We start from the raw sequence: 72,089 nt of genomic DNA, 5'->3' as shown, positions 1-72,089 counted from the left end.
CATTCAGTAAGATCTTCAACTGCAGATCTTTCAGGCACAAATGAACAGCACTGCTACTTTTCCCTGAAATAACTTATCAAGAAAAATCCTTTAAAGGGGCTAACTTAACATATCTATCATCGTCAATAGGCAATATATATAGCCTACTAGCCTTTGGAGTTTGGACCCACAAAACTGTGTCAATTGTCACACACACATTATTTATATATATATATATTCCATAATTTAGTCTATTAAAATAAATTAAGAAACTACTGTTGGAGATCCCACATCGACTAGAGATTAGAGCCTTTCATTGTATATAAGTGGGTGCAAACCTCAACCCTATGAGCTGGTTTTATGAGGTTGAGTTAGGTTTAAAGTCCACTCTGTAATATGGTATCAGAGCCATTTCGAGCCTATCCTAGCGAGTATTTGTATTGGGTCTATCATGCCATCCGCTATCGGACCACCCATAATATATAGTCCCACATCTTAGTCCAAGCTTTAAATATTTTAGATACTTCTACTAAAAAAACTATTAGAATGAGTTTTTAATAGTGTTTGTTGTAACAACCAAAAATTCAACATCAAATCAGGTATAAAAATTTATTATATCACTTAATATAGGTATAATTTCACCTATTAACAAAAGAAAATAATAAAAAATAAAAAATATTATTCTTATATTTCTCTCCAAATATCGCTCCTGCATAGGGATGATAGAGCGAGATAGGTCGTGCGACCGGCCTGCAGCCCATTGAGAAAAACACAAGGCGGGCTACCTATTCTAACCCGCCGGCCCGCTTAGGTTTGCCTCGCATAACTTGTAGCCTGAACGAGTCAAGTGTGGACTAGGTAGGTTGGCCCGCATGACGCGCATAACTTAAAAATGTAGGAATTCCTTTTTGCATCATCTTATTTTCTTCATGTAGTCTCATATTTCACATTCCATAATTTTTACTTACATATTATTACCATGTGTCGTGAGAATAATATTGTGAGACTATTTACCTAATGCATCTAAATAAAAAAGAATTAAATTTATTTAAAATTTCTATTTAAAAATTATTTTTTATTAAATTTTTAAAAAATATTTCTTATACGGGTGGCCCGCAAGCTCGCGGTACAATCTTTATCCAAAGCAGGCTAGTAAAATCACCTCATATACTATGCGGGGTGGGCCAACCCAACCTGCATTTTACTGGTCAAATGCGGGATGGGCCTATGCGAGTTAGGGCTAGCCCGCATTGTCATCCTTAATTGTTCACTTATACAAATATCTACTTATATACATACACAACACAAACACATGCAAGGGTAAGCTATCAAAATAAAGTTCTAACATAAGAAAATATAAGTAAAAGAACTAATTTGATTAGTAATTCATAATTAATTTAGTTTCCTTTTTACTCAAACACAATCATAGAAAATCCAAATATCAATCATAATAATTTGATTTCATTTCAACCTACAGTACTTTGATTTCATTTCAATCATACTGACTTGACATAAATTCATTTGTCTCACTTTGATTTCCTTTCAACCCTCGATATCTTTGATTTCATGCCAATCATAGTGATTGCATATGAAATCTATCGTATTTCGAATGACTTATTAATCATATTGTGGCCACATAAATCCATTTGTCCAACGACACCTTAATTCCCTTTCAACCCCTTTCAACCATTGATGACATATGGATTTATTATATTCCGGAAGACTTATTAAGTTGGTCTTACCATAGACTTACATCTAATCCACTCCAATCGGATCAGGATAAGTCCAAACATATATATCGTGTGACTACAAACGATCATGATGTGTATGAACTCTCTCTTCAGCTTCTCACCAACTGATATCTTAGTCTATGCGACTTAGATCATCAGTGAAGTCAAAAAGGTCTTTACTCGTAGGCTTTTCATACTTAATATACCAAAACACAACATCTTATACATTATCTTGAATGTATGACATCAAGTTCATGCAGGCTTTCATCAATCACATACAATACATATCATTCACATACAGTGTGTATCAATCACTCATACATCATTTAAGATTTCTCAAATTAGTTACATATATATTTCAAGTTCATACTCATATATACACTCATAATCAAATTCAGTTAACTAACTTTATAACCTAACATGCATACAGTTACTAGATTAAATTATTATCTAAATCAGTTATCTAAGGTTCTATTAAAATAACATGGATAGTTTTCCTTACTTGAAATTCTTTATTCTGGTGGAAACTTTAACTCCAACAGAAAAAATCACTCTAGAATTTAGGGACCTAAAACATGATATTCAATCATCACCAAAATTCAGTATGTGGTAAAACAAGTTGAGCGGAACACTTTTCTTAACTGTCCCCATCAATATTGATGGCTAAATCGTAAGAAAAAAATAGACAATAGAAGATCTTTACAGTAAAATTGAACTACTCTGTTTTGAAGATTTGATCGGATAGAAATGTAATCTGACTCTATTTATCAGGTAAGGAAAATGGAAAGGGACTTGTACAATCATTTTCTTATCACAAATAATCAAAAAGGTCTAAAATTACATATTTAACCTTACTTAAAAGAAGTAAAATATACTACCATAAATCTACCTTCACATGGATTTTTAATAAAACTTTATTATTTTCTTAATATATATATTAACCACAGTTTTAAAGGCAGAATAATGTACAATTATCAGCGTAAAACTGAACAAATTGTAGAAGTGCTTAATTAGCGATCATGGAACTCGTGAGTGAGTAGATGGGTAATGGAAACGGTGTGGTCACATGAGTTGAGAAAAGTGAAAAACAGGGCAGAGAAAACACAGGAAAAACCATAGATAGATTGGTTGGTTTAGGTTTTTCTGCGCATTACTAAGTAAAAATTTGAATATTTGAATGTTTCCTTAACAATAGTGTGAGAGCAAATGCATTGTGACCCGAATTGCACGGCACTAATTAACCATCCTTTCTTCGCGTTTGACAAATCCAAACAAAGCTTTGCGCACATGCTTAATTAATCACTTTTAGCTTAATTAATCATTTTTAGCTTAATAATTAATCACTTTCAGCTTAATAATTAATCACTTTCAGCTTATTTGAACCAGGAAGGAAACACACAAGTTTATTTTATCAAAATAATATAAAAGTGTATGTATTGTTGCTTTTGTTAGTTGTTTCAAAGAATATACAGCATTCACGTTAATATAAAAATTTGTTACTATTTTTTTAAAATATATATTAAAATCTTAAATTTTAGTCTCATTAACTAAAAATAAAAAAGTTGAACATATTAAAAAAAAACCTCCAAATTTAATGTTTCAAAAAATTTAAACAAAAAATAATGTCAGTTTTTTTTTTATATAAACTTCTTTACTATTCATTAATATTAAATCTCTCCATAATCACTCAACTCAAAGAGGTTGGATATCCCATTAATGACCCAACATGTTCAAATCCCAACTTCATTTTCCATTCACACTAGACTTGCCATTCACCCTTTTGGAAGAGAATGAGAAAAAAATTATTTGAGGTCTTTTTTTTTTTTTTACTAGTGTATCCAATGGATTGCAAACATTATTTTATGAGTCAATTTTATAAGATTAAATTACACTTAAAATTTACTTCTTAATATGATATCAAAATTATTTTAAAATCTATTTTATTCATAATTTATTCGACTTCTCATAATTATGAGTTATCGAATCATTATTGAACTACTTATAAATATATATAGTATTACACAATTTAAAAACTTTCTAATAAAAAGATAAAAAAAAGTATGTTAGAAATATTAAATATAAAGACATGGATATGATTACAACCATTTCTAGTGTCATAAGTATCATTAATTGTGAAATACACATATATTAGCTATAGGAGTCTAATATATCTTTTAAAGTCAATGCTAAAGATATTGAAAGACAATGCAAGGAAGTAAACAGAATTCACAAATGATAAAAATAAAAACCACGTGTAAAATGATAGAATGGTACAAAATAAAGTGTAACTTACTACTTAACAAAATGTTCCTCATTCATTACTCAACTATGCCAACTAATTTATTGGATGTATATACCTTATTAAATATTCATTCGTAGTTCATTCAACTTTGTTAGAAAAATGTTATGCCTTGCTAGTATTCCTAATTTACTTTATTTTATTTTTCTCTTCATCAATTGCTTTGTATGCTATGTTATATTTTGGAATAAATAAAGTTCGACAATCTTAATATATTCTCTGTAAATTGATTGTTTTCAGTGTTCGAAAGACTTTTTTTGTGAAAAATGTTCACCACAAAATAAGGAAATTTTTTTTACAAATATATTAGCCGCAAACTTTGTAATACAGAAAATCGAATCCAATTCACAAGAATACACATGCTACTTGTCACGCCAAAGAGACATTTTAGTCGTATGATTTTTTTTATTTTTATTATAATATTATTATTATTACTATTAATAATCTATACCTATATTTAAAGAAAATTCCTTTAAATAACTGTTTTTTATTTACACAAATTTGTTCTAATTCTACCCTTATTTAATATACTTCAATTTTTTAATACAATGGAGTATTTTGTCATTTAATATGAATTACTTAAAAAATAAAATTATTTTTAATTTTTTATAAATTAATATTAATGGACCGTTTTTATATGTAAAATTAACTCTCTCACTCCCCCACCCTTCCCTTAATTCCTTATTTTAAGGCAACAACACAAAAAGAGTGAGCATACTCTCACTCTCATTCGATTCTCACACCAAATCTCTCATATTAAATATAACATTCATTTTCAATCACTCTCTCCACTCGATTTCGAGCAACTCTACTTTTTGGTAAAACCATTATTCTTTTGTATCTACTATCAAGTGAATCCTAACCTTAACGTGAATATCATCACATTTTCCAATCTCAAAACTTGGAAGAAGCGAAAAAACTTGAAGAAGAAGAGAAACTCAAAGGAGAGAAGAAGAAAAAAAAGAGTTGATTAATCAATTCATCATTTTTCTTTTATATTTTATTTTTTCTTTTCAATTTCAACTCATCCAAAATTATTTTTGTGTATATATGATGAATTTATATCATATGAAAGTTCAATAGAGGAGAAAAATGTGGATACACAAGCGTTGTTATGCCTGTGTTTCCGCTAGTATGAATAATGACAGATAATATTAATATTATTAATAATATTAATTAAATTATTTATTATTTATTTTTAAATTAGTATATTTATATATAAAAAAATTATTATTACTATTATTATTATTACCGCGCCTGTGTATTCGCATTTTTTATTTTTATCATTACAATGCATGTGAATATATTGGCGTGTGACCATTTTGTTTATGATACAAGTTCGCTAGACTCCTTGTGCGCACACATCTAAGTCATAGATTACGGTGGGTAAGAACTATGAGGCTTAATGATCTAATATTCAACGTTGTTATGGAGGAGGAACTATCAACAGATGGCGGAGGTTCCTGTAAATGCAATGTTTTCGACTCAACGAATAGTGTATCGTCCTCCGAGTCCTATGTTGAGGAATCATCTCTATCGCTCAAAAGTGGCGAGGAAGAGCTCCGGCAATGGGAAGGGGAGAGCTCCCGCCTAAATCGAGAGGAGGACGACAGGCAGGAAAAGGTGAGGGGCAATTTGGGAACCTTGTCAGAAGAACAGTTTTTTAAGGATTTAAGTACAGGAATCAGAGACAATCAGGAGAAAAGCTGCTCTTCTGTCATGAAAGAAGTAAGTGAAAGTAGGACGCCTATGGAAGGTGCAGGACTAGGTTCACTTTCAGCGTTTGCGTGTGCCGAAGTCTATAGTAGCAGTCCTATACACGATGACTTGGCCAAACTAGTGGTTGATATAGAATACTCCTCTTCTTTTACGTTTAAGTGCAATGGCCTTGGCCAAGAAGGTTTTCTGGAGGCCCAACCCGACATGGGGGGGACCATTTTCTCTCTGAAAAAGAAGGTGGGCCAAGGCCCGCTAAGGAGACCTATGGGAGAGAGGAAGGGAGTGGAGGTTACGCGGGTGGGATGCAGGGGGCACAAGCGACGGAGAATGTACGCAACAACGTCAGTTACACACACACCAAAGGGCATCGGGAGAGAGATACAAGGCCCTTGAAGAGTGCGACGTCGGATAAGAAGGAGGGAAATGGGCCATTGGAGGAAGACGAGCCCCAGAGTTATGTCGAAGATGACGATGTTGAAGGGGGAAAGCAACCAAGGGGCCATACGGTACGAATTACAGGTCTGTGTAATTCGCCACTCCGCCAGGGGAAGGAGAAAGGGCTCATTGAATTGGGGGATTCATCTCTCCCCCAAAGGAGGCGGTCTGTTAGACTACATGAGAAACAAGCTCGTTCCGCACCGCCCATGAACCACCAAGAAGGTAAGACCTCTGCTTCAATTTCGGATGGAGACATATTTAAATGTAATTATCGACTGTGTGAACAAGGCAATGGGGGGAACCAGAATTGTTATGGGAGATTGGAAAAATATCAGGGATTCTCTGTCATGGGAACGAAGAGGAAGTTGTCCAAGAGTACGTGTGCATGGAAGTAAGAGACACGGAGGGTGCAAAACATGCCAAGGAGGGGGATAAGGATGGGTTGTCATGATAATTGTAAATCTGAACATAAGAGGGTTGGGGGGTGGCACTAAAGCAAGGTACTTGAAGCACATTATAGCCAGAGAGGGAGCGGAATTTGTGTGCCTGCAAGAAACTAAAACGGTCCAGTTCTCAGATGCTAGATGTTACTCGCTATGGGGGGATAACAAAGCTGGATGGTTGCTTTACAAAGGGGATAATGGCGGAGGAAGCTTACTTTCGATGTGGCACACATATGCTTGTATTTATGACAGCCACGTTATGGGGAAGGGGTTTATTTCCGTGACTGGGAAGTATGTGAAAGCTAACTGCAGGTGTGTGGTGGTCAATGTCTACGCTGCCTGCTCTTTGAGGGAGAAGAAGATCCTGTGGGGGGGAGTTATCACGAATCAAAATGGCATCTCAAGATATGATTTGGTGCTTAAGTGGAGATTTCAACGCTGTTAGAAGCATTTGCGAAAGGAAAGGCGCGACGGAAAGGGGTTCTCAATCAAGCGAAATAAGAGGTTTCAACCGGTTCATTGATACCAACTTGTTGATCGAGCTCCCTTTCGTCGGTAAGCACTTTACTTGGTTCAACTCCAATGGGAAGGCCAAGAGCAGGCTTGATAGAGTCTTGGTATCGGAAGATTGGATGCAATTGTGGCCAATGTGCAAACAGTATGTGCAACGAAGGGAAGTTTCTGACCACTGTGAGTTAGTAGTAAAGGTTGTGGACAAGGACTGGGGTCCTAAGCTTTTTAGAACTATCGATGCATGGTTAGTAGAGAAAGGATTTATGGAGATGGTGAAGGATAGATGGTCTGATTACTATGTACAGGGGAGTAGCTTCATGAAGGTTAAAGAGAAAATGAAGCGTTTGAAGGGGGATTTAAAAGTATGGAACAGGGACACCTTTGGTAATTTGGAGACATCTAAAAAGAGGATTTTACAAGAGATAGAGGACCTTGATTGCCTAGATTGCAACGGTAATCTGTTGGGAAGTGATAGAATGAATAGGATCGAGTTAGTAGGACAGCTCAAGGAGATTGATGTTAAGATTGAGTCTTTTATGCGCCAGAAGACCAGAGTCAACTGGCTCAAGAATGGGGACTCATGTACAAAGTTCTTTTATTCATCACTGCGATGGAGAAGAAACAGGAATGAAGTGAAGGGCGTCGAGATAGGAGGTTTGTGGTGCGAGGAACCAAGCACGGTACGTGTCGAACCAAGAAGATGGTTTGAGAATAGGTTCAGAGCAACAAAAGACTTACGGGTAAGACTCGATGCAGTTGATTTTAAGTCTTTATCTATGACAGACAACCTGAGTCTGATTGAGGGATTCACTTAGAGGGAAGTAAGGGATGCGGTGTGGCAATGTGAAGGCTCAAAAAGTCCGGGACCTGACGGGTTCAACTTCAACTTCCTAAAGAAGGGATGGAAGGTAGTAAAGGAAGATTTTTTGGGTGTGTTGAAGTTGTTTCATGAAACAGGTTGTATACCGAAGGTATGCAATGCGTCATTCATTGCACTTGTTCCTAAGGTAAGGAATCCTGTGTCTCTCGATCATTTCAGACCTATCTCCCTAGTTGGTGCCATGTATAAAATTATATCCAAAGTGTTGGCGGAAAGGATTAAGAAAGTGCTACCCACGATTATTGACGACTGTCAGTCGGCTTTCCTGAAGAATAGGGGGATCCTGGACAGCGTTCTAATGGCTAATGAAGTGGTAGAGGACATCAGACGACGAGGGCAAAGTGGGCTATGCGTAAAGGTCGACTTCGAAAAAGCGTACGACTCGGTTAGATGGGAGTTTCTGTACGATATGATGGGAAAGATGGGGTTTCATAGGAAGTGGATTTGATGGATCCAGGGCTGTCTGGAAAGTGCCTCTATCTCTGTGCTGGTGAATGGGAGCCCGACAGACGAATTTAAACCTGAGAGAGGGTTGAGGCAGGGAGACCCACTTGCCCCCTTTCTTTTTTTGATAGTAGCGGAAGGCTTGTCAGGGTTGGTAATGCAAGTTGTGAAGGCTAACTTACTATCCGGTTTGAGGGTCGGGAGAAAAGAGGTTGAGATAAGCATCTTACAGTTTGCTGATGACACTCTTTTCTTCTGTGAGGACTCTTTTAGCAATGTGGTGACTTTAAAGGCTATCCTCAGAGGGTTTGAGGTAGTGTCAGGCCTCAAGATAAACTTCCACAAGTCCAGGATTGCAGGTATTAATGTGCATAGGAACAAGATCCTCTGTTATTTGAGGACCTTGAATTGTGCGGAGATGACAGTACCTTACAAGTATTTAGGGCTTGAGGTGGGAGGCAACCCGAGGAGGAAGAAGTTCTGGGAGCCAGTCATTGATAAGTTGGAGAGCAGGCTAAGCACGTGGAGAGGGAGGTTCTTATCAATGGCAGGTAGAATCTGTGTTATTAAATCGGTGCTTACAGTAGTACCCCTGTACTACCTTTCCATGTTCAAAGCACCAGTTTCGGTTTGTAAGAACATCAAGCATATTCAAAGAAGGTTTCTGTGGGGCTGGGGGAAGGAAAAGAAACCGATCTCATGGGTCAGTTGGGAAAATGTGTGCAAACCAAAACAGGAAGGAGGGCTGGGGATCATAGATATACGTGATTTCAATTATGCTCTGATGGCAAAATGGAAGTGGAGGTGGCTCTCGGTTGAAAAAGGAAGATGGAAGGACATCTTGGAGTCGAAATATGGAGGAGGATGTGAGGGGACGAACCCACCAATTAAGCTGCAGTCTTGGTGGTGGAGGGACCTACATAAAGTTTGTATGGAGGAAGGAGGAGAGGGATGGTTCCAAGCCGAAATGGGTTGGAGGTTAAGGTGCGGTGACAGAGTGAAATTCTGGGATGATGTGTGGGTTGGGAATACCAATCTCAAATCCGCGTTCCCCAGATTGTACACCATATCATGTAATCAGAGTCAAACAGTGGAAGAGGTAGTCATGTGGGAAGGGGACGTTTGGCGATGGAACTTAAGATGGAGGCGGGCCAGGTTCGAGTGGGAGTCGGTGATGGAAACAGACCTAGCCTCATATATTTCTAGGGTTGTTATTACACGGCAGGAGCAAGACACTCGGGTATGGGGGATCAACGATAAGGGGTGTTTCTCAGTGAAATCAGCTTATGCGAGCATAAGAGGAGATGGCACCCGCAATGCTGTTTTTGACCTCCTTTGGAAGGCCAAGGCCTTTCCCTCTGTTCTGACCACTGCATGGAGGTCCTTACTGGATAGACTACCAACTAGAGAATGCCTGAGTAAGAGGGGGGTGACTATGGAATCCACTTTATGCGAGTTCTGCCATTCTAAAATTGAAACCAGCCATCACTTATTTTTGGAGTGTCAAGTGGTCGTGCGTGTTTGGGACTTATGTCATAGATGGATAGGCATCCTTTCTGTTCAACACAATGTTCTGAGTAATCACTTTGAAAGTTCCACTTTGATTCAGGTCAATAACAAACAAGACTTGATTTGGAAAGGTATCTGGACTGCTATAGTACGTAGTGTATGGGAACATAGGAACTTGGTCGCGTTCAAGCAAGGAGTTGTAGATGCTGAAGAGATGTTCCAGCAAGCTCAACTGAAATCATGGTTGTGGATGAAGTATAAGGTATGCAGGTTCAATTACTCTTTTGTGGATTGGGTTTTAAACCCAATTTTGTGTATCAAGAGCTATAAGTAATGGACCTCCAAAGTAAAGTCCAGTACAGGAAAGGCAGAAGGGTTCGTGGAAGATTGGAAAATCTGTAGGCCATTTTAGCATTTGTGGTAAGATCGTTGGATTGCAGGTGCTGTGTTAAATAGGCGTAAGCCAAGGCGCGACTGGTTCTGATCGTTCGGCGGAATGGCTTGGGCATGCTCGACGAGGTTGTTGCCTTGGTTTGGGGAGCACTATAATGAGCGGGGTATATGACTGTTACGTAACATGGTGCATGTATGGACTGGTATGGAGTAAGGATTGTAGGAAAGCCATGCTTACCACGCTATCCATAGCAGTCATCTATGCTGTGAGCACAGGAACATAGGGGATCCTGCTCTTTACTTGTCAGGGGAGGTATGAAGCAGTAAAACTTTCCTGTGAGGATTGGGTAGGACATGTTGTTTTGGGTTGTCCTGATGGGGCTGGGGGGTGGAGTGGAGGTGTTCATGGTGGTGAATGTAACAAAGGGGAGAAGTGGAACAAAGGACTGTTGGGGCTGTTATGTGTGTTGGCATTCGGTCTTGGAGATGTGAAGACCGTCAAAATGACAAAGTGATCAACGTGGTGTGTGGCTTTATGCAGGGTGACTACAGGGGCATAAGCTACCCAAAGGCATCTCAACAGTATGGTAACTCCAGCAACATAGCTCTGCTGGTTTTATGCAGTCAAAGCTCATTGCGGTAACCACGTATTCTATGTGATGTATCCTATAATGGTTTATCCTTAACTTTTCTTATGTTAGGTGTAGTAACTATATAAGGGTTGGTACACCCCTTAAGTGTCCCTTTTTATTCTATTAATTCATTGCTGATAAAAAAAAAATACAAAATGTTAATTATGAGGGTAATTAATGAAAGAATAGTAGTAAATTATATTACATATTAGTCACTAAAAATTACAAAAATTATTCTTCCACAACGTCATGAACTTTCAGAAGAGTTTCTATTATGAGCATTAGTCTTTATTATGTATTGTCAACCCTTGTTGCTCCATTTTTGTTCTAATTTTTGTCTCATGGAAGTAAGATTCCAATCCCCCAAATCAACATCATGCATAGTCTTATACATAAAATTTGCATAGCATTCAGAGGCTTTGTGTTCATATGTTCTTCTAACTTCAACGTTATGTATAGGAAACTACATTTATTTTCTTTACATTGCAAATTTTTAGACATTGATGTGGAAAAAATTATGAAGGTTGACATAAACATTGATACATAATCATAACAAAAAAGTTAGTAATAATATAATTATACTAAGAATTCTTCAAAACACATCTTTGCCACATATAGGTTGTCACTTTGACCTCTCCATAAGTCTCCCAACCTCCTTTGCATTTTTCTTTTAAAAAAATCTTATTTTTAGGCCAAATAAGGTCATTAAACATGTAAATAATTTTACATAAATATAACAACTATTTTAGTAATTCAAATATTGAGGTTGCTTATGTTTTTCTGGACCTATACAAATCCATCAACACCCATCATTGTCGACACTCTCAATTGAAGAATTTAGATCATAATAAGATGATGATGGAATAGGCTCTCAATAAATGCAACATGAGTTAACCAATCCATGGTGTGGAGCTTTCTAAATAACATCTCACTGGAGCCTAGATGTAGACAAATTAATAAATAAACTAGGATTTGGTTAGTGGAACCTTTTAAGCAATTTGCTTTGAGGAGATCTGGACGTAGCCTAAGTGGCTGGGTGAACCAGTATATAATATGTTTGTGTTATTTGTTTTGTCTGTTCGTTAGACAGTCTAGTTTAATTTTTTGCATGAAGAGTCCAAGGTTTTATTCAACCCCCACCCCTTCTAGATCCAACTATTTCCAACAATTACAACTTCAAATACTTACTATAAGTAAGAGACCAACTCAAGATAGTTTAAAAAGATATACAAATGTGCAACATCCTTTATGTCTTCCATCCAATTTATAATTGAGGATTAGAATAACTTTTTCCTCCATTATCTTTTTAAGGAACTCTTCCCTTAGACAGAATCATAGAAGGATAATTATGTGAAGCAAATATTGACATTTACACAAGTAAATAAGCTTGACCAGTTAAGCCTTTAACACAAACTTAGTTGTTACATTTTCCTTCCATGTATAAATTAACATATGTCCCAAAAATCATATGTATATCTTCACAATTTGGTTAAACATTGTTATGTAATTAGATAGTATGGTCAACTAACCTTTCAAATAGACACATCCATCTATATTGAGTTGACTCTCTCATTCGTGCTTTATATGTTAAGTAAACTGGAAGATGCTCCATGTAGTAAAAGAAACTATAAGGAAATTTTTGTTCTAGTCCAATCAATATGATTGAGACATTGATTTCCAAAACATGTAGATTATGTTCTCTCAACAAAGATTAAAAAATTCCCATAAACAGTTGACTCAACTTGGTTAGCACATTTCATATAGGTGTAAACAAGACTTTAAATGCAATTGGAAACAATGTAAATTTTTTGGCTCTTCACTTAAATAACTTTTCCATGTGTAGTCAAAATCGAAGCATATTCATTTGGTAGCTTGAAGATCATTACTCATTCACAAACAATCAATCTTTGTTTTTTGATTAATGTATATTGATTTTTCGATTTAACAACATTGTCATTCTTCTCGGGTTTTAATTCCAAACCCTTATGACTATAATGTACTTCTAAAACTTTTATAAATTTGAGTGTATCAATTTTACTTCTTTTAATGTCCATAACTATATAAAATATCCAAAAACACATTTCTTTCATTGTGTTTGACGTCAAGATTATGTGGTAAAAGAATAGTCTTTCAATATGAAAATCCTTAAAAAAACATTGTGCTTTGTCCAATTGGTCTTTCTCATAACCTAGCAGATTCTTTGATGGTAATTCTTCTAGACTAGGTAAATGTGACACTCTTGTCCACATTTTTTCACCAGTCAACCTACCTTCGACAAATGTAGTTGTGTTCCTCCTATATGGATGATTTGGCACTAAGAATTGTTGATGGTAATTAAACCATGACTATTTAGGGTAAACACTTTATACCCAAATAAATTGGAAAACGCATTTTGTCATTGTAATCTAACCACTTAATATCACATATGCTTGAAAGTTATTGCTTGTCCAAATTAAATTTTCCTTCATGACAATTATGCATCAAGACATCATATGTTATTTGCAATTAGTCTATAAGAGGATGCAAATATACATCAATTTTATTCTTTGGTTGATGGAATGGGAATTAGAATGATCAAGAACATAAGTATATTATTATTATTAATATAATAATTATTAATAATAATAAGTATAAATTATATTAATAATGATAAAATTATATTATTCATATTATTCATATTATTAATATTATTCATAAATATATGGCGCCAAAATTACATAAGGAAAAAATACATTGTGGTTAAGGTGCTATTTTTATTATAGATCTGGTTTTTTCTCAGCAGGGATTCTTGGATCTGTCTTTGGTTTTGTATAGCTACTGGTATAGCTGTTAGAATCTTTTCTTTGTGTGGTCCCCTTATTTTCCATAAGAGGGATGTAATAGTCATGTTTCTGTATATGGATTAGGATACCCCTAAAGTATCCCTCTTAATTTTATTTATTCATTGCTGATAAAAAAAAATAGTTAGAAATAAATTAAATTAGGTTATGCATTCAAGTCTAGTTTAATGGCCTTTATAATCTCATGATTAAAAAATAGGATTTAGAAATGTATGTGGATGACTGTCATATGAAGGATTTGGAAACACAGAAAGGATGTAATATTTAATGACCATGTGATTAATCCAATGGAGATTTTGATTGTAACACAAGTAAAGGCATGGGCTTGGATAAATCATAAATATACTAAAAGCAATTTTTTTCTATTGTATAATTTATCTGTTTTTTGCTGGTTGTTTTTTACTTCTAGTGTTGTTGTGTTATGTTTTGTAGTGGAGGAGGAGACTATCCTTTCTGCCTCAAAACAACTTGTATAGATGGAGTGTTGCAGGTTTTTTGGTTCGAGTAAATGTTTGGGATCTTCGTCTAGACTTCGATTTGATGGAATTTTAAAGTTTTGGATCTTTTGTTTGTATTAGATTGATTTATATTGTGTTTATATTTGGATGGTTGGATCTTATTAAGAAAGTATTCTAGTTAACAGTGGAATGTATTATGTAGAGTAGATGGATCATTCTTTTATTAGAGTACTTGTATACGGGTTGGAACATCTTTAATTGTTTCAATATTTATTCTATTTTTTTTATGATAAAAACAAAACTCATTACATGTAAATGTCTCTTTCATGTCTAGATTTTAAAAAGACCATGGACTTATTCTTAAACATGTTAATTGTTAATAGATTTATTACTTGATCTCAATGAAAAATCAATAAACTTAGGCTACGAAAAATTGTTAAAAATCAAGTAAAAAACGTAATTTTTACTTGTTAATAATAATGGATTATATTATACATTAAATATTAATATTTCTATTAAAACTATATTATTTATAAATTGGCTTGTCCATCAACCTTAAACTTAATAAAGTTTCTTAATATCTTCCAATCAAACCTTAACCTTTTAAGGATATGCTGATAAAACAAAACTTTTAAGGATATTTATAATAGAAGCAAAAGATATGAGTGTTTTTGTTACGTTGAAAAATGTAATTTGGGATTTTTATTATTGTACTGACCAGTCATCGGTCATCGATTCCAGTAACAGATCTCAAACATCGCACACCGGTGCCTGATAGTAAAGATGGGTCACGTAAGGTGGGCCCCAGACACACATATCAGGGTGTTGGTCAGTCTTCGAACCTCGACACTAGAGGTCGACATCAGACCACGCTAGAGGGAAAGATCGAACGTCGGGTAGAAACATATATACTGGGCCACGAAAGGTGGGCCCCAGAATTATACTAGTTACCAGATAAAACACTCAGTAGTAAGAAAGCCTAAGTTACGAGGGATCCATGCAGGTGGTGTGTATAGCGCATTCAGGCACGACACGAGTAAACAGTCCTTGGAGGCGCTAAGGCCCGTTAGGGTTAGGGTTTCCAAGAGAAGCTGCATGCATGGCACGTGAATACTTAGGGCACCCCCAGAACAAATGGCCACAGAGACTTGGTGCACAAATTGGTACCCAGGTGGCCATTCTGTTAGTCGTTGCACTCCAGTTAAGGGAAGTTCCATGTGCCAGATTACACTAAGATTGTGTAGTAGCGGCGCAGGGACATTCTCCAAGGAACCCTAGACATGGGTAACAGAACAAAGGTAAACCCTAGTTTCAACCTATATAAAGGGTGTTAAGAACCCTAACAAGGTACAAAGTTTCTAAGACTGAAACTACTTTATACACATAGTGTTTCTTTGCGCTAATACTGACTTGAACGTCGGAGTGCAAACGGTTGTCAAGGCACCCTTTGTCTTTGCAAGTGAGAGATTCTTCGACCAAGAAAGTTCGATACTCAGGTCATCTAGCAAGAACAATTATATTACATTATTACTCTGTAACTTATGCTTAGTTTTCCTTCAATAAAATAAACTCTAAAGAATTTCAAATAGCTTATACTTTTATATTTTTTTAAATTTATAAATGGTATGTTAATATGTCTAAAAGACCTTGATAATTGGATTAGATATTTCAATTGGACCAGTGAAGCGACATTTTGTTACTGTTAGATGAAGTCAATTATGCTCTAGCAAAAACGAAGGAGGCTTGCAGGTTTTCAATATTCGTGATGAAAGCTTTCATGCTGCGTTTGTTTGGGATTTCTCTTATACATTAAAAAAATCATTAAATAATTAATTTAAAATAATTAATTAAATTATATATTATTTTAGAGATTAAAAAATTTATTAGTATCTAAATTAATTTTTACTATTGATAAATAATTTCTAAATTGGTATCTAATTAACTACCAAAATTTTAGTTATTAAATTTAGAATCAAAATAATTGGTAGTTAAAATCTAGATAGTTAATTATATATCAATTTAAAACTATTTATCTATAATAAAAACTAATTTAGATACTAATAATTTTTTTAGTCACTAAAATAGTATTTAATTTAATTAATATAGTAACTAATTATTTTTTGTCTCTAAAATTAATTTTTATGTAAAGATTTTCTAATAGTGTTTGATACGATTTTGCACACTATTTATGGGCACATAAAACGTCATATAACTCTTCTAAGAAAAACATATGAGCAGTGATATTACTAAGTTTACTATCTTTAAGTTTTTTTTCATATTCAAATGTGTTCTCGGAAAGATACTAGGTTTATCTCGTTCATTTGGATGATGTCTCTTGTTGGATGGGTTAAAATCAACATTGATAGTGTTACTAGAAGATATCCTAGGCATGCTCTTTGTGGTGGTATTTTCAGAGGGAGACGTGGGAATACATGGAAAGTTTCTCTATTTATCTTGGTATGAATAATTTTCTATGAAAAGCTTATGACTGTTATTTTGACTATAGAAAATATTATGATTCATAGATCTAGACATTTGAGGTTGAAATGTGATTCTATTATGTTTTTTCCAGTTTTCTCTTGTTCTCAATTTGTTTTCTAAGTTTTTAGATAAAAATGGATAAAATACATATTAAATTGTGAAACTTTGAACTTTTAGGTGTCTTACATTTTTTTTTAAGAAAATCTTGCTAACTATGAAATTGATAATAAATTGTACTTTACTTAGTTTAATATTTTTTTTTCTTTTATTAGTCTAATTTTTTTTTAACCGGTATCATTTCCTTAATTTTCATTTTGTATAATCTTTCGTTTTGAGCATGAATTTAGTTTGATCCCCTATTTCTTTTTTTCTTCTCTTATACATAAATTTCCATGTGATTAATATGGTGGTTGAACTTTGAAGTGTCAACCCCACTAAAAGCTAAGGATGTAAACTTTAAATAAAAAAAATTATCATACAAAATAAATTTTAATACTCTAATCAGAGAAATAATATTTTTTTATTCTTAAAGTTTGATCATTTGAAATTACTTAAAGAAACTATTGAAAATAATAATAATTTTGAGATTATTTTTCCAATAAAAGAGTCGGTTCAAGCAACTCATAAATATCACTAATTAAACACCTTTAGAAAAAGATTTGTTAAACAAATCAAACCATAGATCAATTGACTACTAACAGTTTAGTTTATCTCTATTTCTAACAGTTGTGTATATATTTTATTCCTATGAATTAATACTAGAAAGTTTATTTATATATAAATTAACTTATACTTTGTTTTATTAAGATGGCCATGTTTAGTATTTTATTAACAACTATTTATTCTAATTTACAAAGTGCAGAAAATAATAAGTTTATGATGAAAAATTAAATAAAAGAAAGAAGAAAATAATAAAAAGTAATAAACAATGAGAGATTGTACCAATAAGCTTGCATTAATTTCGTGCTTGGAAACGGTTATATACCTTCCAAAACGAGATACACGTGCCAGGCTAGAATTGGCAGAACAGTAATGAAGAAAACACATGCATGCATTCATCCTTGTCTGTCTCCATTATGGTACGCGGCTAGCAATTGCCTGTGTCAGCTATGTGGCGCGCTGTGGTTTAACTACTTGGCGTTCTCACAAAAAAGATAAGGTAGGTTTCCAATGCCATACTTTCACCTATTAAACCTTTCTCCAATGCATAATTTCACATTCATTACAATCATACTCTACTCTCAAAAATATCTTCCATATATAACCCAACCTATATTAAATCACTTTATTTTATCAATATTTATTTAATTTACTATTATTTTACTAAAACAAATAAGTTATGAAATAAAAATCAATTTTAAAAATAAAATATAATTAGTTGTTAGTGACTAAATTAGATATTATTTTAGAAAAAAAAAATTGATTTCTAAATTAGTTGTTATTATTGTTAAATGGTTTCTAAATTGATATCTAATTTAGAATTTAAATAATTGGTAGTTAAAATCTTGGTAGTTAATTAGATATCAATTTAGAAACTATTTAACAAAAATAGAAATTAATTTAGAAATTTTTATTTTTTTTAATTTTTAAAATGATCTCTAATTTAGTCACTATAACAATTAATTATTTTTTGTTTTTAAAATTAGTTTCTATTTCATAATTTTTTTATAGTGTTTATTATCACTTTTTTTCTATTCTCACATGTTTAATAACTTAAGGCTGATTATGTGTTCGAAATTCTATATTAATTAACATAATAATCAAATTATAAGATATAAATTAGTGTGAATCTTACTTACACATTGGTTTCATAAAGTTAACATTATTTTTTAAGAAAATAAAATTATCTTCTCTTAAAAAAAACAAATTTGAATAATATTAACACATTTACAATAAAAAAAAATCCCTTAAATGTTATACTGTGTGGCAGAGAGTGACTAATTTTGAAGAAAATAAGATTAATAGTAGGGTTAATAAAAAAATAGTGGGTGGTTTCTAGATTGTTGAACGATTTCAATGACTGGGTTATTGAAGCTGTAGTTATTTTTTTTAATTTTAAAATATAATTAAAGATAAAATAAAAATATAAAATATGTACAATCGGGAATCTCCTTAGTTGTAGATGATAATATTTACGATTTAATTAAAATATATTAAGGTTTTTTATGCTTAAACAAAAATATTAATTTAAAATTATGTATAAGTTAATTCTTAATTGGTTGATAGTGTAAAAAGTTGTAGTTTGACAAATAAAATGAGTTTTGTAGTTGTATAAATAGATGAATATATTGATGTTGATTTGTAGGAAATTCTGGTTGGTCGATTAACGCAGTGATATAAACAGAAGCAAAAAGTTGTTGGATTGAATAAGATGTGATTGGAGGAGAAAGTTGGGGAAATGTATTGAAGTTTTTTTGAAAAGCTTGGGTGTGAGTTCCTTGAATGAAGTGCATATATGTCAGTTTCAGCTTTTTTAGGGTTTGGAAGATGAGCATGCTGATCCTTTTTCAAGTGACCCAGTCAAAATTGTTGGAAATAGGGCAAAAAGCAAGTGGTTGTTTCATTGACATGCAATTCATAAAAGCCAAAAGACAAAAATTTTATTAAGTTGCTGCTTAGCTATGTATATAAAAGACAAAGCATGAACCTAGATATATAGGTCTAGTGACAAAGCAAGCATCAAACATGAGTATCTGTGGACATGTGACTTAAGAGATTTTTTCATCACAATTTCTATTTATATACAACATTTTTCATAACTCATTTTGTAATTATCAAATATATGAATGGAAGAGAGAAATGAATTCAGAAGGGTATTACTATGGAGAAAGATTTAAAAAAAAATAGTAGCAAAAGAATTGTGTAAAAATTATTTGTCTCCTATATGTTAGATTTATTTATTTATTTGTGAATTTACATATAACCGATTGTTATTTAAAATAATTTTTTTATCTGCATTATTAAAATACTAATCATAGAAATTTTTAATTTAATTTTATGTATATTTAGTTGAACGACAATCAAGTGAATGTACATTCATAATTCACATATGAGCTAAAATTAATTTAATTGTATTAAATGTGTTGATATGCTAGCATTTTGATTATTTATTCCTATTAAGAAAGATTTAAAAAAAATATATATAAGTTATTAGAATATATATATTTGTACATTTTTTTTCAAGATTTTCATCTAATCTCTTTATATATGTATTTTTCTTTCATAATATATTAATATGCTGGATATAATATATGGATATATGTGCCAACATAGGGGATATTAATAAATTTTTGTTATATATGAAACTGGATTTAAAATTTGAAAATGTTAAACTAAGTACACATTGAATTAAGTTGTTCCTCAGGGGATATTACTCTCTCTAGGGATATCGTATGCGGAAGCGTAATAATTTCAACCAAATATTATGAGAAATTAAAGTAACAAAGTAAAGTGAGAATGATACCAGAATTTTTTAGGTGGAAAACCCCTTTAAATAGAGGTAAAAAACCACCGGCGAGAGATCAAAAACTTCCACTATAATGGTACTGGGAGTACAATGAATTCCTCTCAGACTAATAGATAAATAGCCTCAAAACAAATCCTCTCTATATGGGTTAAACACTTACACCCAAGAGCAGAAATAGAGAGTATAGGAAAAGAGGGAGGAAACAAGTGTATGTTGTTGTTTGTTATGTGTTACATTGCTTGAAGGAAGCCACTATATATAGTGGTTCTAGGAGACAACAATAATAAATACAATTACAATTAATTGTGGTGAGTAACTTCCCTTTGATTGCAATTAAATGTGACAAGTAACCTCCCAATTATGCCAAGAAAACGGAAAAGTGAGTCATAACCCACAAATCTCCACATTGACTTGCCTTTGACTGGAATACTCTCTCGCCATGAAGCCTTGATTAAGTATGGATAATACCAGCTAAGTTCAGGCAATGATCGAACTTAGCCGATGGAAGTGGCTTGGTCAACATGTCTGCACGATTTTCGGCCGTATGAATTTTTTCAACAATTATATCTCCTGTATCAACAATGTCTCGGATAAAATGGTGTTTAATTTCAATGTGCTTGGTCCTTGAGTGATACTTACTGTTCCTAGTTAAGTGAACAACACTCTGACTATCACAAAATATAACAAGAACATCTTGTCGAAGAACAAGTATCAAGAAGATAAACAACCCCAAGGTTGTATGCTTTGATTGGTTGAAAAGTCAAAAGCTTGATAATGTGAGAAAGTTTCTGGAGATAAAGGGAAACATATATCCAGATTTAGTGAGGGTGTTCTACACAAACCTCAAGTTTGAGGGAAACAATCTAGTTTCTCATGTGAAAGGTGTAGAAATGGAGATAACTCATGAAGTATGGACTGCTGTTGCTGGTCTCAAGTTCTCTGGTCTTAGAATCAACAAGGGAAACCTTGGAGTGGTGGAGGATTTTAACAAAATCCAATTCTACAAGAGTTGCTTAAAGAATAAATATGCTCAAGTAAGTACATGCTCGATAGGAGGTCTAAAGCTTGATGAGAGATTGCTTGCTCTCATTGTAACTTGGATTCTGACTCCAAGGGGGTGTAATCATTTTGTGCTAACTGAAGAAGATCTAGTATATATCTTCTGCATCACCAAGAAAATCAAAATCAATTGGATCCATATCATCAAAGAACACATGCAAAAAGCCATGAGGTTAGGTGATTATCATTATCCATATGTTGTTTTGATATCTAATTTCTACTCTATTTTGAAGTTAACCTTGAAGATGAAACTTCTGAGTTGGTCAAGTCAACTCAAGAGTTGAACAATGGATCACTCAGCAAGATGGGTTTTACCAAAGTAGGTGGAAAATGGATTAGTAAGGATGGTGATCATGGTGCTTCATCTAGTGGTGCTGCTAATCTTGAACAAGATGCACCTGCTGATATGGATGTTCAACATGAAGATCCACCTGAAGATTATCAAGATGTTGGACCTAGTACTGGTGCTAGAGATCAGGAAGATGGAATGCCAACCATGTCTTCTTTTGAAAGATACATGATCAATAGGCTTGATACTTTTTGGGGAGAATCAAAGGAATCTTCATGATCTGTGTGTTAGCAACTTCCAGAACATTGATAACAGATTCAACAACATGGATGCAAGGTTCATGACTCTGGATGAACAGATTGAAGCTGTCCAGAATCAAATCTTTGATCTTCAGTTTGTTGATGAAGAAGAATGAAGGAAAAACAACAGATTGGTTATCAGAACAATCGATTGTTTTCTTGCTGTTATATCTGGTTTTTAAATTTCTTTCTTTCTGCTATTGCTGCTTTAATTCTGATGTAATCAAAACAATATCTTGTTTTATCTCTTTTCTTTGTCTATTTGTGAAGACAAATAGGGGGAGATATATGTTGTGTTTAAGTTTCTTTTTATTGTTGTTAAAACAGTTTGGGATGAGTAATATTTTCTGATATTTAGCTCTGAAGTTTATTACTGTTTATCTGTGCTAATCAAATATCAGAAGTTCTATGCTTTGTTCAAAACTGTATTTTGCAGGAACTGCTTCAGATTCAATCAGGTACAACACAAGCATCAGGGATTTGTCTTCATCAAATAAGGGAAGATTGTTGAACGAAGTGGTGTTCAAGCTTTGAAGAATCCAAATCCTTTGAAGGATGTTGAAGCCTCTGTTGTGCTTGATGTTGTTGTGCTGGTTTAGCTTAGTTCTGGGGTAGTTTGGATGTTGTAATCCACCCTTTGATTAAATCTAAAGCATAAGCATTCTCAATCTTTGTGAAAGTAAAATATTTTCAAACTAAGTTAAAACAATTGATTGTTTTATCGAAACAACCGATTGTTTGTACTTAGGTGTTTTGAGAAAAAGATTGAAAACTGTTTTTAAAATGGTTGAATTGTTAAGTACCAAAACAACCGATTGATTCGAGGAAACAACCGATTGTTTGTTTTGGGACCATAACAGAAAAACTGTTTTATCTTTGACTGAGCTTTAAATGATTTAACTGCTTACGCTCCAGTCATTAAATGTTTTGACCAATCTTTTAATGCAATTTAAAAGTTTGTTAAGATTTGGTAACAAACTATATCTTTGAATATATTCAGAAAAACAGATTTGACAATTAATCTTTGACAAGTTTTTGCTAAGAGTTTTTGAGTTTTTCAAAGAGCTGAGATTGCTAAGAGTTTGGGATTGATCAAAGTGTATGGAATAGGATTCTGCTTGTATTGATTTCAGATTATCTTCGGTAACAAGTGTAATCCTTGTACTCTGTGAAAACAAGTTTCGTTTCTATGTTTGCTGAGATTGGCTGTGTGTTCTTGAGGTGTTCAAGATCAGCAATCTTAGTGTTGGTGTGTTGGCCAAGAAGAGTGTGTGTCTTGAGGTGTTCAAGGTCATTCTCTTGGTTGTTGTGTAAGAGATCAAGGTGTGATTGCTTAGTGGATTTCCTCAGGGTTCTGAGAAGACTGGATGTAGCTCTGGTTTGGAGTGAACCAGTATAAACAACTGTGTACAATCTCTCTATCTCTAACTCTTTAAATTCAGTTTTATTTTGTTGTTTGCTGGTATAAACAACTGATTGTTTCTGCGAAACAACCGATTGTTTTTCTGGTACTGCAGCTTTTGCTTGCTGTTTTGGCGAACTGAATTTCTGAATCAATTGTTTCTTGAGATAATTTCATTCTTGTTTGAAAAGTTTGTGAAAACCCTCTTTAAACAATTCACCCCCCCCCCCTCTAGTTTAAAGCCATCTATTCTAACACAAACCTCTTATACCATTGTCTTGGTGATTGCTTCAAGCCGTAGAGAGATTTCTTCAAACGACATACATGGTCCTCCTTTCCAGGAACAACGAATCCCTCAGGCTGTTGGATGTAAATCTCTTCCTCAAGATTACCATGAAGAAAAGCAGTTTTCACATCTAACTGTTCCAACTTCAAATCATACAAGGCAACTAAAGCAAGTAATATACGTATTGAAGTATGATGAACAACAAGAGAAAATACTTCATTAAATTCAATACCTTTCTCTTGATCAAAACCTCTTACAACAAATCTTGCTTTATTCCTTGTACTCTCAACACCAGGGATCCCTTCTTTTCTCTTAAAGATCCGCTTGCAACTAATGACTCGTTTTCCTTCTGGTAACTTCACCAATTCCCTTGTTTCGTTTGTGAGAAGACTCTCAACTTCTTCTTGCATAACAGCAATCCACTTTGTTGAGTCGTCATTAGAGATAGCTTCAGAGTAATTCTTGAGTTCACCTTCTTCACCCATCTCTTGTGCAATAGTTAATGCATAAGCAATGTTGGCAGATTCTGCAATTAATCTTTGAGTCAGTTTTCTTAGTCTCTGTTGTGGAAGTTCTTGAGCCATAGACCACGGTTGTGGTAACCCTCGTCGTTTACGTGGACATTGTTCATGTGGACTCAAATGTTCATTTGTATCATCAATAGCAGTGACTTGATCACCTTGAGTACTAGAGGAATTGGGAACGTCTTCCTCATGAGCGGGTGTTTTAATCTCAAACTCCACCTTCTTTCAAGCATCTTCCTGGTCACCTGTATCAATTGAGGAAATGACAGTATCCTTTACAGAAGAGAGCATAGCATTTTCATTAAAGGTCACATTCTGACTGTGAATTATTTTGTGAGATTCTGGGTCATACAAACGATAGCCTTTAACCTCTGAGCCATAACCCAAGAAAATGCACTTCTTAGCACGAGGTTCTAATTTTCCCTCGTTTACATGAGAATAAGCAGGGCAACCAAATATTTTAAGATTAGAATAATCAACAGAGTTACCTGACCAAACTTCTTCTGGAATGTTGCAATCAATTGATCTGTTAGGAGAGCGATTTATCAGATAACATGTCGTTGAAGCCGCTTCAGCCCAAAAAGATTTACTCAAACCAGAATGGGAGAACATGCAACGAAATCTCTCCAGGATAGTTCTATTCATTCTTTCTGCAACCCCGTTCTGTTGTGGAGTCCCTAGGATGGTGAGGTGTTTGGAAATGCCTTCTTTCTTGTAGAAGTCATTGAATTCATTCAAACAGAACTCAAGGTCATTGTCTGTCCTTAGCCTCTTTATCTTCTTGCCAGTCTGATTCTCAATCAATAATTTCCACTCTTTAAAAGTGGAAAATGCTTCATTCTTATGTTTGAGAAAATACACCCACAATTTTCGTGAGAAATCATCAATAATTTTCATCATATAACGACATTTACCTCTGGAGGGAACTTTTGACGGACCCCAAAGATTCGAATGAATATAATCCAAAGTACCTTTGGTTCTGTGTATGGCTTTAGAAAAACTAACCTTTTTCTACTTACCAAAAATGCAATGTTCACAGAAATCAACCTTTCCAATACAATGGTTACCAAGGTGACCCTTCTTCTTGAGGATTAGAATTCTCTTCTCACTCATGTGGCCTAATCTCATATGCCACAACTTGGTGTTATCTTTGTTGGGTGAGGCAACAGCTGCAGAACCTGTAACTGTTGAACCCTACAGCACATACAAACTATCACATCGAATTGCCTTTAGTAACAAAAGAGCTCCTTTAGACACTTTTAAAACTCCACCTTCAGCTGAGTATCTACACCCATGAGATTCAAGGGTGCCTAAGGAAATGAGATTTCGTTTCAACTCAAGGACATATCTGACACCTGTTAAAGTTCTAACAATTCCATCATGTGTCTTGATTTTGATTGTTCCTTCACCAACAGTTTTGCATTGAGCATCGTTTCCCATCAAAACAAGACCATTATAAACTGGTTCACATGTGGTAAACCAATCTCTATTGTGAGACATGTGAAAAGTACAACCAGAATCAAGAATCCATTCATTTTTAGACCTTTGTTCAGTGTTGGAAGCTACAAAACAATCCCCATCAGATTCAGTTTCAACAATACTAGCTTTAGCAAATTTTTCTGGTTGTTTACCATTTCCCTTATCTTCTCTATCTTGCTTATTTTTCAATTTATAACATTCAGAGATCTCATGTCCCTTTTTCTTGCAATAACGACAATATTTGGAGTTCTTGCCTCTAGATTTTGACCTAGATTTATACTTATTGTTCCTACCTTTCTCTTGGTTTCTCCCTCTAACTACTAATCCTTCACCAGAACTTTTAAAATGAATTTGAGTATCAAATTTTTCTTTGGCAAGTAAATTAGTCTTGACATCATCAAAGCTTAAGGTAAGATAATTACCGTATAACATAATTTCTTTGAATTGTCGATACAAGGGTGGTAGAGAAACAATAAGTAGAAGACTTTATCTTCATCATCAATTTTAACATCCAAATTTTCCAAATCAATTATGATGGAATTAAATTCATCAAGGTGAGATTGGATGAGAGTACCTTCGGACATTCGGAGTGTAAAGAGTCACTCCTTTAACCGGAGTTTGTTTGCAAGACTTTTGGTCATGTATAGAGACTCCAATTTACTCCATATGCCTGTTGTAGTTTTCTCGTTGATGACCTCATGCAACACCTCACGGGACAAGCATAACTGGATTGCAGACAATGCCTTTTCATCCATCTCATCCCACTGTTCCTCCGTCATAGTGGTTGGTCTCATCATTTTACCTGTCAAAACTTTCTTTAAACCATTCTGGGTGAGAACAACTAGCATCTGAACTCGCCAGATAGCAAAGCTGATTTTACCATCAAATTTCTCAATATCCAATTTTGACATTATGGAACAATAGATCTTGGTTGAATTATCGAAAAGCTCTGATGCCAATTTGTAGGGATATCGTGTGCGGAAGCGTAATAATTTCAACCAAAGATTATGAGAAATCAAAGTAACAAAGTAAAGTGAGAATGATACTAGAATTTTTTAGGTGGAAAACCCCTTTAAATAGAGGTAAAAAACCACCGGCGAGAGATCCAAAACTTCCACTATAATGGTACTGGGAGTACAATGAATTCCTCTCAGGCCAATAGATAAATAGTCCCAAAACAAATCCTCTCTATATGGGTTAAACACGTACACCCAAGAGCAAAAATAGAGAGTATAGGAAAAGATAGAGGAAGCAAGTGTATGTTGTTGTTTGTTGTGTGTTACATTGCTTGAAGGAAGGCACTATATATAGTGGTTCTAAGAGACAACAATAATAAACAATTAATGGTAAGTAACCTCCCTTTGATTACAATTAATTGTGGTGAGTAACCTCCCTTTGATTGCAATTAAATGTGGCAAGTAACCTCCCAATTACGCCAAGAAAACGGAAAGGTGAGTCATAACTCGCACTCTCGTATGATTTAAATCTAAAATAATTTATTGATTAAATAATTTGGTCTACACCATTGTGAAAAAGTTATTCTTAATTAGACAAAGAATGATTCTCTCCCTCGATCCCTTTATGTGGTCTTAGATCTAAAGTTAACACGTGAATTGAAGTTTTTTTTGAAGGTTAACTTTATATGCATATTATTCTTCTCTAGCTTATCCACAATTAGGATGACAAAGTCCTTGTTTGAATTGTTTCAATGTAGATGATAAATTTTCAGATTCGTCGGATATGAATATATAATATGCATGTACAGATTCGTTCTATCTATTTCATAACTCATACATGTTTTTATTTTAAATTACCAAGACACCATTATTCATTTGGTGATTTATTTTAAAATTTATACAATATAGTTTCTTTATTATTATTTAATATTGAAAAAAAGTGTATGTTCTTTTTAATATTTTTTTTTATAATATTATGCTTTATTTTTATTTTTTTACTTTTACTTTTTTTTTGTAAAAAACTATTAAATAAAAAATTGTACAGGTACAAGTATACCCATTATGTAACGAGAATGAAGATAAAATATAACTTTCATATCCATTGAGTATCAAGCACCAATATAATGATAACAGTGAAATAAAGGATGATAACACGTGAAAAGGGAAAAGAATAAAATTTACGATATTAGTCCTAATATAGAGTCTGAAGATACAAAGCACAACAGACATTGATATAGATATATAAATATAAATATGACAATCGAAAAAAAAACTAAACCATCCTTTTATAATATTATCTTGCATTTTCCTGTCAAACTCATGATGAATTAGCATGAAGCATTAAGATTTTGTACCCAAAATATGAAAATTCTTAGTAAAGATGTTTTGTAAATAAATTGACAATATGTATAATTGAAGAGATGAAAGACCATGTAATGGTTCTATGTTGAAGATGATGACAAGTGGAATAATCAATTTCAATAATGACAAGTGGAATAATCAATTTCAATATCCTTTGTGCGCTTATGAAAGACTGAGTTATGAACAATTTAAATAACACTTGTTGTCATAATTTACAAGATTTGATATAAAAAAAAGAAACATGTTATAAAGAAAGCAACACAACCAAATTACCTCAATAGTGGTTAGAGATAACACACTATTTAATTTTATGAGATCAATAAGAAACAATATCTTGTTTCTTTCTCTTTTAGAGATAAGAAAATGCAAAAAAGTGTTGTACACTTACAATTAGTCAACTCAACAACCCAATCTACATTATTAAGCACACAATTCCAAGGAAAATGATGCAGGAAAGAGAATGCTCTATAACTAAATACCACAAAGATATCTAAGAATGCTTAGCACAATTGTTTGATGCATTATGGTAGTAGAAATAACAAATGGACTTACAACATGTATTACACAAGCAATATCCGGCGAGTATGACATAATTCTATTCACACTTAATACTTTTAATCATAGAATATTGGACTGTAATTATGGATAAATTTATTATTTTAATTAATATTCTTCTATTTGAGTTTATTTGGGTCTTAATTGTTATTTCTATTAATTATGTGTTTTTAACCCAAGTTGTTTCTTTCGAATCAAAACTATAAATGAAATCTGAGTTAAAGAAATAGAGAATTAAATATGCAAATATCTCCAAAAAAGAATTGAAGCAAATATTCTGCAGGGATATTCTCCAAAAATCTAGCAGATAAAACTCCTCTGCAAAAACCCTTCAAAAATAGAGCAAATATATTTTGAAGATATTATTCAAGAAAATGTTATGCAATATCTCTTACAATAGTGTTGAAATAAATTAAAATCAATGCGCACATCTGTAGAAAAATTGGAAACAACATATTTGGAAGAGAAGCAAGGATAAAATTTGATATTGATTGGGAATGAAAATATTTTTCTAATAATTTGGAATAAGAAACATCTGATAATTGTAAAACAATATCATAAGGCCGATTTTGAATCCATTTTTGTGCAAGGATAAACTTTTTTTGTTGTTTCCTTTGTAATTCCCCATTGAGTTATGAGGTTTTGATCAATAAAAGGTTCGTTTTTCAATTCTCTATAGCATTTGTTTTAATCTTCAAATATCTTGGAAAACTGATTTTTGTGAAAGGTTGTACTTGAATGCATGATTGAGAGTCCTCATTGTCTAAAACTTTGGTTTCTTAGTAAGTTCACATTATTCTAATTAATTTCTTGGGTGCATGATTCAAGAGAGAGGAGATAAACATTTTTACAAAGAATAGTATGGAACAAAGTGGGTATTGATTAAACCAATAGACACATGCTTTACAGGTAAGTTTTAAGTTCAATCAGATTTACGCATGTTCAATTTGGTTTATCTGTTTGATGACTAGAAATGACTAATCTTTAGAGAACCTGTGAAGAACTCAATGGTGGAAGAATTTAGGGATCAACCGCTTTTTATTTGTTGTTTTAATAATTTATTTTAGGTTTACTGTAAACAAATTAAAAAAACCTTTTTTATCTTTATTTTTATTAACTATTCTTGCTTGTAGATAGATTTTTAATATTGATTTACTCATTTCACTATTAAAGTTCATATGATTACAATTATACTATAATTTTTTTGGAATTTAACGGACTATCACTGCAGTAGACGAATTACGCTAGAATCATTTTAATTTTGACTTCCAAACAACAACTATCAATGAGTTTTGGTGAGATATACTATATTTTCAACAATAACACAATAAATAGTGGAGATCAAATAGATACACACTAGTAGAAGGAGTATATTTCACATGAAACTCAATAAGGACGTCAAATGTTAAGTATTAGAAAGACAAGTTTATGATAGAATAGTAAAAATATACTTAAATTGAGAGAAAAAATTACATGTAGAAGAATATGAAACTAGAACCCTAGGAAATAATGAAGAGGGCCAAATTCTTCAATGCAAAACTATTTTTCCAACTGCAATTTTAATTATACAATCTCATCCACATCATTTCCAGTGATTATTATGTCATTAACTATAACGAGAGAATAATATGAGCACGAGGAGCAGTCTTCAAAAGCAAAGCAGAGTCAAACTCGCTAAAACAAAATCCAAGAGATGCAATAGTGTTGCAACCAGAGTTACGGCGAGACGACGAAACAAAATATTTATTTTTGAAAGAAATATAGATGGAGTCGCAACCATAGTTTATTTTATTTTGTCGTCTCGTCATGACCCTTGTTGTGACAAATAGTTATGGAAAACTTCTCAAATCAAGCCCAATGAGCTAGTTTAGAGCATAAAAATTCTTTCTTAACTCTCATACCTCCCTTGAATTACAAGAAATACTTAGGGAGATATCATGTAGACCTTCTCTCTCAAGTCATCATTTAAGAAATCATTTTTAATATTCATTTAAAAGTATCCCACTCATGAATAGAGGCAACATCAGTCAGAGTACAAATAGTAGTCATCTTAACAATTGGGACAAAGATATTTATTTAATCTATACCATATTAATGAGAGAATCCTTTATCAACTAAACATGCTTTGAAATGCTCAATACTCATGTAACATTATTTTAATCTTATATGCCCATAGAAAGTCAATGACTTGTTTTCTTAGAGGAAGAGATACTAAATCCCAAGTAGTCACTACAAGAAAATCATCAAATTGCAACTAATTTTAGAGACCAAAATAATTAGTTACTATTGAACTAAATTAGAGACCATTTTAGAGACTAAAAAAACTATTGATATTTAAAATAGTTTCTATTATTAATAAAAAAAATTATAAAGTAATTTTTAAATTGGTATCTAATCATTAACTACCAAGGTTTTAGCTATTAATATTTTAGATTCTAAATTAGTCTCTAAAAGACTAATTGAGACCAATTTAGAATCTAAAATATTACTAGCTAAAACCCTGGTAGCTAATTTAGATACCAATTTAGAAATCATTTTATAAATTTTTATAAATAATACAAACCACTTTAGATACAAAAAAAAAAAAAAAATAGCCTCTAAAAAAGTATTATCTAATTTAGTTAATATAGTGACTAATTAGTTTTTGTCTCTAATTTTGGTTTCTATTTAATGAATTTCTTGTAGTGAGCGGTCTTATGTAAGTAAGAAAGTTCCTCTTACATGGCCTATTGCCGAAGTGAATCAAGGACAACCACTTGATAGGAAGAGAGTTCAAAAAATCTAAAAGTTGTGGTTAAGAAGGAAGCAAAGGAGGAACAATAAAAATAATACACAAAATTTGGTGATCGAGTACATGGAAGATCAACAATCACAAGAGGTTCTTGGGAATCCATGGAAACATCTTGAGCTATAGTAGTACTAATATCATCCTTGTAATTCTTAATTTTAAGATTATTTACAATATCATTGTTGTCTTTTTTGGAAAAAGGATTAATACAATGAGATTAGACCTTGTAGAGTTGTGAGAGTGAGAAGAAAGTTAATATAATGAAATATGCTCAAGGAAAACAACATAAAGAGAAACATAGAGTTTTTGGTTGGTAGGATCATAACAATTATAAATTTTTTGGCCATCTTTATAACCAAGAAAAACACATAATAAAAAATGAGTAGACAATTTACTATGTTCTACTTGTAAGCATAACCATATAACTTTTGAAAAGGAGACATATACGAGATAACATAAAATGGAATTCGGTTAATAAAATGGAAAATAGTAAAAAAAATTGCTAAGACGTGAGACGGTCTAGTCACCTCTAGACAGTCTAAGACCCCATTAGAAGATCTCATGGTAAAAGAGCCTGTGAGGTTTTGATGATAACAAACACTATAAGGTGTGCTAAGTATTATAACAAAGCTACTTCTAGTGTAAAATTTAAATAAGCACATTGGACGGTCTCTTAAGTGTAAATCTATTAGACGATCCTACAAAACCACATTGATTAGACGGTCTCTCAAATTTAAACTCATTAGACGATCTCACTTTGTATCAAAGAGATAGATAGAGTTTTAACATGCTAGAGAGTCTCACACTAATAAACCTGTTAAAAAATCTCATTGTGTAAAACGTACTAGATGATCTCACTGTACAAAGACATGATAGACTATCTCACAGATTATTAATTATTGTGAGGGTGTCGTGGATGTGAAAATGCATGATTTTTTTTTCAAAAATTTATCAACCTAAAATTTGGCTAATAGACACTTGAAAGCAAATGCATAATACTTGTAGAAAAAATACACATATGAAAAAGGGGTAGCCGGGGGTAAGAAACCTGCAACTCTTTTAAATATCATGAATATATAAAACATCAAAAGTACCAAAATGAATCAGCATAATAATCACAACCACAGCATAAACAAAGAACGTGATTTTTCAATTATTTATATTCAAAATGTGTTTTTTTTTTCAAATTCAATTTTTGATTTCTCAAATAAGTAATTGTCATATTTTAATATTAATATAAGAGATAAAAGTAAAAAAAAGAATATATACACCAAATTAAAATAAAATAAAATATATTAATAAAAGTATGTATACATCAAAATAACAGTTACAAAATTATTATAAGGAGAATCTCAATATATATTATCATATATCACTATAAACATTATTATTATTATTATTATTATTATTATTATTATTATTATTATTATTATTATTATTATTATTATTATTATTATTATTATTATTATTATTATCATCACTGTAAACATTATTAATATCATTATTATTATTAATATTATTCATTTATATCAATTTGATATTACCTACAAATGTATCTAATGTATCTATAAGTAATACATATGAATGTATATCCATGATTAATATTAATAATAATAATAATATTATTATTATTATTATTATTATTATTATTATTGATAATACTAATATTAGTATTATTTATATTATTATTAATATTATTACCATTATTTATATTGTTATTAATATTATTACTAATAGATAATACTATTAATATTATTATTACTAATTTATTCTACAGTTAATATTATTATTACTAATTTTATCTACGGTATAAATATGTAGGTATTATTTCTGAATCTTTATTCGTAAAAAAAATCGTTGATAAAATTATCCACAAATTTATATTCATAACTAATATTAATATTATTCTTAATATTTATGTTTAAATTTCTATTAATATTATTAATAATTTTATTAATATTAATATTATTATTAATATTTACATTTCTATTATATTATTATTATTATTATTACTTTTAAAATTATTCATGGATATATATCTATAACTATTATATTCGTAGATAACATTAATAACATTAATAATACTCTTATTAATATAATAATAAATGTTAGTATTACTATATTAATACTGAAATTAATAACATTAATATTGTAGTTAATAACATTAATATTATAATTAATAACATTAATATTGTAATTAATATTATTAATATTTTAATTAATACTATTGATATTATAATTAATATTATTAATAATATTATTAAATTTATGAACATCACTATTAATATTATTATCATTACTAATATTATTACTAGTTTTATAGATCCGTATATAATACGCACATCTGTGGCTCAATTCTCTATCTAACACCATTTACACTTTTATTTCTCCCATCTAGTACTCTTTTGTTTTTAATTCCCTATCTAGCACTCTTTTGTTTTTATTTCCCTATCTAGCACCCTTTTATTTTTTATTTCCCTATCTAGCACCATTTCAAAAATAAATAAATTAATAATGAATTAATTTTTTTTTTATAATTTTAATTTTGAATGCATTAAAAAATAAATATTTTAATGTTTAAAATAATTAGAAATATAATTAATGAATAAAGAAATGAGTTTTTACAAAATAAAAATAAAAAAATAGTAAATTTAAAATGTTTAGTTTAAAATTATTTTTTTTAAGAATGAAGAAAATAAAAAATTAGACCCTACAACAACATAAAAGTTGAATCTATAAACATAAACTAGTATTTATTTTTATTATTATTGATGATGTAATCATGTTAATTTCAAGTAAAAAATACAGGACATAATTATAAAAAAAAAAGTCAATTAATATTAATTAATAGTGGACACACAAATAATATTGAAGTGTTTACCTTAAATGCAAAATCCTAAAAAAAAGACTAATGCAAATGTTACCCTTAATGCTTAAAAATGAGAAGAAAAAATGCAGAAATAAATAAGTCTAGAAAATAAAAACAACAACAATAAAATAAAAACAAAAAAACAGAAATAAATAAAGAATGAAAGAAAAAAAATAATAACTAAAAACATAAAAGATATAAAATAAAGGCAAAACAAAATAAGATAAAGATAAAATATATAAAAAAAATAAAAATAAGATAAATATAAGAGATATAAGACGATACTAAATAAGTATATGTTGATCATAAAAAAAAAAATAAATGAAAGATGATCATTCATTTAATATTTTCTTCAATGGTACTTTAAATAGTTTGTGCGAAATGAAACATAATTAATGACGAGTACATTAATGTTGGGACAGGTTCTTTATGTGTCTTGGTGTTTGACAATATGAACATTTTTTTGTTTGATCATGTTGTTCTCTTATATCATATCAGTTCTTATTCAACTTTGTTTTTTTTATAATTATGTCATGTATTTTTTACTTTTTTATTTTTTTTTATAAAGTTTTCGTGTTATGCATCACTATGCAACTTGACATCTCAACTAAGCTGACACCTCAAGTAAGAACAATCATCTGCCATCACATGAAAAAAATATTATTAAAAAAAGAAAAAAAAGAAAGAAAATACAAAAATATGGAGGGACTAGACCAAAACTCATATGTTAACACAAACGATATTTATGTTTATATATTCAACTTTTATGTTGTTGTAGAGTTTAATTTTTTATTTTCTTCATTCTTAAAAAAATAATTTTTAAACTAAACATTTTAAATTTATTACTTTTTTATTTTTATTTTGTAAAAACTCATTTCTTTATTCATTAATTATATTTCTAACTATTTTAAACATTAATTTTTTTTATTTTTTAATGCATTTAAAATTAAAATTATCAATTTTTTTTATAATTTATTATTTATTTATTTATTTTTGAAATGGTGTTAGATAGGGAAATAAAAAAATAAAAGGGTGTTAGATAGGGAAATAAAAATAAAAGGGTGCTAGATAGGGAAATAAAAACAAAAGAGTGTTAGATGGGGAAATAAAAGTGTAAATGGTGCTATATAGGGAATTTATCCCACATATGTAGATAATATGTATATTAATTATATTATTAGTAAATTTTAATATTAATATTATAATAAATATTAATAATTTTATTTTTAATATTAATACTAATAGTAATAATAATATTTGATTATATTATTATTAATGTCATTGTTATTATCAATATTAATAATATTATTAGTATTATCAATATTATTATTAATCTTATTATTATTTATAATATTATTAATATTTATAATAAAATTATTAATATTATTAATAAATTTATTGATTTAATTAATGTTGTAATTAATATTATTTTTATTTTTATTAATATTATTATTATTTATATTAATGTTAATATTATTAATATTATTAATTTGATTATTACTATTTATATTAATACTGTTATTATTATTAATATTATTAATATTTTTTTAATATTATTAAAAACTTTATTAATACTATTAATTTTAATAATAATAATAATAATAATATTCTTATTGTTATTAATATTGTTAACATCAATATTATTTTTATTAATATTAATATTATTGTTGTTAATATTATTAATAATATTATTGTTATTAATATTATTATTACTATTAATATTATTATTATTATTGATAATATTAATAGTATTAATAATAATCATCATAAGTATATTTATAATAAAAAAATCAATAATTATATTATGATAAAAAACTTGTTTAGTATAGTGATGTAAAGTTCTTTGTTTGATCAAGTTTTATAGGTTGAATTTTTTCTTAAGACTAGTTTGTTAGTAACGTTAATAATAATAATAAGATGCACGAATCTTTCATCACATCTTAATGAAATATTGTTCTTTATCATACTTTGATATCTTTATTATAAACTTATATTAAGCATTTTACACTAATGAATAATTAATTGAAAACATCGTTGGCAAAATCAAACTTTAATTTCTTATGTCAGGTTAATTATTTACATTTACTAATAAAATCCAAAAATCTATTTACAATTTCTCACACTATAAAGTTTTATCTATCTCTTTGGATCATAAGTCAAATTTATTATATATTTTTTAATTACAATAAAATCATTTTAGACAATAATGAAAAATTGTAATCTAAAAAAAGTAAAAATCATTGCCTAAGCTTTAAACAACAAATTGACAATAAATTTTTAAACGAATTTCTAGTTGTAATTTAAGTGGTCGCGGACTATACTAATAAATAATTTTTTTCGTTTTTGTAATCATATTTTAAAAATTGTTGTTTAAAATTTTTAATAGTAATGTTATTATTATTAACAATATTATTAATAATAAAATAATAATTTGAATTTTGATTTTATAATTAAGTTTTTATTTCAATTTTGATTTGTAAACCAGTGAAAACTTGTGATTTAGATTTGAGAACATGTTGGAAAATGGAAAATAACGCAAAATATATTGTATATTTAAAATGCGAAAGCATAATTTTTATTTTATTTTTAATTTTATTCATGATTTAAAGTACGTAAAAAAAAATTATTTGAAACCTGCTTGATCGTATAACATTGACATCCCTACATAATGGGTCACCCATAAAGGAACATGTTATAACAATAACAATATATATATACCACTATGTATATCACATCAAAACATACATCTCATCATTTGATATATAAGTCATCAATATCATTATTATCATCACTTAAGAGACATTTGAGCGAGTCTCTCTCGCTTGAACAACCTTGTTTTCTATAATTAGATAAAACTTTCTCACTTAGGCAGTCTCATACGATTTTAGTGAGACAACTTTAGAGAGAAATTTAGATTTTGTTTTTCCCTTGTTCAAACTCACTTTACTCTTAAGTATTTCTACACATTTGAACAATCTTTGTTGTGCTACCCACAACAAGTTCCAAAAGTATAAGATACACCATTTTATCAATGTTTTGAATAATTATGTTATCCTTTAGCACTAACATGTAATTTCATAGTCTCCTCCATTTTACAAACTCATGCATCCCAAACCACATGTTAATTGTGATTTTATAGTTAAATAAATGGTTAACTCTCCTTTACACTTTTGTTTACACTTTTGTTTGTGGTAGCAATTTTACTATGATCATGCTATATCATGTAGATATTGAAGAAAACTTGTAGATGTATAAGATGTTTACATATTTGTGGTTTTGATTGTATATATTTAATTGTATATATAATAGATTGCTAGATTGTAGTTGAACATAATAATTTGTTAGGAGAAACACTTTTAGATTTTCTCCCATATGTTTCTAAAAGAGTTTATATAATTGAAAATTAATTCAATGTGCCTAGCTGCTTTAAAGGAGGGATGGATATGCACTTACGTACTTGAATATTTAATGATTTTGTTTAAGTAATTTCTCTTTTTAATTGTGCATTTTTTTTAAAGAATATAATTTAATATCATTATTTTTTATAACCTATTATTGAAATTTAAATGTTATAAAAGATAGCATTGACAAATTATCAACTTGAAAATTTGAATTTTGAGACAACGATTAAAGTATGCTGTCTTTCTATCATTATTTTCTGTATATTTTTTATTTATATTTTGAGTTTCTTTTTCTCTTATCCCTATGTTTCTTGACATTTATAAATGAGCTGGTGACCACTGTCGGAATATACCATTTTTTTTCACTTTCTAAAACAAATAGTTTCTTACTAAACGATAATTAATTACCTTTTTAAGAGATAATCTGGTATAAATAACATAACCTTTTTTGAAAAAAAATATAGATCATATACTTAGAACAACTATATCTTTTTTTGTCTTTACTATAGTTGTGTTTTTCTTTTCAATTTCAGAAAGACATGGATCCTGATAAGTCAAAAAAACATGTATAAAAATACTAAGTTTTGACCTTCGATATACTTATCAAAGAATAGATAGAAGGTGAAGCTTATGAATTGCTTTGTATCTAATTTTCTTAGATAGAGTAAATATTTACTTGTTAATTGAATAAATAAAATAAATAAATAAATAAACTGCACCTTCAGAAAACTGTAACATAATTCGCCTAAATTTCTACTATTATCTATTTAAGAAAATGAATCAGTCCCCAAGTGTATATTATTTCTGGCTCAAATTTTCATTAGAAAATGTCTTTTGACAAATGAAAGGTGACTTCACACTTTAGTTCGGTTTGCATTGATTCCCATAGTTGAATAAGTCTAGAGCTCTATTTATGAAAAATTAATTATCAATTAATATTACAAAAAATTATTAAATGTCAACTAATTTAAAAATAAAATAAAAATTAATTATTATATAACTATTAATTTTTTTCTAAGTTAATTGATATTTAATAAGTCTCTTATAGTGAAAATCAAAAAAGTAAAATTATACTTAGTGTATATATACCTAATCAATTTTAATTGTACATATACATGAGTTCTATATGGACATTTATTTTTATTAAATTTTATAGTGAATTCATTAAAAAAAATTATTTAATAGAAATAAAATTTAGAGATAAATAATAATTAATTACTACATCAACTAAATTATATATTATTATAAAAATTAACAAAATTATTAGACTACTTTAATATTATTAATTTTTTAATTTCTGAAATTGTATATAATTTAATTAGTATAATGACTAATTATGTTTGATTTTTTTTTTATTTAATAAATTTTTTATAATGATTCCAAATCTTTGGATATTTTTATGAATATTTATAAAGTTCGAATGGAATTGTTATCTGTAGAATGGTGTTAAGGATCTTCTCCCTTACCTCTTTTTCTTTTTTTCTTTTACCAAAAAGAAAATTAAATTGTGAATTTTTTAAATAGTAAATATCTTCATCTATTTTATTTTAATTATATATTGTCTAAATTCTTGGAATCGTTCTAAGATTATTTCCATATAGTATTTTTAAATAATGATTTTTATAACATGATTATTTGATCAGTCAACTTTATTTTATCAAAATGTTCACGATTAACTCTCTGGCGTTAAACATTTTTTTTCTTTCTAATTTCATATTTCAAATGTATAGTATAAAAATTAATTTACATATTTAATTGATGGGCAAATTACATTTTATTAATTTAGAAAAATAACGCACTATACAAGTAAAGAGATAAAAATTATATGCACTTGAAATTAAATTGATTAAGTAGATAATTGTAAATCAATAAGAACAAGAATTTACTCTAAATATATATATTGACAGTAAAAGATGTTCATATATATAGTGATTCAATCACAAATTCTCGAATATGATAAGCTTAAAAGGGAAAGTATGGTAAGTTTGTTCAATTTTATAGTAATTAATCTTAAAATTCGTGCTTAATTTTTTTAATTAGTTGATAACACTACTACAAGAAAATTATTAAATAGAAAAAAATTTAAAAAGAAAAAGAAATAATAAGTTGACTAAATTAGAGATTGTTTTATATACTAAAACAATTATGGTTTTTTAAATTAGTTTCTATTATTGATAAATAATTTCTAAATTGATATCTAATTACCTATTAATCTAAATAATTGGTAGTTAAAACCTTTATAGCTAATTAGATACCAATTTAAAAACTATTTATCAATAATATAAATTAATTTAAAAACTAATAATTTTTTAATCTCTAAAATATTTCTAATTTAGTTATTATAACAATTAATTATTTTTTTCTCCAGGATTCCAATGTAGTGACATAAAAAAAATAGTTCGTAATACATATATTAAAAAATAATATAAAAATAATACATAAATGATTTCGTTTTGTTGCCCATGAGCATAAAGAAACTAAAATGAAATGTACATGTCATTTTTTTTTCTAAAGTTTTATAGAGATAAGGAAAAAGAAGAAAGAGAAATAGTATGACCGAAACGTTTATAAAGTAAATGATAAATAAATGCATACTTCAATTTCGTCATGTGTGAACAGGAGAGAGAGAGAGAGCAAAACAACAAAGATGAGAAAACGCAATAGATATAATAAATAAATGATGATAAATAACGAAAAATTAAAAAAACATTAAGTGCAATTAGTAGCAACATTAAAATATATTATTAAAATTTAAATATTTAATTACTTATTTAGAAAACATAATAACATTTTGACTAAAAAAAATGAAAACATAAGACTAATTTTTATTTATTTTGAAAATATTTTTATTAATAATGAAATAAAACATTAATACGAGTATAAATTTTATAGTACTTTACTTAAAGTAAAAAATAAAAAAGGAGATGGAACTTAGAAAATATTAATTAATAGCGTGTAATTTGCCAGCTAAGAAATAAAATGATGTATTTATTGGTTGTGTTTAAGAGATGTCATGTATTTATTAAATAAAGAGTATTTAAACTGATCCTAAAATATACGTTTCTTAAAGAGTGTATAGAAGAAAATAAAGTCAATTTGTTATTAATAGTTGGAGAGCAGTGTCCAGACCATTCTACCCAAGTTGCACCTTTCCTTCCTCCTTCTCCACTCTCTTTAAATCCTCCACCAGCCATCTTTCTTTCTCTCCCCTAACTCTCTCTCACAGATTCAAAACAAAAACAAAATAAAGAGAGAGAGAGAGATTGAGAGTCATGGTTGGTGTTGCTTCCCTCTCCCTCTTCCATTCTTCTCCTCTCACTTTTCTTCTCAATCACATGCTGCTATTCATGTGTAATTTTAATTTCTTTAATTTACTTTTTTTCTTCTTCTGTTTCTCTTGTATAGGAGTTAGAACAAAACCAGATGACCAGATGGGAAGGCTATGTGAACTGGAGGAACAAGCCTGCTCTCAGAGGCCGCCATGGCGGCATGCTTGCAGCCTCTTTTGTTTTGGGTCAGTCCCTAATTCATCCCATCTCTCTATATCACTCAATAGTTTATATATGTGTGTGTGAGTGGTGAATGTGTGTGTTTGTTGTGAGTGTGATAAATTGGGTTGGATTTGGAATTAAGACTAGTCCAAGTGGGTTGTTTGTGATCCTTTATGTGAATGTTGGCACTAATTTGTAAGTGTGTATGTGTGTGTTTGTATTTGTGCAGTGGTGGAGATATTGGAGAATCTGGCATTTCTAGCCAATGCAAGCAATTTGGTGCTGTACATGATTCAGTACATGCATATGTCCCCTTCCAAATCTGCCAACAATGTCACAAATTTCATGGGAACTGCTTTCCTCCTTGCTCTCCTTGGAGGTTTTCTATCTGATGCTTTTTTCACAACTTATCATATCTATCTGATCAGCGCAGTGATTGAATTCCTGGTATGTATTTCCACCATCATAGTATACCATTTCTCCTCTCTTTCTCTCTTCCCTTGTGAATATCTGACTTTAATTCCTCCTACAACAGCACAATCTGGTGTTATTATATGATGAAACCTTAATTTTGCATTTGTGTGTTTCCCTTTCCCACTGTGGAATGGTTGTTGAGTAGGAAGAGTGAGAAGAGGGAAGGGACAGAAGAGATTGGGTTGTGATTAGTATTGGGTTCCTTAAAGAGCAAGCGTCTTTCAACACCATGATGTGTGTCTTAACCAGAATCTGAGTCATTTCGCAAGTTGCAAAATGCAAACACCAACTTGCAAGATGGGCTGCATCAAATGATGCAACCAAATCGCTGTGATAGAATTGAAAGATGAGAATGATTAAAAAAAATTAATTAATTAAAAAGAAAACTGTCTTATCTTCCCCTTTGATTCGCTTTCTTTTTGCTGCATTCGTTGGCGCACTTGGTCACAGAAAACCTCATGAATTGCATGAGCGAACGCCCACTTAGATACTGGTCTAAGTCAAGAATCATATTTTAAGGCTCCAAATGGGAAAGGGAAAGAGCGAAAAAGAAAGAAAAGAAAAGCATATGGGTAGCTTTATCTCTCCTCACATTGGTACAACGCTAACCTTGAACTCCAAATTGTGTAAGAAATCTACTGCTAGTGGTGGCTAAGAAAGACAAACAGTGCCAGAGAAAAAAAAGTGCCTTGTGACACATAAGAGTGTATGAGACAAAATAACAATAATGTTTGGTGGGGGAGTTTTGTTTCTCTTTTTATTTTCTTCTTCTCATATGCATTTACTATTGTTGGTGTCACAAGAAAAAAAAGTCAGAAGAAAATGAATTTGCTTTAAAAGGTAGAGAGGGGACCCAGCTATTTATATTCATCTCTCATGCAACGTATAAATAATTTCTTGAGAATGCCTAGGACCCTATGTTTTTGTGCCACTGCCACATGTTGCATAAATAGAGATTTGGTTCAGTCAAGTTTGAACATGGAAAGTAACATCTGTTGTCGTTTTGGCTTTCTCAAAAACACATGCCCTTCTCTGTACGCCATCACTGCTAATAACCCATTTCATATACCAAATTTCCCCTCTTTCTCTTATATTTATTATTTAATAATTTCTACATTATTCTACTTTTTACAAACTTCATTACAATTGCCTAAAATAAACAATAAAAATCTTAAAGAATTATATGCATTTGCACAATAGCGCTTATTTGAATTTGATAAAGGCAAAATAAAACATGATTGGTAATTTCGTAAAATTAGCATCACTAGGACTTCACACACACCGTTCTTGAGTCTGTTCCCACTGTTTGATTTATGATTTTTTTTTTCGTTCACGTCACCTTTAATAAATACTATCTTAAATTTTGTATAAAACTCACGTCACTTAGAGCAAAAACAGGCTGTTTTGTATAGAAGAGTAATAGAAAATGATGTTGAAAAGTCAGTACTTTATTTGAATAGATATTATTATATTCTGAGTTATTTATTGCTTAGTTTATCGTCGGGATACCCCATGCCAAGGCTTATCTAACACGCAAAACAAAGTCAAATCCTCTGGAACTTCAAAAAAAGTGTAGGAGGTGCAATTAAAGACCTAGCGTATTAATACGTTACTATTTATGATGTTTAATATTTAAAACTTATAAAATTGTGGGGCTGAAATTAGGTAAAAAGGAAATAACCAATTCAAGATATTTGTAATCAAACACCTTTAACCTGGCCAACCTCGGCATTAGCAAGAGAAGTTTCATGAAACCAAACCAAGTGCGTGTGGATGTCATTTTGATAGTTACATTCTGAGAGCTGCAAAATATTATCATGCTATTTTGGAAGATATACCTTAAAATTAAGATGCCAAAATCTCAAAGTGACGTATCATGATTTGTAGCTGATAGAGTAATACAAGAAGTCCTTTTCTGTGCTATACACAGTTCAGGGGCTGAGGTGGGGTTCAGCACATGGCCTTGGTCCACATACGTGGCTATTTTTCATCAACAGATGTTGACACTTTCTTATTCGGTCACATTTTAGAAATGGTACACGTTGTACTCTTTTATGTGTATGGCAGTTCACTGGTTGACTTTCATAATTCCATCTTCATACGTGCATTCACTACTCAAACAGTAACAACTTATGTTATACATATCCATCCATGCAATAAATTTATATAGAATACTGTTTTTGTATTGTATATAATTTTATGCACAGCTCTTTTCTTATCAGCAAACCCATTTGCATCTATCATATATATGTACTTATACCAGACAATTTCTAAGTAGGAACTTGTGTGTGCAGGGATTGATTATACTGACTGTACAAGCTCGTGTGCCATCACTGAAGCCACCAGCATGTGATCTAACCAGTCCATGTCATGAAGTTAATGGTGGGAAAGCAGCAATGTTATTTGCTGGACTTTATTTGGTGGCTCTTGGAGTTGGAGGAATTAAGGGGTCATTACCTACACATGGTGCTGAGCAATTTGATGAGGGTACCCCATCTGGAAGAAAGCAGAGATCAACCTTCTTCAACTACTTTGTCTTTTGCTTATCTTGTGGTGCCCTTATTGCAGTTACATTTGTAGTGTGGGTTGAAGACAACAAAGGGTGGGAATGGGGTTTTGGAATCTCTACTATAAGTATAGTTCTATCTATCCCTGTCTTCTTGGCAGGCTCTGCTACTTATAGGAGCAAGATCCCTTCTGGAAGTCCACTCACAACCATTTTCAAGGTAATAATATAGAACTTATAATTATTAAGTGTTGGTGCTCCCAATATCCTTAGTTATTTGAAGGAGTTGTTGCCCTATTTTTTGGTTTTCTTCTCCTTTAGAAGATGGACCAAAAAACTTTAAAAAAAACGTTTTAAAAATTAAAGTAGATTCTTTAATTTATGAACAAAAAAAGAAGAAGCTTGTAAACAAGTTATAATACTAAATACACGAGAACAAAATAAAATGAATTCATATGTTTACTTTTTAGAAGTTTCTTCACTTCTTCAAAAACTGATTTCAATTTATATGATCTAAGTTTAATTTATAGAAAACATTATTATAATTTTTTAAGTGTTTGTTGAAAAAATAATTTAAATAAATCATAAAAAACTTCTACTGTTAGAAGACTAGGAAAAACAAAGTTGAGTCTCATACCACGTGAATATTTAGTTTTCTTCACTCTTTAAATGATCTGTTCTTCCTGGTTTTGACCAAACAGGTACTAGTTACTGCTTCACTAAGCTGCTGCTTCAACAGAAACTCTAGCAGTGCAGTGGTGAATATGAATTCGAGCCCCTCTAATCTAATCTCAGGTAGAAAACAAGAAGGAAAAGAAGCTGGCATTGCAAACAAGGAAAGACAAGCCCCAACAAATACCCTCAAATTTCTCAATAGAGCACTAGAAAACAATCCAATGTGTTCATCAATAGAATGCACTGTGGAACAAGTTGAAGATGTGAAGATAGTGCTGAAAGTACTACCCATATTTGCTTGCACCATTATGCTAAACTGCTGCCTGGCTCAACTATCCACTTTCTCTGTTGAACAAGCTGCAACAATGAATACCAAACTAGGTTCTCTAAAGGTGCCACCATCCTCTTTACCAGTCTTCCCAGTGGTCTTTATCATGATCCTAGCACCAGTGTATGACCACATCATCATTCCATTTGCAAGAAAAGTAACCAAAACAGAGATGGGAATTTCTCACCTCCAAAGAATTGGAATTGGACTAGTCCTCTCTATAGTGGCTATGGCAGTGGCAGCGGTTGTTGAAGTAAAAAGGAAAAGGGTGGCAATTCACTCAGGCCTTCTAGATGATGCAACCAAACCACTCCCTATCACATTCTTTTGGATTGCTTTCCAGTACTTGTTCCTTGGATCTGCTGACCTTTTCACCTTGGCTGGATTATTAGAATTTTTCTTCACAGAAGCACCATCTAGCATGAGATCTTTGGCCACATCACTCTCCTTTGCCTCTTTGGCTGTGGGATACTACCTAAGTTCAGCTATTGTATCAATAGTAAATAGTGTCACTGGCAGTACCTCACACAGGCCATGGCTATCTGGGGCCAACCTTAACCACTATCACCTAGACAGGTTTTACTGGCTTATGTGTGTGCTAAGTGCGTTGAACTTCTTACATTACATGTTTTGGGCTATCAAATACAAATATAGAGGAACAGGAACTACAACTGGATGAAGAAAACAAAGGGAAAGTTTTCAAATGGTATATACATAAGGCCTTAAGTTTACAAGGCCATTAATCATAATCTTTTCGAGCAATTCCTAGCAATAGAAATGTTATAGAGTGAGAGAGAATCTCTCTGTTAGAAAAGAAGGGATAAAATAGTGAAGAGGGTAAATCGTGTGCAATCAAATGCGCTTTCATTAAGAGTAGGTTTAGGTGAGAGCAAATGACTTGCATGAGCCCTTACTCAACTTGTTAACTTATTTAGTGGTATGATAGATGGTTTTGCTGCTATTGTAGTGAAGTTTGAACCCCAAACCCAATGCTTAATTAGTAATCGAAACTAACAATGATATTTATTTTGTTTGAAACCCCTTTTTTTTTTACTAAACTACACTTCTTTCATCGAGAGATATTTAAGTAATATTTTCCTTTTTCATTTATTTTACATACACACTTCTTTAAAATAAATATAATTTTATTTTTTAATAAATGTTTAAAGTGAGAAAGTTCATACGTAATTAATTTCGACAAAGATATATAATAAGATTATGGGCATATGTGTTATAAAGAGTACCTATGAGTGCTATCGGTTAAATATTTTTAATTGCCAAATATTTTTAATTTCCTTAAAAATATTAAACAACTTGTATATTTGTAATATAATAAGCATAGGTTGATGAAAACATTTTTTATTAACTAATAATAAGCTAATAAAGGTTTGGGTATAGTAATTCTGTTTTGGGTCCTTTAAAAAAATTGTATTACTATAATCCTTATAAAATATAAATATATTTTTTAGCATTCTCCATATAATGACGTTAGATAAGTGCGTGACATGATGAATTTAAGATGTGAATAAGTAACCCTAATCCATAACTAATAATTAATGAATTAAAAAGAACATTTCATGATGATTGTCCCAATCCTAGGAAAAATAAACCACAGCACCTAACTACAATCCAAAAAACATAACAAAGCAACAGAAAATCTTGTATAGACTAGGCTTCTTTTGGCACACCCTCCACTGCTATTTATATGAGATCCAAGATGTGATTGGAAAATTAAGGATTTCTAATTAAACAAATGAACTTAAGGGTTTCAAGACTTCAGTGAGTATTTAGCAACTCTGACTCTCAAATCATAGAAGTGACACGTTTCAAGAACTTAGTATTTAAATATTAGTGGTGATCAAAACTGTGAGCATATTGAAGTTATTTAGTCGATTTTAACTATGCATACGATTATTTTTTTAAGAAAACAAAAATAAAAAGTGTAGAATTATTTTAAATTTATTTAGCTGATCATAGAGTCTATTTAGTTAATTTTAAACAACATTAATTATTTGTAACTTTTTAAAAAATAAATATTTATTTATTGTTGGATTAGTATTTACTAAACTAATGTGAATATAGTTCACTTAATGTTGGACGTTAATAGTGTCAGTTTAACCAATTTTGAAGTATTGTTAATTATTTTTAATTATTTTTAATATATAAATGTTAAAAATTGGTTAAAAATTGTTATATGGGGAACCGTCACCTATTTGAAGAGCATAAGCGACGATTTTAGTAAGTTTTGGTTTATGGTCTTTTTTAATCAGTCCCTAATTGTTATAATTTCAAGGCTAAAACAAAAGGAGGGTGAATTGTTTATGCAAGATTTTCACAAACTTTGAAGGTTTAATAAAAGTCACAGGCAGAATCAAAGATATAGAAAAAGTTCAACCAAGATCAAATCTGTTTTTAACTTGATTCCAAAAAATCAATCGGTTGATTCTTCGATTCATCTGATTGTTTTTATCAGTAGTGTATAAAAACAATGATTAAACAGATTTTAAATGAGATAAGGGAAGAGAAGTCAACACAACAAGTTTATACTGGTTCACTCTTAACAAAGAGTTACATCCAATCCCCAGAAACACTTGAGAATTTCACTAACAAATCAAACTCTTTTGATTTACAACACACAACAAAGAGATGTTCTTGAACCCTTCAAGAACACAACCTTCTCTTTGGAAACACCACACAGATCAAAATACCCTCTTGATCTGCACCACAAAACTTTATTGAATTACAAAGATTAAAAGAAGAGGAAAGAGTACACCCGGATCAATTCACAAAATTGAAAAATGACTTTACACACAACAGACTTATTCCTCTTGAAGAAAAGTCCAAAGCCTTAGGCAATATTGGAAAACTGAATTCAAATTTGCAATTTAAATCTCTTTGTAAAGTGTATTTAGCTAGGAGTATAAAATCCTTTTTATAGACTCCAAGTAGTCGTTAAAATTATTAAAAACAGAACCCAAAGTAGTTTGAAAACCAGTCAAAACAGATTTAACAGACAGTAAATTCAACCAAAGTCAAATTGTTTCAAAACTCTTTCAAAAGCTTCTAAGTGTAAAACAACCGATTGAAACGATTAATCAACTGATTGTTTTTCCACTTGTCTTTGAAAACTTATCTTTTTAAAAGATCAAATGGCCTTAGATCAATTCTAGAAGTGGATTACAATTTCAAACACTACAAAATACTCAACTAAACAAGCAGTAGCAGAACTTCAAACAATTCTTCAAGATTTAGAGTCATCAACGCCTTTGTTCAACACTAACCTCTTTCCCTGCGCGCTCACTTGGTTTTTCATTTTTTCAAGGTTTCCTCTCTTCACTGTCATTGGTACATCATTTTCTTGCATCTTTCTTTGTTTGTTAGTTTTTTCTTCCATTTTTGGTTGTTAATGGTACAACTTGTCTCAGGTATTCAGTCTTTGTTCAAGCTCCATTGTTCTCTTGTTTTTGGTTTCCTCCGTTACTGACGATGGTTCCTCCGCTGCCACCAGAGCTCTTTGACTTCTCCTTATTACCTTTTGGTTGCACTCTACCACCAGATTAGGGATGTTAGTGATTAGGGTTTATTATTAATATTAATAAAATTTTATATTTAATTTTAGGATTTATAATTAATATTATTTTAGTTAATAATATTTAAGTTAAATAATTAAGATTAATAAATTTAATAGTTATCGTATATATGATTTTATAATTAATATCATTTTAGTTAATGTTCTTTTATTTATATAATTAATATGAACATAATTTTAGTTTTAGAATTAATTTTAGTTAGATTATTATTTAAATGATTAATTTGATCATAATTTTTTTAATTGCATTTATAATTAAATTTGTTTATTTATTAAATTGTATATATAATTAAAAAATTAAATTTTTTGAATTGCATGTATATTTATAATTCTTTAATACGTGTTGATATTGATTTTAAGGATGTCTGACCCTCGACAAATTGTTATGTTTTGGATTGTGAGATCCAAATTTAGTAAACTTTCGTTGAGAGATCCTTAGTTTCCCGTTGAGATTTAATACATGCATTTGTCTACTACTTCTAAATTATATATTTTTTTAAACATTTTACAATTGCAGAGGTGATTGTAGCCATAGTAATTGTATTGAGTCTTGAATTGTCTTGGTGTACAGTTTGGGAAGAGCAATAATTTTTTATTAATTCTCTTAAATACATAATTTGTAATCTACATGTCATATATTTTACGTATTTTTGGTTCATAGCATTTTGTGTTGTTCTTCGGGTTCATATTTGATTGTGGAGATTTCATGCTACCTGAAGACCAATGTAAAATGTTGTCGAAATTTCGTGAAATATAAGGAATGTTGATTAGAGTGTATGTACTATTGAATTATAATAAAAGTGAATATTCTCGAATAGGATAGGTTCATACTTATAATAAAAAAATGTGAGATTTTACATGCATTAGTCAACACCTTAAGGACCATTACAAAACATACATATGGATCGAGATTGAATTAATTTAGTCTGCATAAGTGATGAGTACGAAAGAAGAGTAGAAGAATTTATAAAATTTACGCAACCTAATGCCAACACTAGTGGTGATGGAGTAGTTAAGGTGTTTGTGCATTAATTGTTTGAACAAGAGAAAATTAGATGTTACCAAGATCAGGAAGCACCTTCTATGTGATGAGTTTCTACGATCTTATACAACTTGGACATGACATGGTAAATTATTACATTTACCAAGTGTGTCTGTATCCCAAGAATATGTTCAATCCACCATGGATGATGTAGTGGATGATGATCGATTGGAAGACATGATTTGTAATGTTGGAGCCTTTTTTTTTTTGCAAAAACACATAGATACGAAAGTATGTCAACCGATGAAAAGACTCCTTTAAGAGTGTTATATACCATGGATACAATTGTGTTCATAATTGTTGCCTATAGTGACTCAGACTACAATTTTGACTATAATAGTAGTCTACAGTGGATCCATACAATAAATGGTATAAGCAATATCATTCTCTATTATCTAGGTCTTATATATTTTTATTTCACATACAGGTGACATTTTTATTAATAATCGTCACTTGTATTTGTGTAACAAACTTCAATTGTTTAACCCTCGTTTATAATTCATAGATGATGTGCTCATATACTTCAGTTATAAAGTTCTCGTCTAAAATGTTTAAAAACCTCTATTTAAAAGCATTTTTATAGTAATGTTGATTTACTCTCTTTTTTTCTCGTAATGAGGGTATGAATAAAATTTTAAACGTTATATTATTTACAACCCCATGTAATATTTTACTTTATACGTCAATTATTTCATGTACACTTTTAAAATTAAATAATCCCTTACAATGTAAGAAAAACCTTATATAAATACAATTTCTAGAAAATAAAAGTCAGATAAAAGGAATTTATTGTTATAATAGTTCTTATAAATAAAATGATTAATTATTTAACATGGGGATGTAGCTCAGATGGTAGAGCGCTCGCTTAGCATGCGAGAGGTACGGGGATCGATACCCCGCATCTCCAATTATTTAGTTTTTTAGTTTTCTACAAAATAGAAAAATGTCTGAATAGTACTTAAGACTAAAGTAAATTTGAATTACTAAAATGATATGAAACCGGAGTCAACAAAATAATTGGTTTGGTGTTTAGTTTTAAAAACACCATAGAAAAGATAAGCAATATTAATAGAAGAGGTAAAAAACTTTATTCTTTCTATTATACAATAAATTATGAAAAAAAATTACCTCAAATACAAAATTTCCAAAACACAAAATATTCACTAATGTTATAATTATTAGGTCACTATTAATGCAGTCACTGTTGTCATAATTTTACTCTCAAAATATTTTATTATATTAATAATTAGTATAAAATTAGATTTAAATATTTTGTATTACTAAGAAAATGATTCACATAAATTACTTAACTGGAATTTATAATTAAGTAAATATTGAAAGAACTTAAAATAACTAATATGTCACAACTACTTAAAATATTCAACAAAATAAAAAAAAAAAGTCAGTGTAACATTCTTAATTTTAATTTTATAGTAATAACTAGTTTATCATGATTCTCATAAAAAATTTAAAGAAAATATTAAAATTTTAATATATATATATATATATTAATATATTAAATTACTTAACTGAAATTTATAATTAAGTAAATAAAGGTTTTAAAATAAACTTAAACATTAAGTATAATAAAAACTTTATTTAAAAAGCTATTTGAAAGAACTAAAAATAACTAATCATCTTTATTATGACATCACAACTACTTAAAATATTTAACAAAATAAAAAAAAAGTCAATGTAACATTCTTAATTTTAATTTTATAATAATAATTAGTTTATCATGATTCTCATAAGAAAGTTAAAGAAAATACGAAAATTTATATATTAAGAATTTTAAATAAATTTCCCAAAAACAAAATTTGAAAGCAATAAAATAATAATTTTATAATAATAATAATTTTATAACAATAACAATAATATTTTATGCAAACATATTCAACATTTTCTTCTACAAAACTGTAGTTCTAGAAACGGGTTGAATAAAGTTTTTAAAAAACTTTGAAAAACATTTTCTTAAGAAGGGTAAATCGGATGAAACAGAAGTTATATATAATGGTTCTAAAACGCTTTCATAAATATTTTAAAATACTTTTAAAAGAGATAATCAAATGGAATTGTGATATATATGAGAAGAGATTAATAATAACACAATTTTTATACTAGTTCACCACATTTGACTGTTCTTTACTAATTGTAAAGGATTTCATTAATTAAATAAATTATAAGGGTTATTATTGTCAATTCCAACTAACAAATATATAAAAAAAATTATTGGTTATTTGAGTAGACAATGCCTCATCAGATTAAATACATAAAACCCTTTTAAGCTATTTGCTAAAATTTTCCGTCAGACCTCTCTAGGCAAATTATATATATACTACGTGTCAAAATTCCTATGCATTTAAGCATGAGTACATAAGGTCTTTCTAGGTAAAATAAACTAAGTCCTCCCATGTTATCTATTAAAACTCCTCTTGAGTTTAAACACAAGTACACAAAGCTTCTCTAAACAAAGTATACAAAATTTCTTCTTCCTGTTGTCACTACTGAAATCACCACCGGATCATTGCCATATGGAACGACATCTTGGCGGTCGGCTTTGGAGAAGACGAGGTCAACATCGGGACCATGAATGGACACATCGTGCCCCTGATCACCTCCCGGGGTTGCTGACGTCGAAGCCCCCTGCGGTTCTTGGAGGTAGTCCTTCAAGAATCCGCTCTTCACTAGTTCGTCCAACTGGTACCCTAGTGACAAGCAGTTGCGTATGGCGTGGCCATAGGCTTGGTGGAATTCACACCAAACGTTCTTGTTGGGCCCCAACTTTTTTGTCAGTCTTTGGGGGTGTCTTCATCCTTTCCGCTATGTTAGGAATAGCGATCAACTCCTTCAACTCTACTCGAAAATTATGCCTGGGGGCGCGTCCTCCCTTGTGCGTGCCCTAGTCTGGGCTTCCTGGTCTCGTAGGGTTGCTGATTCCCCGGGGCCTTCTTCTCTGTCGTCGCCTCATGCACCCTCATGGGTTGAGGTCGACCTCTTGATCGAGGTCGGATGGGACCAACGCTACTGCCTTTCTCTGTGACCCGATCTTCCGCGACGATGTGTGCCATAGCCCGACGCCTGATCTCGCAGGATGTCTTCGGGCAATATCTAATCAGTGAGTCGCTGAAGGGCTATGGCAACACTCCTTAGGTGAAGGCGAGCACTGTCATGGCTTCATCCTTGGTGTTTAGCCTCACCACTTGGACCCCAAACTTGTTTAAGAACTCTTTTAAGGACTCTCCCTGGTATTGCTTTATGTCAAAGACATCGTAAGAGATTGGAGGGGGAGCCCTGTTCACAAGGTACTGTTCTCTAAACAACGTTGAGAATTTGTCGAAGGAAGTAATGTGTCCGTCAAGGAGACTGACGAACCATTCCAACGTCGCGCCAGCCAACGTGCTCATAAATAGCTTGCAGTACACAACATCAGAACCTCTTGACAGCATCATCTGGGTGTGGAACGCTGTGAGGTGAGCCTTTGGGTCTTCTACACCCGCGAAGGTGACCTTCAGGGCCATGGAAGTGGTTGGTATCACAACGTCCATGATTTCTTGAGAGAACGACATAAGGCGTGCCCTAGGTGGTATGGATGCATCCACTGCGCGCTCCCTTGCAAACTCCTGCGCAGTTCCTCATTGGTTATGCGTAGCTCTTCGTTGCTCACCTGTGACGCGGCTAGGTCAACCTGAAAACGATCTTGGTCGACCCTAGATGCCGCTACCGCCTTCTGAAGGGAACATATTGTCTCCATCATTTGCTGTAGAGTAACGTTCTCCCCTCCTTCGGCCGCGGTTGATCCTTGCCTCGCACTCCTCATATTGCTGGTAAACTATTAACATGATTGTGAGTGGGACTTAGTTTTATCAAGCCCCACAGTGGGCGCCAAATGTTCTCACCGGTTGACTCGAACGACAGTCTCTAGCCCGGCTGTCTCCACCTGAGAATCGAACTTTCTTAGGTTGAAGAACCTCTCACCTGCAAAGACAAAGGGCGCCTTTACGACCGTTTGCACTCCGACGCTCAAGTCAGTATTGGGGCAAAGAAACAATAAGTGAATAAAGTAGTTTCAGTCTTAGAAATAGTGTATCTTCCTAGAGTTCTTACCACCCTTTATAGAAGTTGTAACTAGGGTTACTTTTGTTCTGTTACCCGTATCAAGGGTTCCTGGGAGAACTTCCTTGCGCCGCTATTACACAATCTTAGCGTAATCTAACATAAAACTTCCCTTTACTGGAGTGCAACGACTAACAGTATGGCCGCCAAGGTACCACCAACTCATGCACCAATGCTGTGTGGCCATCTGCTCTATGGGTGCCCTAAGTAATCACGTGCCATGCATGCAGTCTTCCCTTGGAAACCCTAACCCTAACGGGCATCAACGCCTCCAAGGAACACTTGTTTGTGTCGTACTCGAATGTACACACCCCATGCATGATCCTCTCGTAACTTAGGTTTTTTCTTATATCTGGGTGTTTAACTGGTATCTTATATGATTTCTGGGACCCACCGTACGTGACCCACCATTACTATCAGCGATGTCCGATGTCTGATGTCTTTCTCTGACGCTGATGTCTGGGATCTTTCTCTGGCGTCGAGGACAAAGGATACAATAATATTTAATAATATTAATTACATTTAATTATATTAATAATATTTAATAAAATTAATAAAATTAATAATATTTAATAATATTAATAATATTTAATAATATTAATAATGTTAATAATATTTAATAATATTTAATAATATTAATAATATTTAATAATATTTAATAATATTAATAATATTTAATAATATTAATAATATTTAATAATATTAATAATATTTATTATTATATTTAATAATATTTAATAATATTAGTAATATTTAATAATATTAATAATATTTAATAATAATAATAATATTTAATAATATTAATAATATTTATTATTATATTTAATAATATTTAATAATATTAGTAATATTTAATAATATTAATAATATTTAATAATAATTAATAATAATTAATAATAATTAATAATATTAATAATATTAATAATATTAAGAATATTTAATAATATTAAGAATATTTAATAATATTAAGAATATTTAATAATATTAAGAATATTTAATAATATTAAGAATATTTAATAATATTAAGAATATTTAATAATATTAAGAATATTTAATAATATTAAGAATATTTAATAATATTAATAATATTTAATAATAGTAATTATATTTAATAATATTAATAATGTTTAATAATATTTAATAATAATAACAATATTTAATAATATTGATAATATCTAATAATATTAATAATATTCAATAATATTTAATAATATTAATAATATTGAAAAATAGTAATAATATTAATAATATCCATAATATTTAATAATATTGATAATATTTAATAATATTGATAATATTTAATATTATTGATAATATTTAATATAATTGATAATATTTAATATAATTTATAATATTAAATATTATTCATAATATTTAATTTTATTCATAATATTTAATATTATTCATAATATTTAATATTATTGATAATATTTAATTTTATTCATAATATTTAATATTATTGATAATATTTAATTTTATTGATAGTATTTAATATTATATATATTATTGGTAATATTTAATATTATATATATTATTGATAATATTTAATAGTATTGATAATATTTAATAATACTAATAATATTTAATATTATTGATAATATTTAATAATATTAATAAAAGTTTGATATTATTGATAATATTTAATAATATTAATAATATTTAATATTATTTATAATATTTAATAAGATTTAATAATATTATTATTAGATATTGTTAATAATATTAATAACATTTTTATAGTAATTAATAATGTTATTAATTTGAATAATAATAATATTAATGAAATTAATAATATGAATAATATGAATAATATTTATATTATTTATTATATTATATTATAATCATATTAATAAATATTATAACAATCATAATTTAATAATAAAATTTGACTGTTAAATGGTTAAATGGTTAAAGTTTATTTGATTATACTCAAGAATCTTCCACTTAAAGCATTAAGAGAATATTTATTTCCTAATATATTGAGACTTCTTATATTTTTTTTAGAAACTTAGTAGTTCTATATATAAAAGTGTAAAATAAAATAGGAAAGGTCAAATCCTTATTTATATATTTTGTGGATAACCACGATTATAATTTTAAAAATCAACTTTAACGCATTGCTTTTTTATTTTTCTTTTCCTATGGGTTCACCTTTTCTAATTTTTATGAAAATATTTATTTTATTTTTAAGCCACTCAGATCATTTTAATTAAATTAAATAAGTAATTATATTATATTATTTTTATTGTTTAAAAAAATGACGTTTAAATTTTGTTCTTAATCACTCTCATTTATGAATAATTAATCATGGTGGTTTAGAAAATGAAGTCAATTTACGGTTATGAATTCAAATTATTCTTTCAAATTCATGAAAATAGATTAACGATTTTGAATTCATTGGTCCTGTAATACGCTCAAAGCCGTTTAAATGGTTGCGAAAGTTTTCAAAGTCAAGTCAAAATAACGAAAATATATTACTCGGAAAATATTTCTATATTATATATTATACAACATTTCTGATATTATATATACATATACTAAATACTTCCTTAATTTATATATGATAATATTCAATTAATAAAAATATCTTTGCTTTTTCAAATACTGCCAACGTCTCCGAGTATAGTTTTAGTCTTACTAAAAAAACACTTCAAGTGGACTCGTGTTCTTATATTTAAAATTATTTTTTATCTTAATAAAAGTAATAAATTTATTGTAAAAAATCAGACTATTTTAAGAAAGCTATGGCTCTTTGAAATCTCTAAACTTTTAGTAAAATTTGAGAAAAAAAATATTACGATCCATGTGAATTGGATGCAAGAATGAGGGTAATGATAGAGTTGTTTTAGGTTTAAGGTTACTCTTAAATTTATTTGAAAAGCAAATCTTTGATCGTGATGAATGTTGTTCCTATCCAACTTTATCATAATGATCGAATCTTTATCCAAACTTTTAGTATTTTAATGTACTTACTTCAGTTTTATACTAATTTTCAATATGTTTTTTTTTCTTTTTTGAGTTCAAATTATCCTTTTGTCAATTATGAGTGTCTTTAAATAATGTGAGTGAGAGATGTCTTCTTTCTCTTTTTCAATCGTCCTATAAATGTTTTAAAGGTCATTTCATCAAGAGCTGACCTTCTCCTAATGAACCCAGTATGCTAGAGGATTTTTCTCTTTATTAGACCCAAAACCCTCATGTTCAAACTATTCCAAAGTTAGATTTGTCTTTGGTTTCTCATGATTTCGTATTGTGTTGTCTTGTGGAGGAAGGAAAATTTTTACACAAACTCTAATTTGTTCTTGTTCAAAGTAGTGACTTTAAGCCAGTAAATTCAAGTATTTTTTTCCTTCTCGGATATGTCATATTTAAAGGGATTTTTTCTTCTCACTATTTAATGGATAACTTTTAAGTACTTCGAAAGGTAGGAGATGTGGGATAAAAAAAAATAAGTTTTGGAATCCAAGAATTTAGTTGTTGTTCAAGCTCCCAAAAATTCGTTAACAAAATCATTGTTTCCACCAATCTTGCTAGGTCTAGAAGAGATGACACCCTATGATCGACATACTCATCACCTAATGGATGATCCATGATTGACAAACATATCGTCTAAAGGGTGATGTTCCATTACCTAACGCTTATACCTTAGACTTCTCAACATTATAATGAGGTGTCCCCTCCACCATTTATTTAGTCAGTCGTGACTTTCCCTAAATCTAGAATGATGCATCCTTTTTAATTAATATTTTCCATGTGATGATATATGATTGTTAGATTTTGTTTAATATCCATAGTAATGTCTAACATAAGTTTATAAAGAAAATCTTAAATTTTATCACCCACATAAATAAATAAAACTTAAAAAAAAAAATACAATTAGAGATGAAGGGGTAAATGGACATAATATAAAGAAAACAAATTTAAAATTATATAAAAATTACAAAATAATTAAAGAACAACAATTTTCTAAAATGTATAAAGAGAAAGAAACACCATTCTTAAAAATGTAATACACTTTAGCTATAAGTGTGTTTTCCAAATTGCACCTTTCATTCACTTGGCCAAATCCCTTTTTCTCCCGTCTCTCACAAATCCAAACCTAAAAGGAAGAGAATTATGGTTGGTTTGCTTCCCTCAACCTCTTTCACTCTTCTCCTCTTTCTTTTTCTTCTCCATTAGTTTAATTTACACTTTCTTTTCAATTCTCATGAACAGGAACTAGAACAAAACCAAATAACCAGATGGGATGGCTATGTGAACTGGAGGAACAAACCTGCTCTTAGAGGGCGTCATGGTGGCATGCTTGCAGCCTCCTTCGTTTTGGGTTTGTCTCAGTGACTTTTGTAATCACAGTATTAAATCTTTACAATTCATGATATGAATCACAGAAATGGTGATAATACTTGCCCTAATTTGAAAGTGTGTATGTGTTTGTGCAGTGGCGGAGATATTGGAGAGTCTGGCATTTGTAGCCAATGCAACCAATATGGTGTTGTACATGATTCAGTACATGCACATGTCGCCTTCAACATCTGCAAACACTGTCACTAATTTCATTGGAACGGCCTTCCTCCTTGCCCTCCTTGGAGGTTTCTTATCTGATGCTTTTCTCACCACTTATCAAACCTTCCTCATTAGTTCAGTTCTTGAACTTCTGGTATGCACCCTCAAACTTTTCTTTCTGTCCTTTTTATTCCCTTTCTTTTTGCACAAAAATTATCGTTGGTTCTTAAGAGATTTTCAAAACAAAATAACTATATCTTTCCTTTTTACTTGCTTTCTTTTTGCTGCATTCTCTCTGTCAGAAAATTTCTTGAAGGAAAATGGTTTTTTACACTTCATGCTTCACCTCACACTCACTAAATATTAATATTTTAATCATTTTTAATTTTTTTAATTTTAAAATTTATTTTAACATTTTACATTTTACTTATATTTTTATTAAAAATATTTTTTTATTTTTAATTTTTTTATTATAAATATTAATATTTTGATGTGGTCATAAAGTGGACACGAGTGTAAAAATATCATCACCCTTTCTTGACATCCTCTCCATGATAATTTTCCTTGTTTTATGGTTTGGATGTTACAAAGTAAAAAACAGAAAAAAAAAAAAATGTGAGAAGATATGCAAAATTGCAAGCCTGAACTTCCACAGAAGGAAGATGGAATTCTACTTATTAATAAACATAAACTTTTAATTTTCTTTTTATGCAATTTTTTTATATATTTTCTTCTACTTTCTATACAAGCAGATTAAAAATATAGAAATTTTAATTTGATTTTCTTTGAATTAAATAATTTACAAACACACATTGGTGTAGAGAAGACTACCTGTGAAGTAGAAGTCAAACTATTCACTATAATATTTTTATAATACAAAATATTATTCACACACAATTCTCATTTAATATTTTTATTTTTTTTATTTAATGAAGTATATTATAATTAAGGAGACGTTGAATTATATTTTTTTCTAACAAAAATTACGTATTGAAGGATTGTTTTCTAAGTATAATAAAGTTTTTCAATTTTAATAAAGATTATCTAATTTACTCATTTAATTTACGAATGACAAAAAGATGGTTGTTGATTCAGTTATCCTTATTCACATTCATATCTTCGAAATGAAAATTTATTTTCATTCTCATTTCCATGATGAGTATAAAATTTGTGTCGATTCTTATCTCCATAAGGTAGGGGATATATTTGTATGGTCTCTTATTAATGAATAATGGTTTGAGTTTTTTATTTAATTATGATGATTCTATATTCATTTATGATATTTATGAACTTTATTTCATATATTAGTTGTTACTAAACATTTGAGGAAAGATAAGATAAGGACTTTAATGGTATTATTAATTATTACAGTATTTGACTTTATGTATTTATTAAATGTTTCTTACTTTTTTAATGGATTTTAATGGTGTTATTAATGATTATTTGACTTTACGTATGCATTCATCCATGGCTATATATTCATTTATAATATTTATCAACTTTATTCCATATTAATTGTTACTAAACATTTGGGGAAAGATAAGGACTTTAATGATATTATTAATTATTGCAATATTTGATTTCATGAATCTTTTAAATGTTTATTAACTTTTTATTCGTCATATTTTTGAAAGTTTTTTATTTAACTATTTATGATAACATTAATAATTTTTTTATCATTTATATTTTTACTTTTTCAAATATTCTTTAATTACTTTATTTATTATGTAAAAATGAAAATGGTAAAATAAAAAATAAAATAAAATTGATTATATTCCTAGATTTAAAAAAAAATGAAATATTAATCTATTTATTATGTTCATGAATTTTACTGTTATACTAAATATAATGTTTTATGAAAAAAAAATTCGTCTTTTACAAAACGATGATGCTTGCTAGTAAAAAAACGATTATACATTGAATGTTTTTCCAAGTCTATACATGACCAATACTCTATACACATTTAGAAGTAAATGAATAATAATTATAAGGAGGAAGAACATATTAGTGTATTTATAAAATTCAAAATATTAATCTTAAACATCGTATACATATTGATAGAGAAATTTAAAAGAATATAATAAAAAAAACTAAAGGTATCAGTTTGTAATTTCTGCTTGATCTTATCAATTTTAATAATCTATAGTATTTTATTTATTTATTTATTTATTTGAAATTTATAATTTTAATATATAGTGTTTAAATTATTAATTTTTAATTATTGCTAATGTCGTATGCTTGTTTTTTTGTTTTTTTTATCAGCAATGAATAAATAAAATTAAAGGATACTTCAGGGGTATCCCAACCCATATACAGTGACCTAAAGTAGACTTCCTATTTCATCCACAAAAGAAACTCTCCTTTATGGTTGGAGCATAACAACCTTAAAGTGAGAGAACCATACCCAAAAATATAACCAACAGGTTACCTCATAACATCATTCAGCTTTACCGAAACACCCAGAAACGAGGCCACCTACATTCACCTCGCCACACGACGAGTTACCCAAGCACGTTGCATAACTTTGGCGACCACCGACTACACACATATGGAGAACGCCACTTCCTCGACCGGCGATCATGTTGACCAACTTCGACGACCACCGACTACGCACGCATGGAGATCGCCGTTTCATCGACCGACGATCATGTTGATCTTTGCATAACTTCGACGACCACCGACTACGCATGCATGGAGATCGCCGTTTCATTGACCGGCGATCATGTTGACCAACTTCGACGACCACCGACTACGCACGCATGGAGATCGTCGTTTCATCGACCGACGATCATGTTGATCTTTGCATAACTTCGACGACCACCGACTACGCATGCATGGAGATCACCGTTTCATCGACCGACGATCATGTTGACCTTGTCTAACTTCGGCGACCACCGACTACACATATATGGAGAACGCCGCTTCAACGATCGGCGATCATGTTGACAACGCCGCTTCATCAACCGGCGATCATGTTGACCAACTTCGACGACCACCGACTACACACGCATGGAGATCGCCATTTCATCGACCGGCGATCATGTTGACCTTTGCATAACTTCGACGACCACCGATTACGCATGCATGGAGATTGCCGTTTCACCGACCGGCGATCAAGTTGACCTTGTCTAACTCCACAATATGGAGAACGCCGCTTCATCGATCGGCGATCATGTTGACATGGAGAACGCCGTTTCATCAACCGGCGATCATGTTGACCTTTGGATACCTTCGACATCCACCGACTACACACACATTGAGATCGTCGTTTTCACGTTTCATCCCCAAGTTATAACAGCTTCTACTCAGCTTGGATTCATAATAGCAAGCATGAAACAGGGACCATTTGTCCAGCAAAGCAGAAAAAGATTGGCCCCTCAAAACCAGAACCGATTCTCATGAAGAGCTGTACAAACAGCTTGCACAATCCATCCTTCCCAAACATCACCCAACATACCTATCCAAACATCACCGTGCACACAACATCGAGGCCCACATATAACACCCAACATTACCAGCGAACCCCCATTCAATTGTGGTTTCTCCCTATCGCAAACCCACTTGGATACCCTGCTTCATTTAGTTTTGGCTTGAACAAACCTTCAATAACCACCTTTTCTGCCATAAATAATCAGCGTACACCCAGCATGCATTGTATGGGATTTAAAAGCCAATCAGAAAAAGCATATGAAAAAGACCCTTTCCTATGTTTCAACCAAAGCCAAGACATAAGTTGAGTTGCTTGAAAGGCTTCCTCATGGTCAGGGACCCCTTGTTTGAAGATCACATTGTTCCTATGCTCCCATATACATCGAAGATTGGCCACCCACACTCCCTTCCAGACCTGGTTCTGCTTCTCGTTCAAATTAAACAGATGAAAATTCAGAAAATGGTTGCATAAGTCCCTGTTGTGTGCACCCATAACACCTATCCATGTATAGCAAAGCATCCAAACACGGTAAGCAAAGATACAATCCAAGAACAGATGCTGAGTAGTTTCTACTGACTGATTACATAAAACACACAAAGGAGAGTTCACCATAATCCCTCGTACCACAAGATTCTGGCGAGTTGGGATTCTGTCCAAGAGGATTCTCCAGGCTGTTACTAAAGCTTTTGGGAAAGCTTTGGTCTTCCATAATAGCCTAAAAACATCATAACTTGGTCTGATTCCTTGGTTGGCTAAAAGATCATATGCTGATCTTACCGAGAAAAAACCTTTGGGATCCCCATTCCAAGAGATAAAGTCCTTGGCCTCCTTATGCATAACAACCCTAAGTAAAACTTCTGATAACTCATCCTCCAGAATGGATTCCCAATGGAATCTCTCTCTTCTCCAGCTTAAGTTCCATCGCCACCCAAAACTGTCCCAATAACCAGTCTCACCCACCTTCATCCCTTGATTAAGAGAGATAGAGAACAACCTAGGGTATAACTCCTTGAGACTTTTGTTATTAACCCATGGATCCTCCCAAAAGCGCACTAAGTCCCCAGATTTAACATTCCATGTAATAGCTTGTTGGAACCAACCTTCCCCATTACCCTCCCTACATATTTTTTCTAAATCTCTCCACCACCAAGAGTGGTAGCAAGGTCGTGCATTGTTATAACCAGATATCGTTGAGTATTTGGACTCCAGAATATCTTTCCATTTCCCTTTCTCATCACTCATCAACCTCCATTTCCATTTCGCCATTAAGGCAAAGTTAAACTTCCTGACATCCTTGATACCAAGACCACCTTCTTCAGGGGGTTTACAAATGTTCCCCCAACTTACCCACGGTATAGATTTATTATCTCTACCCCACGCCCATAAAAAACTTCTCTGAATATTCCTGATTCTCTCACAAATCGTGACCGGGGCTTTAAAGAAGGACAGGTAGAAAAGAGGGATAGAGGTGAAGACTGATTTTATTAGGCATATTCTACCTGCCATGGATAGACACCTCCCTTTCCAAGTACTAAGTCTAGCACTGACTTTGTTGACAACCGGTTCCCAGAATTGTACCTTCCTTGGATTACCTCCTACTTCTAACCCCAAGTACTTGAAAGGTATCCGCATTGTGTTGCAATTAAGAGTCTTGGCGTAGGTCTCCAAGGTAAACCTGTCCACATTTATCCCAACCAATTTGGATTTCTAGAAGTTGATTTTCAAACCAGAAACTAGTTCGAAGCATCTGAGAATCGCCTTTATAGTGAAAACATTAAGGAAAGAATCCTCACACAGGAAGAGAGTGTCATCTGCAAATTGAAGCATGCTGCATTCTATTTCCCTCCTCCCCACCTTCACACCTGTTAGCATGTTTTGCTTAGACGCTTGTCTCACTAAACTAGCTAAACCTTCAGCAACCACAAGAAACAGAAAAGGCGCCATAGGATCACCCTGCCTTATTCCTCTTGATGGTTTAAATTCCTCTGTAGGGCTTCCATTAACGAGCACTGAAATGGAAGATGATTCTAGGCATCCTCTAACCCACCTCACCCATTTGCTATGAAAGCCTAGCCTCTGCAACATATCAAATAAGAAGTCCCACCTTACCGAATCGTAAGTTTTCTCGTAGTCCACCTTGAAGCAAAGAACACTCCTTCTATTCCTCCTAACCTCCTCCACCACCTCATTGGCCACTAGCATGCTGTCTAACAAGCCTCTATTCCTCAAGAAAGCAGATTGGTTTTCATCGATAACCAAATGAAGTACATCCTTCATACGACCAGCTAAAACCTTAGTCACGATCTTATAGAACATACCTACAAGGGATATAGGCCTGAATTGATCCAGAGACAGGGGGTCACACACTTTAGGTACCAAAGCAATGAAGGAAGCATTACAACCTTTTGGTATAACCCCAATATCTTGGAACAAGTTTACAGCTTCCATAACATCAGATTTGAGGATATCCCAGCAATTCCTAATGAACGTAAAGTTGAAATCATCCGGCCCTGGACTCTTTGATCCTTCACACTGCCACACAGCTTCTTTCACTTCTTCCTCTGTAAAACTCGAGACCATACTCAGGCTGATTTCCTGAGGGAGGGATTTGAACTCCACAGAGCCCAAGTTTACTCCGAAGTCTCGTGTAGCCGTGAACCTCTTTTCAAACAAAGCCTTAGCTTCCCTGCGAACTACTTCCGGTTCCTCACACCATTGCCCCCCGACCTGCACACCCTTGACTTCATTTTTAAGTCTTCTCCACCTGATGGTCGTATGATAAAATTTGGAATTCATGTCCCCAAACTTGTGCCAATTTGTTCTTGCCTTTTGCCTTGCGAGAGAGTCCAGTTTATTATCAATCATGCTCAGTTGGCTGAGTAATTCCATTCTTCTTATTCTATCGCTCTCCTCTAAGACATCATTATCGTCCCTAGCGTCAAGGATCTCAATATCCTTCAAGATTTGCTTTTGATTTTTCTGCAAGCATCCAAACACATTCTTGTTCCAAACTTTGAGGTCTGCCTTCAAATATTTTAGTTTCTCCTTAAGACTAGATATGTTGTTTCCCTGTCCATTATACGGCCCCCATTTCTCTTTCACAAACATCTTGAACCCAGGCTCCATGAACCAAGCGTCTATGGAGCGGAAAGGTTTTGGGCCCCAATCTTTGTCCCAAGACTTTGCCACAATAGCGCAGTGATCAGACACAATTCTTTGTTGCACATATTGCTTGTAGAATGGCCAGGTCTGGATCCATTCTTCAGAAACTAGGACTCTATCCAACCTACTTTTAGCGGTTCCATTTGGTTTGAACCATGTATATTTTTTGCCCACAGTTGGGATGTCCACCATACTGTTTTCATCAATAAAACTGTTGAAGCCACTTATTTCCTTCCTTTGGCTTGACCCAATTCTGATTCCTTTCCTTTCATCCTCCCTTCTTACAACATTAAAGTCTCCACAAAAACATCTAGCCATGTTCTGATAACTCCTCTTCAGTGATGTTATAGCTTCCCATAGAGAAATTTTTGCACTGAGGTTACAAGCTGCATAGATATTTACCACGAGACACAAACAATTAGAATTAATGTGCTGGCCTACTACTGCAATGAAACCTATCCCGACAGCATGCGAATGATAACAGAATTTATCTTTATGCCACATTGATAAGATGCTTCCTGCACCATTTTCACCTTCATAATGCACCCACCCTATATTACTGTCCCCCCAAAGAGAGAAACAGCGATTATCAGAGAAAGATACAGTTTTTGTCTCCTGCAGACATACAAATTCCACCCCCTCCTTGGCGATACAATGTTTCAAGTAATTAGCTTTCGTACCCCCTCCCAAGCCCCTGATATTAAGATTGAAGATGATCATAACTCAACATGACTAGTACCGTCCTCGGCATTCTTCTTTACTTCCTTATCCCTTTCCTCCATACTTTTCAATTCAACAACGATATTCACCTCCTCCCCGAAACACCTCACTCCTAGATGTTTACCCGCATCCCATATACGTTCAGATTCAGCTACACAATCCTCAACCATTAATTTGTTATTGCAGTGTTCAATATCATGGTCAGATTCAGCAAGGGAGCATCGACTTAACCTGGATGAAGAATTGACCCCGTAATGCAGGGGCCCAAAACCTCCCTTAGACCTCCATCGTAGGCATGACGGTTTCGTACCTTGTTCCCATAGTCCTCGTAGCCTCCGTACATTCTCCGACGTAATGGGTTCTTCTTCCGCAATTGGTAAAGCTTCATTATTGGTTGGGTCTCTCCTCCCCGACATGGAACTACCCACACTGCTTGGTTCACAATGAGACGCAGTATGGTTGGACGTATGGTTGTGTAGAAGTCCTCCTCTAGGCTCACCGTTTCGAATCGTGCCACCTGGATGAGGGGATCCGCAGGTAAGCTCCATGTATCTCCCTCCCAAGAAGTTAACCGAAGCCTCCTTCGTCGATTCCGATCCTCCACCACCCGTCGTCGTCGGAAACAAAAAATTCCTTTGCCCCGCTCGTCTGTGTTCCGTTTCCGTAACAACCCTAGCTCCTTGTTTCGTTAGGCCCAATACCCCACTATTGTTAAATTGGGCCTTAGAGAGAAAGCCCGTACTTAAATTGGGTTTGGGTAAAGAGGGGTTAAGGTTTTGGTTTTGAGAACAGTGAACTAAGTCAGATAAAGCATTGTGTAAAAGGGAGCATATAGAGTTGACTTTCTCTTGTACATGTAAAGCTGCCCCAATATCAAAACCCCCCTGCTCACGTATTATCTTATTAATGTAAGGTAAACTGTCTTTGCTCTGCCTCCCCCTTTCATACTGAGAAATTTTCCTTAATTGGCTTGACTTTACATGTGAGGTCTTTTCGTTGTCTCCCTCATCCTCCTCTCCCTGTCGAAAGGTGCCACCGGCAGCAATGTCCCCGCCTTCTGAGGCTTTGTCCGAAAACCTAGTTTCCTCAATGAAGGTGTCCGATGAAGATATGTTGTCCGAGGAAGAATAAATGGGTTCTTGGTACCTACATGCTCGTCCTCCTTGATCGAATTCCTCTTCAAAGATACTGATGTTGTAAATTTCACCATTTATCCGATACCCATTTGTGATTCCGATTCTACTCGTTTTGATCACCCGTAATTGGATTCACACATATTCAAGGTTTTCCCACTGCTCAGTTGCCTCATCGATGGATATCAGGTCTGCCATCTCTCCAATAATCTTAGACAAACAATCCTTGTTCCATAGGGAGAGAGGAAGGCCATAACACCTCGCCCATACTAACCTGTGGCTTACTACAAAAGAGGCCGACCAGGGTTCTAAGTCTTCGAACACACTCGTAAACCAGCTTTTATTCAGCTTGATGATGTCTTCCATCCGTTCTCCTTCCCTAGGGGTCAAGAGGACAAAGTTATCACCCAAATATCTCACCTTAATCATTGACATGCCTCCTTTGATGAACTCTTCACTTAAAGACACAAAATATAAGTTTGAAACCATTCGACCTACAACACTGGTTGACATCCAAGGGAGAATTTTTGATGTAGTTTCAATACATGGGCCCTTCCACTTATTCTATGGAGATTTCCGAACAACGTCAGCATAGGAATACCTCGCAGTATGGTCCTTACGTGCGTCCCTCCTCTTTACTTCTCTCCATTCCTCCTCTTCCTTCGATTGCACATTTCCATGGTTACGTTGATTCTTCCTCTTGTCTCCCACAAGAAGTGACCCAGCATGTTGAGAGTAATCAGATCTCCTATATTTTGGTAGATTAACATAGAGTTTCATATTACCAATGAAAATCTGATCCAGCTCCTTTTCCAGTTTAGACTCATTTGGAACGTGAAAGAATCTAACGAACCCAAACCGTCTTCCCCACCTGTTTCTGCGTCTGGAAATGAATACCTCCTTCACCCTTGCCCACCTCTGAAAAATCTTCAACATATCGTATTCACCATGAGAGCTTGGAAAATTTGAAAAGAAGAAAGTAGAAATTGAATGAGAAGACGATTGGGGTGAGCGTAAAGTACGTTTTCCCCTCTGCTCCTCCCTCCAACCACCTTGGCGCTGACTCCGTTCTCCGAAATGGCGCCGTTCACGCCATTCATTCCGTTCATTCCATTCATGTCGTACCCTCGCCAGCCCGTTCATTCCACTGTGCCTCATTTTCTTTTAGTGGACTTATCGTGTCACCTGCTATCGTATGTCGTATGCTTGTTATAAATGTAAAAAAAACTAATATAATTATTTTTATGATAAAATATTGTTTTAATAATAATAATTAAATATTTATTAATATTTTTAATATATCTTTTGAGTATATTAAAAGTAAAAGTAATTATGAAAATATATCAATAAAATTTATGTTATTTTCATATTTATCCATTAATTGAAATGTGTATTGATTAATGATAATAATAATAATAATAATAATAATAATAATAATAATAATAATAATAATAATAATAATAATAATAATAATAATAATAATATTATTATGACGTTATACTCATTTTTTTTTTAATTTAGTCCATATAAATTTGGTATATTCCATTACTATAAATATTTATTATTAATAAATTTAATATATTAATTTGAAATCACAACTTAATTTTAAGTTTTATGTTAAGGAAACTCACATATATAAAATTTAAAATTGTGGATTTTAAATAAGACCTTAAGAATAAAAATTACATTGTTGTCTTTTAAACATAAAAACCAATTAGAATATTAATAAGTATGAGTCTTGTAAAAACATTATTAAACTAAAAATGACAAAACAAAAGTCTTAAAAATAATATAACATTGGGACCTAAATAAAATTAAGACCTCATGCCTCAAAATCCTTGAAGCCATATAGTAGTGGCTAAGGTAGGAAAATTTGATGAAATCTATAGTGTAGTTAAAAATTGCTTGGTGCCAAAGCTAAATTTTTTTTCTCTATGATCTTACCTACAAACATTATTTGAATGAATATCCTCTTGTCATTTTTATTTATACTTTCTTTAATTTTTTTTATAAATTTTGCTGAATGATAGTTATAGCTCTTTTAAAATATAGTTTTTATATTTTTACAAGACAAATAATTATAACGAGATGACAATGAATTTTTAATATTGGTAACTTACAATAACTAATTATTTTTTTTTATTTTTTTTCTAAAAGATCTTTTATTTTAAAACTTTATTATTATTTTATTTTATTGAAGTGGTAATGAATACGTTTTTTGAAATAAAATAAGAAACTTGAGTGTTAATTTATATTAGTGTGTGTTTGAAACTAAAACGAAGGTAAGTATTATTTAAGAAGATTTGAGGAGAGGGGAATGAATTTGTCCTCTTTGTATAGAATTTGAATTTGAATTAAGTTGATAAAGATAGAAAAAGAGCATAGTGAATAGAAATTAAATAAAGAAAAAAAATTGTTACTGTGGTTTATGATGTTACAGAAGTATTTTACTTGCAGGGATTGATTGTGTTGACTGTACAAGCTCATGCGCCTTCACTGATGCCAGAAGCATGTGAGGCAGGAAGCAGATGCGATGAAGTGGGTGGCGGAAAAGCAGCAATGCTGTTTTGTGGGCTTTATTTGGTGGCTCTTGGAATTGGAGGAATTAAGGGTTCACTGCCATCACATGGTGCTGAGCAATTTGATGATAGCACCCCATCTGGAAGGAAGCAGCGATCAACCTTCTTCAACTACTTTGTCTTCTGCTTGTCCTTTGGTGGCCTTCTTGCTTGTACATTTGTGGTCTGGGTTGCAGACAACAAAGGGTGGCAATGGGGTTTTGGAATCTCTACTATAAGTATAGTTCTATCTATCACTGTCTTCTTCGCAGGCTCTGCCACTTATAGGAGCAAGATCCCTTCTGGAAGTCCACTTGCAACCATTTTCAAGGTACTAATCTGCTTAGTTCTAAGGAACTATGTGACTACTTTTTAGGTTTTGAGAGATTCCTACTTTTAAGAAGAGAAGGTAATCATCCCATGTATATTTATCTTGACTATAGGTACTGGTTGCTGCTTCCCTTAATAATGGTTGGTTCAGCAGAAGCTCTGGCGGTGCAGTGGTGAGTATGAGTTCAAGCCCTTGTAATGGAGTACCAGGCAATGAAAACAAGGACAGTGAAGCCCTAACAAATACCCTAAAATTTCTCAATAGAGCAGTTGAAAGCAACCCAAAGTATTCAACAATACAATGCACTGTGGAACAAGTGGAAGATGTGAAGATAGTGTTAAAAGAATTACCCATATTTGCTTGCACCATTATGCTAAACGCTTGTCTAGCTCAGCTAAACACTTTCTCTGTTGAACAAGCTGCAACTATGAACACCAAACTTGGTTCCTTTAAGGTGCCACCTGCCTCCTTAACAGTTTTCCCAGTTCTCTTCGTCATGGTCCTGGCACCAATTTATGACATGATCATCGTCCCACTTGCAAGAAAAGTGACCGAAACTGAGATCGGAATCACTCACCTCCGAAGAATTGGATTTGGATTAGTCCTCTCTATATTTTCCATGGCAGTGGCCGCGCTTGTTGAAGTAAAGAGGAAAAGGATGGCCATAAACTCAGGCCTTGTAGATGATGCAACCAAACCACTACCCATCTCATTCTTATGGGTTGCTCTTCAATACTTGTTCCTCGGTTCTGCTGATCTTTTCACCTTTGCTGGGTTGCTGGAATTTTTCTTCACAGAGACACCAATTAGGATGAGATCTTTGGCCACATCACTCACTTTTGCCTCTTTGGCTGTTGGATACTACCTAAGCTCAGCAATCGTATCAATAGTAAACAGTGTGACTACTAAGATCTCACACAGACCATGGTTATCTGGGGCCAACCTTAACCACTATCACCTAGAGAGGTTTTATTGGCTTTTGTGTCTGCTAAGCGTGTTGAACTTCTTACATTTCCTGTTTTGGGCTCTCAGATACAAATATAGAGGGAAAGGAACCACAACTGAATGAACAACACAAGCGGAGCTTTCCAAATTGTTTATGTATAACACCATATGGATCAAATTCTTCTCAAGCCAGTACTCTAGCTTTAGCCCTAGCATGAAAACTCAGTAGAAATGAAACAAGGAAGACGAGAAAGGATTATAAGGTGTCTTATGCTAGAATTGCAAAACTATTAAATTTGTTTACAACTATATTATAAATTTTTGAATAAATTATAAGTTAAATTAGTTGATAAATATGTTTATGCTATTTCTCTTTTAAGATGAAAATTTCATTCAACCTGTTAAAATTAATATTGATGGTGCTGCTAGGGATTCTCTTGGTCTTGCTACTTGTGTTGATATTTTCCGTCTCCGTTGAAGTATGCAAGAGTTTATTAGTGGTTCTCTGTTTTCTTTGATATTCAGACTATTTAGTTGTTGAGTTTTATGGAGTTATACATAAACAATTTGGAAAGCTCCGCTTGTTTTGTTCATTCAGTTGTGGAGTTATGGCTTGAATATTATTTTGTCTTGGTTTGCGATGTATTTACTGCTAGAACTAACGTTCCTTGGATTCTTACTAAGTAAAACACTTGCATTGATTACTCTGAGACAATTAGGTTTAGAATTTCTCACATTTTTCGTGAAGCTAATGCATGATTTTTTTTATCAACAAAAAATAATTAAATTAACAAGGGACCTCTTTAAGGTGTCTCAACCCATATACAAAACCAAAAACATGGAAATGCTACAAGAGTGCACTAAAACCCTGTCCAACCAATCCCAACACTTGGGCATTCAACTCCCAACAAACCAAATGCTAAATAGCTAAAAGACAAGTCCTATTTTACACCTACCAATAGCAGAACCAAAAACTGCTGCCTAACAAGTAAATACCACCTGCATAAAGAATCCACCAAAACTCCAGCCAAAACCATCACTCAGGACTGCCTTATTTAGTATTGTCGTGGGCCAAGCAAGTTCCAACCCGTTTTCACCTTCCAACAGCACCTTCCAAGTTCCCTACACCCTGCATCTACCGATCTAGATCCAGCAAAGTTGCTCTTCCATGCAACAGAGTAGTCCAGCTGATTAAGCCATGATCTCATCTATAGACACCGGCCATCCAAATCTCCAGCAGATCAGCTTCACAGAAGATGACACAATCTGCCATGGAGCTGAAGCAGAAGAGTAATAAAGAGGCCTGTGTCTTGAGCACACATGTGTTCACCATGACCCTTCAAGGGCTCTTGGAGACCTCACTGGCTTCAAAAACATTGCTCTTGCAACCATGGTGAGAAGAAATGGAGATGTAATAGGTGCTCCAAAGAAAAATGTTGTTCAATCAAATTGGAAGGCACACTTCCAAGACCGAGACACTTGTGGTCGTGCAACACAGATAAGGTCATAACAGTACAAGCTGTGATTGCAGCTCCTCCCCACTACACAAGCTTGTATTACCCGCACCATTTTGTGCAGCAAGACTCCCCTTGACAG

General features: G+C 31.8%; 2 protein-coding genes and 1 non-coding gene across 3 annotated transcripts; all 3 read left to right on the top strand.

The window, feature by feature from the left end:
- The first annotated feature begins 40,591 nt into the window (after positions 1-40,591).
- Positions 40,592-45,928, top strand: LOC137806619 (protein NRT1/ PTR FAMILY 4.6). Its single transcript, XM_068606831.2, has 5 exons — positions 40,592-40,768; positions 40,899-41,007; positions 41,214-41,431; positions 43,753-44,184; positions 44,666-45,928. Exons 1-5 carry the CDS (start codon positions 40,766-40,768, stop codon positions 45,644-45,646), a joined length of 1,743 nt encoding a protein of 580 aa, XP_068462932.1. The 5' UTR covers positions 40,592-40,765; the 3' UTR covers positions 45,647-45,928.
- Positions 45,929-50,432: 4,504 nt separating this feature from the next.
- TRNAA-AGC (transfer RNA alanine (anticodon AGC)) lies at positions 50,433-50,505 on the top strand. The gene has a single exon. It is a non-coding gene; the product is annotated as a tRNA-Ala (tRNA).
- Positions 50,506-57,778: 7,273 nt separating this feature from the next.
- On the top strand, positions 57,779-70,676 carry LOC137805810 (protein NRT1/ PTR FAMILY 4.6). Its single transcript, XM_068605727.2, has 5 exons — positions 57,779-57,830; positions 57,927-58,035; positions 58,151-58,368; positions 69,117-69,548; positions 69,661-70,676. The coding sequence occupies exons 1-5, from the start codon at positions 57,828-57,830 to the stop codon at positions 70,615-70,617; spliced, it is 1,719 nt and encodes a 572-aa protein (XP_068461828.1). The 5' UTR covers positions 57,779-57,827; the 3' UTR covers positions 70,618-70,676.
- Positions 70,677-72,089: the final 1,413 nt, after the last annotated feature.

The sequence above is a fragment of the Phaseolus vulgaris genome, chromosome 3 (genome assembly GCF_051622355.1).
Source record: "Phaseolus vulgaris cultivar YP4 chromosome 3, ASM5162235v1, whole genome shotgun sequence".
Lineage (NCBI taxonomy): Eukaryota > Viridiplantae > Streptophyta > Magnoliopsida > Fabales > Fabaceae > Phaseolus > Phaseolus vulgaris.
This window is presented reverse-complemented; position numbering and strand designations above follow the sequence as displayed.

Coding starts and splice junctions, on each gene's coding strand:
- LOC137806619 (XM_068606831.2), top strand. Junction 41,008..41,213: donor TGCAGCCTCTTTTGTTTTGG/GTCAGTCCCTAA, acceptor GTATTTGTGCAG/TGGTGGAGATATTGGAGAAT. Junction 41,432..43,752: donor GCGCAGTGATTGAATTCCTG/GTATGTATTTCC, acceptor TTGTGTGTGCAG/GGATTGATTATACTGACTGT.
- LOC137805810 (XM_068605727.2), top strand. Junction 58,036..58,150: donor TGCAGCCTCCTTCGTTTTGG/GTTTGTCTCAGT, acceptor GTGTTTGTGCAG/TGGCGGAGATATTGGAGAGT. Junction 69,549..69,660: donor CACTTGCAACCATTTTCAAG/GTACTAATCTGC, acceptor TCTTGACTATAG/GTACTGGTTGCTGCTTCCCT.